Below are 72,089 nucleotides of genomic sequence, written 5' to 3'. Positions count from 1 at the left end.
TACCATCATTATCAGCTCAATGTGGCTGGTATATTGCATGTGTTGCAAGGCAGAGGATGTGCGAGGAGATGCAGCTGGAGAGGTTGGGAGTTAGGCTGTGATATTCTTCAGAGGGGCAAGGCTGTCTTCAGTTTCATAGGCCCTCCACCCCTAACCAGCTCCTTACTTAGAAGGTGTTGCCCAGGAATGTTAACTCTCTCATGCAGATCAAGCCACTTAAACCCTCTGTCCTGGGCATTGCCCTCATGAGAGACAACAAAGACATTCCTCCATCTTTCAACCCCATCTGAGGTTTACTCCTGCATCCTGCTAAACCAGATTAGAAAGTGGACAACACTGTCCGTCAAACGCAGCCCTCCTGAATCTCAGTTTTCTCTCTTCATCCCTGGTAGAGAACAGGCAGTTGGAAAACATAGAAGATTGGGAACCTGGATATAGAACGACTCCCCATCTCAAAAGTGATACTGAATTGGGTAAATAGGCCAGGGAAATGGGGCCTTTTACATCCTTTAAAATTATCCAAATGTTTAAACTAAGCCCTCAGTTATTCTTCCAGAAATTGACCATTCCCCAAAATAGCCCACCTTTCTCAAGTCTGGGTCTATATTTGGAAGCACACCAGTTTCAAATTGTTGAAAATGTTTTTAGAAACCAGTTTGCACTGAAACCGCTTCATCTAACAAAGCAGAGACTCAAACCCTGCTGCTGAGGAATGCAGGTGCCCTGTGACACAGCACCAATCCCTGCCCACGTCCCTAAATCAAATAATGATCAGTTCTTCCTGATTTACAGAGATTTGTGGAGGAAATATATAGTTTTCTTTCCCCAAAATTATTTTCTTAAACACTTCTCATGGGTTATTATTCTTTATTTATAATTATTCTGCATCAAAGTATATATTCAGTACTTTTAAAGTTTGACATTTCAAATGTTCACGGTGTCTTGCAAATGTCCTCCCAATCCCCAGATGCAGCCTCAGCAGAACATATCTGGGACTCACGCATAACCGTCAGCCAACCAAAGCATCCCCACCAGGGGAATCATCTAAACACGATCTATTTGCAACATGTGGGTACATAACAATGTGTAATAAGCTGTAAACATAGTTATATTTCCCATGAGCAGAATTTTTATTCTGTAGTGGGCCTTATTTCAGGTCCTTAAGTTTTTCTTCCAAAAATGTAACAACTAAATTCTAAGTCAGCTTAAGGAGCATACTGTGGATGAGTATGGGGAATTAATATGGAATTAGATGCCAGCAATTATGCCAGTCACATTTTACACACAATTTCACTCAATCTTCAACATACGAAGTAGATATTATTTTTCTCATTTTTCATCTAAGGAAAAGTTTCAGGGAGGGTATCTTGCTCAAGACTGTACAACCCAGTGAGTGGCCAGCCAACGTCTGAACCAAAGTCTTTGACTTCACAGTGACCGTTAATACCAAGTAGAGCATATTCTGCATATACTACCTTGCCGCTGTGAATTCTATTCAAAAAGGTAATCAATGCAATTTTAGTCCATTCAGTGAAAACTGCAACTTGAATGACACCATGCTAGATGATGAGGATGCAAAAATAATTAAGACACAGCCCTGCTGGGCCTGGAAGAGCCCACAATCTGGTGGTGGAACTGCAGAAGGAAGGCAGGAAGCCATGAGGCAGAATACGAGAAATGCTATTTAGAGGCACAAGATGTTCATCCTGCCAGGAATGTTTTCCCATAATTCACACCCTCGTGAGCTCCTGCTCTTTTAAAGCCCAGGGCCACCTACTCTGAGAAGCTAACCTGAAATCCCTCACAGGCACTCTCTCCTCTGCTTCTATCATATCTGCACAATCCGTTTATCCTACTGTATTAGCTATGTTCGTGATATGCCTGTCTTCTGCATCAGGCTTTATTTTGTTTCATTTTGGTTTTGAAAAATGATGGTTGTCTGACTATAACATCAGTCCATTTTTCTTTTTTTTTTTTTTTAGAGACGGACTCTCATTCTGTTGCCCAGGCTGGAGTGAACTGCACTTTCTTAAAGACCAGAGTTGATCAGCTAGTTAGATCATGTGATCCTACTCAAATATCAAGTTCACTGGGAAAAGTAATTCCTCTCAGAGAAAGAAAGAGGGTTTCCAGGTCAAGGGCACACTCAAAGCTTAGCTGTCCTACTAGAATCTCTACACATGACCTCAAGATATGTTTATAGAAGCATGTGAAGTGAGCTCCTTAATGAGGTTGTCCCATTTTTATCTTTAAATACCCTATAAAGAACACTTTTATACTGCTGGTGGGAATGCAAACTAGTATAACCACTATGGAAAACAGTGTGGAGAGTCCTTAAAGAACCAAAAGTAGAACATTTGATCCAGCATTTCCACTATTGGGTATCTACCCAGAGGAAAAGAAGTCATTATATGAAAAAGAACTTGCAAATGTATGTTTATAGCAGCACAATTCATGATCACAAAAATATGGAACCAGCCCAAATACCCATCAATCAGCAAGTGGTTAAATAAACTGTGGAATACTACTCAGTCATAAAAAAGGAAAGAAATAATGGCATTGCAGCAACCTTGATGTAATTGGAGACTGTTATTCTAAGTGAGGTAACTCAGGAATGGAAAACCAAACATCACATGTTCTCACTCATAAGTGGGAGCTAAGCTATGAGGATGCAAAGGCGTAAGAATGATACAATGGACTTTAGGGGCTTGGGAGAAAAGGTGGGAGGGGAGTGAGGGACAAAAGACTGCTCTGGAGATGGGTGCACCAAAATCTCAGAAATCACCACTGAAGAACTTATTCATGTAACCAAACACCACCTGTTCCCCCAAAACCTATTGAAATAATAAAAAATACCCTATACACCTATGACCTGCTTGGCACATAGCAGGTGCTCAATACACATTTATTAAATGAAGAATGAATGAATGAATGAATGAATGAATGAATGAATGAATGAATGAAAAAAGCCTAATCTTCCATTTTGAATATGTACTTAAGAGACAGATTATATGGGGGACTGGAGGATTTTCTCATTCGTAAAGAACATTATGTTAGCTTGTTTTCCAAGCTGAAATTAAAATTTAAAATGGGAACAAATTAACTCACTTTGGAACTTGGAACATGGATCTGAAGTTATGCTCCAGAGGCAAATTTCCTCATTGTTTTGCAGCCTTTGTTTGTAGACTTCATAATGTTCCTCTGTTTCTGTCATTCTTCAGAGGGGCACACACAGGATTGCTGAGGATTCCCAGCAAGGAGTCCACAATCCACTAAGTCTTTCAGGTCCAACTCAGGACTCAGTCCTCAGCATCCTCCTGGAGTGTTGCCTGTCTAGTCTTTCCTAGCATTACACTATGGTTCTTATTACCTTACACTGTGTTTGCTTATCTTCTGCAGTGTCTGAAAGGCCATAGAGCTTATCTTCTTAGATATTCACAAAGCTCCTAAAAGCAAAACCTGTCTTCTACTTGTTTCTAATTCACTAGAGCAAATGTGTGCTAACATCAGCCAGAGCGATTACAGATACCCAATAAACATTTATTGTATGACTAACAACGTCTTACATTTTTATTGGAAATTCTTATGAAAGAATATTAATGCACTTTAATGTCATTTGAGCTTTAGATTAACAAGGTACACAAGATTGATACTCCATTTTGTAGATGAAGAAGCAGAAATACAGAAAAGTAAAATGATTTGTCCAGAAAAAAAAAAGAAAGAAAGAAAAACAGGAAAATCCAATGAATTTGAATTTCAGACCAAAAATAATTTTTAGCTTAAGTTTAGCACTATGCTCCACTGCCAAAATGCATGGGACATAATTATACCAAATATTATTCATTACTCACCAGAAATTCATATCAAATGGGTGGTCAGTGTTTTCTCTAGCAACCCTAGCCCAAGGTCATATAATTTGTTAGTGGCAAGGCAAGGGGCAATTATTTCGTCATGATTAAAATGTTGACATGATCACATTAGTCTATATTTTTTAAAAAACTAACCAGAGGTCAGGAAAAATGTGAGCTGAAATGATAACAACCTGGGCAATAAAGGTTATCACAATTTCAAAGCTCTCTAGGAATAAAACAATTAAGCATAAAGTAACTACCAGAATATATTATGAGACATTTTAAATTCAGTGAGGGTTCCAGCTTGAGCCCAAGATGAACAACAGGCAATTCCAGCAAACTTGTGGGGCCATCCCCAGGAAAACTATTTTCCAAAACACTTAAGAGTCCCAGGAAGAGAGACAACAAGTATTTATTGTTTGTCCACTCTGCAGTGAGATAGAGCTAAACAAGACAACTATGGCCTCTGCCTTCACAGAACAGGGAGCCTAACTGTAGAAAATCCCTGTTAAGACTAGCCAGTTTTCCCAACAGCATTTATTAAATAGAGATTCCTTTCCCCATTGCTTATTTTTGTCAGGTTTGTCAAAGATCAGATGTTTGTATATGAAACTGGTTCCCTTCCTTACACCTTATACAAAAATTAACTCCAGACAGATTAAATATTAAACATAAGACCTAACACTATAAAAACCCTAGAAGAAAACCTAGGCAGTATCATTCAGGATATAGGCATAGGCAAGGACTTCATGACTAAAACACCAAAAACAATGGCAACAAAAGCCAAAATAGACAAATGGGATCTAATTAAACTAAAGAGCTTCTGCACAGCAAAAGAAACTATCATTAGGGTGAACCAGTAACCAACAGAATGGGAAAAAAATTTGCAATCTACCCATCTGACAAAGAGCTGATATCCAGAATCTACAAAGAACTTAAACAAATTTACAAGAAAAAACAACCCTATCGAAAAGTGGGCAAAGGATATGAACAGACACTTCTCAAAAGAAAACATTTATGCAGCCAACAAACGAAAAAAAGCTCATCATCACTGGCCATTAGAGAAATGTAAATCAAAACTACATTGAGATACCATCTCATACCAGTTAGAATGGTGATCATTAAAAAATCAAGAAACAACAGATGCTGGAGAAGATGTGGAGAAATAGGAAAGCTTTTATACTGTTGGTGAGAGGGTAAATTAGTGCAACCATTGTGGAAGATGGTGTGGCGATTCCTCAAGGATCTAGAAATAGAAATACCATTTGACCCAGCAATCCCATTACTAGGTATATACACAAAGGATTATAAATCATTCTGCTATAAAGACACATGCACATGTATGTTTATTGTGGCAATGTTTACAATAGCAAAGACTTGGAACCAACCCAAATGCCCATCAAGGATAGACTGGATAAAGAAAATATGGTACATATACACCATGGAATACTATGCAGCCATAAAAAAAGATGAGTTCATGACTTTTGCAGGGACATGGATAAAGCTGGAAACCATCATTCTTAGCAAACAGACAAAAGAACAGAAAACCAAAAACTGCATGTTTTCACTCATAAGTAGGTGTTGAACAATGAGAACATATGGACACAGGGAGGGGAACATCACACACAGGGATCTGTCAAGAGGTGTGGGGCTAGGGGAGGAATAGAGGCTAGGGGGTTGGGGGATAGGGGAGAAATAGCATTAGGAGAAATACCTAATGTAGATGACAGGATGATGGATGCAGCAAACCACCATGGCAAGTGTGTACCCATGTAACAAACCTGCACATGCTGCACATGTACCCCACAACTTAAAGTATAATAAAAAAATAAAAAATAAAATATTTTTCTAAATAAAAAAAAGAGAGAAAAGAAAATCTCCCTTAAGGAAGCAAGCCACCAGAAGCATCCACTTGGCCAGGTAATCAGGCCTCAGAACCAGAGGAGAATGACTATTCTGAGTCTGGTAGTGTTTGTCCTATGGACTTTCCCATGTCCACCTTCATGGACTGCATCCCAGGAACAGCAAGGCAGCAAGAAGCATAAGAGAGAGGCTTCCTTGCAGCCTCTATCATTGAGAGCACAAGCAGCCTGTGTTCCCCATGGCTCACAGAGTGTAAGACAAACTGGAAGGGGACGTTTTCCCCCTTCCCCACACCTCTTCCTCGGGCTTCAACATGGAAGAGAAGGGAAACATGGCAAAGCTATTAGGGGAGTGGTCACTCAGGAATACACACATGAAACCCCAGGAACACTGAAACCTGCCCGAGGGAACTTTGCCAAGGCAGGAGGTGCTGTCAGTAGGGGAGGGTACGAGCTGATCTATCAGCATTGATAAGACCCCCAATGATGAGTCTTGGAAGACCTGGCTACACTAAACAGCTAATTGCACTCGGTTGTCAGTCATTGCACTGTGGAATGGCACCATGTTTATTTCAACCTTGACAATACCATGTGGCAGCGTACCCAGGCTTCTTAATCGTATATTCCTGAATTTACACCCAATGGTTTAAAGTGCTTAAAACGTTTTTCAACATTCTAATACCAATCATCTTAATTTTTACTCAGCTCTTTAAATACCTTGGAAAGCACATTAAAGTACTAGATGAAATATTAAATTTTCCCGAGATAAGACAACCTCCCAGTTCATAATTCCATATTGCAACAAGCCCTTTACAAAGAAATGTGAGAGAACTTTGAAATTAAATGTAACCAATTCTATCTTAGGGCTCATCTAATGAGCTGCTCAGGACTTCATGTCTTCCTTTGCCACTGACACATCTGCCACGTAATTAAAGGTGCTTTTTGAGTAGCAGAATGAGCACAAAAGTTAAGACATTCCTTAGGAACAAACATAATAAACCCAGGGTAGAGCACATTTTACTTGCTAGTGTTTTATAGGGGAAAAAAAATCTTTTATCACACAACAAGAATGTGTGGATTCACCCTAAGCTTACAGATTATGCAAAAACATAAAGTCCTTTTCTCATCTGTAAAGTGGGGTTAATAGTTTCTTAGTCATGGCAAATTCCAGTTCCAATTATTCTTTTTTGCATATTTATTTCATTTCATTCTATTTCTTTCTAAATGTCTCTGCATTTTCACTGTTAGATTTTCTCTAACTCACCTTACCCTCAGGTATAAAATAGTCAAAGTTGCAGTAAAATATATTTATTTCAAGAACTTGTTCTAACCCAATGCAAAGAAACTAAGAACCTTGAAAAAAGGTTTGACGAAATGTTAACGAGAACAGACAATTTAGAGAGGAATATAAGTGAATTGATGGAGCTGAAAAACACAACACGAGAACTTCGCGAAGTATGCACAAGTTTAAACAGTCGAATTGATCAAGCAGAAGAAAGGATATCAGATGTCGAGGACCAGCTCAGTGAAATGAAACGAGAAGACAAGATTGGAGAAAAAAGGATAAAAAGGAATGAGCAAAGTCTCCAGGAAATATGGGACTATGTGAAAAGACCTAATTTACGTTTGATAGGTGTACCTGAATGTGACAAAGAGAATGAATCCAAGTTGGAAAATACTCTTCAGGATATCATTCAGGAAAATTTTCCCAACCTAGCAAGGCAGGGTAATATTCAACTCCAGTTAATACAAAGAACACCACAAAGATATTCTTCAAGAAGACGATCCCCAAGACACATAATCGCCAGATTTATTAGTGTTGAAATGAAGGAGAAAATACTAAGGGCAGCCAGAGAGAAAGGTCAGGTTACCCATAAAGGGAAACCTATCAGACTTACAGCAGATCTCTCAGCAGAAACCCTACAAGCCAGAAAAGAGTGGGGACCAATATTTAACATTCTTGAAGAAAAGAACTTTCAACCCAGAATTTCATATCCAGCCAAACTAAGCTTTATAAGCAAAGGAAAAACTAAATCTTTTGCAAACAAACAAGCACTTAGAGACTTCACCACCACCAGGCCTGCTTTACAAGAGCTTCTGAAAGAAACACTATACATATAAAGGAACAAACAATATCAGCCTTTCCAAAAATATATCAAAAAGCAAAGAGCATTAACACAATTTACACTAAGTAATGGGCAAAACAGCCAGCTAGCATCAAATGCCAGTATTAAACTTATATATATTCTAATTGGATAAAAAGCCAAAACCCATCGGTATGCTGCATCCAGACCCATCTCACATGCAACGATACACAAAGACTCAAAACAAAGAGAAGGAGGAAGATTTACCAATCAAACAGAGAGTAAAAATAAACAAATAAACAAAAAGCAGGAGATGCAATTCTCACCTCTGATAAAGTAGACTTTAAAGTAACAAAAATCAAAAGAGGCAAAGAAGGACATTACATAATGGCAAAAGGATCAATGTAACAAGAAGAGCTAACGATTTTATAGATCAACGAGACAGAAAATTAACAAAGACATCCAGGACTTGAACTCAGACCCGGAACAAGTAAACTTAATAAACATTTATAGAACTCTCCACTTCAAATACACAAAACACACATTACCACCTCACACCTATTCCAAAAGTGACTACATAATTGGAAGTAAATCACTCCTCAGCAATCGCATAGCATTTCATAGGTTTAAATGAAATATTGGTTGGCTGATTGTTTGTTATTTTCTTCCCTTATTCCTTCCTGTCTACATCATTAAGTATAATTATTGGTATAAAAGAGGTTTTCAATACCCATTACTAAACTGCATTCTAGCCTGGGCAAGAAAGCAATACTCCCATTCTCTCTCTCTTTCTCTTCCTTTTTCTTCCTCTTCTTCATTCTTTTTTTTCTTTCTTTCTTTAAAAAAAATATATATTTATTTCATATTAGCACAATTTGTGTAGATTTTTTAGTTATAAAAAGTGCCTCAACTAAGTTTCCAGATCTTGCCCAGCCTCCTACCCGCCAATTCTCTTATCTTTCAAAACGCACGTCTTTTGTGAGGTACAGCTCATGAGTTGAACCTTGGATCTGTCATACTTCAGTGAAAACATTCCTCTCTCATTCTCCAATAGCCACAACCTCTCTGAACCTCCTCTGCCTTTTATAAGTCTGCATGCATGATGTCCTATTACACGGCCCCCCCGTTCTAATTACCTTCTCAAATTTTCTATTGGAAAATACTTCAGCATTTAGCAGTAAGTTCACATATAAAAGAGGTCAATCATTCTGTTATGCAACTAACATACATCAAAATAATTTGTAGCATTTCACCAAATAAAAACTAAAAGCAAATATGAAAATGCAAATGTATATGGACCCATCTACTGATGCCAGTAGACTTTAAGAAAACTTTCCAGAGATAGGGAAATTTTAAGATAACAATTATAACCTTACATATACCTAATAGCAGAACTCCACAATACGTAAAGCAAAAGCTGATGAAACTGAAATAGACAACAGAGTTCAAGAGTCTCACAGTCCTCTTTCACTAGTTGATAGACCAAGTAGACAGAAAATCAGTAAAACTATAGAAAACGAACAAATTACTAACCAACTTGATCAAATGATCAAATTGACATTTATTGGCATTCTACCTAACAACAGTAGGATTGTCAAGTGCACATACAGCATTCATCAAGATAGAATATATGCCAGGCTAAAAAATAAATTACAATAAAAATTTTTTAAATGAATTCATAAAGCACATATTTTTTATTGACCCACAACAGAATAAAATTAGAGTGCAATAACAGAAATTTTTTTAAATTCCCAGATATTTGGAAATTAAATATTACATTTTTAAATAACTCATGGGTCAGAGAAAGAAATGACCAAAAAAAAAAACCTCAGAAGGTATTTCTAACTAAATGAAACTGAAAATGCAAGAAATTAAAATTTATGTTATTTACCTAAGACAATATTGAGAGGAAAATTTATAGTTTCAAATGCTTATATTTGAAATGTAAAAAGACTTGAAATCAATTATCTGTGACTTTTCTTCAAGAAGCTAGAAAAGGAACTAAATAGATTCAAAATAAGTAAAGGCAAAAGTATCAAAGATAAGTAAAATAAAAATTAGACAAAAGATAGGGAAAATTAATGAAACTAAAATTAGCTCTTTAAAAAGATCAATAAAAGTAATACACATCTAGCTATATTGATTAAGAGCAAAAGAAAAACACACAAATTATCAATATCAGGAATAAAGGAGAGGATGTTACCACAGATTCTACAGACATTAAAAAGAGAACAGACAAATTATTATAAACCACTTTATGCCAATAAACACAACTACATCAATGAAATGGACAAAGTCTTTGGAAGTTACAAATAACCAAAACAGACTCAGGACAAAATAGAAAACTTGAATAGCCCTATATTAATTTTTAAAATTTGAAATTGTCATTTAAAAGCTTTTGCATTAAAAAATGCATGCCCAGAGAGCCTCACAAATGAATTCTAAGAAATATTTTTAAAAATAAATAATGCCAATCTTACACAAAATCTTTCAGAATATAAAGGAGAAGGGAACACTTTTTCTATTAGTTTTCTAACGTTGCTGTAATAACATACCACAAACTGGGTGGCGTAAAACAATGGAAATGTATTCCTTCACAGTTCTGAAGTCCTGAAGTCCAAAATCAACATCACCGGGCAAAATCAACATGTGGGCAGAGACACGTTCCCTCCAGCAGGTCCGGGGGAAAACCTTCTCTTGCCTCTTCCAGCTTTTGGTGGCTGCTGGCATTCCTCTGCTTCTGGCCTCATTAATACAAGCTATGCCTCCTTGATTACATTGCCTTCTCTTCTGTGTGCCTTCTCATCTTCTGTCTGTGTGAAATCTCCCTCTGCCTCCAATTTATAAGGACAACTTGTGACTGTGTTTAGGGACAACCTTGATAATTCAAGATAATCTCATATCAGGAACCTTAACTTAATCATATCTGCAGAACTTTTTACCCATAAAGGTAATATTTAGAGATTTTAGAGATTTTGGAGACTTGGGGCATTGACAAATCTGTAGGGCTATTATTTAGCTTACCACACTTCCCAACTTATTTTCTAAACCCACTGTTCCAATACAAAAAACATTTAAAAATATCAAAAGAAGACAACATGACTCATAAATACAGATATAAAATTTTTTTAAATGTATTAGCAAATCAAATTCTGCAACATATGCAAAGAATAATACATTAAATTCAAGTAAGTTTTATGTCAAGAATGGTTGATTTAACATCTGGAAATCAATATAATTCATCATACTAATACAGTAAAGTAGGAAAAGTTATGATCATCTCAATAGATGCAAAAAAACTGTATTTAACAAAATTGAACAGTCATTCATGGTAAAAAAAAATTTTAATCAAATTAGGAAGAGAGGGAAAGTTTTCTAACTTGATAAACAGAATTTGTGAAGATCCTACAACTGCTATCATACTTAATGGTGAAACACTGCATGTTTTCTACTTAAGATCAGTAACCAGGCAAGGATTTTTGCTCCCCTGGCTTCGATTCCACATTTTACTCAAAGCCCTAGTCAATGCAATAGGCAAGAAAAGGAAATAAAGGCATGTACTTTGGAAAGGAAGAAATTAAGCTGTGTATATTCTTAAATAACCTATTATTAACATGTATATATAAAATCCCAAAGAACATAAAAAATGCTACCAGAACTAATAAGTGAATTTAGTAAGGTCACAGGAATCAGGTCATTATGCAAAAATCAATTACATTTCTGGTCGGACATAGTGGCTCACACCTGTAATCCCAATACTTTGGGAAGCTGAGCCAGGTGGGTCCCTTGAGCTTAGGAGTTCAAGACCAGCCTGGGCAACATGGTGAAACCCTGTCTCTACAAAAAAATACAAAAATTAGCTGGGCATGATCACACATGCTTGTAGTCACAGCAACTTGGGGGCCTGAGGTGAGAGGATAACTTAAGCCTGAGAGGTCAAAACTACAGTGAGCCAAGATCATGCCATTGCATGCTAGCCTGGGCAACAGAGTGAGACTCTGTCTCAAAGAAAGAAAAATCAATTACATTTCTATATACCAGTAACAACTAGAAAAAAAATTTAAGATTCATTTATAATAACAAAAAGTCTTAGGAATGAATTGGATCAAACATATGCAATATCTTTATATTAATAACTACAAAACATTACTGAGACAAATTAAAGAAGACATATATAAATGGATAGATACACCATAGCTATAGACTAGAAAATTCAGTCTTGTTAAGATGCCATTTCTCCTCAAATTGACCTTAGATTCAATGCAATCCTAATCAAAATCCCACCAGACTTATCTGTAGAAAGTCAGAAACTGATTCTAAAATTTATTTGAGAGTGCAAAAGACCTAGAATAACCAAAATATTTTGAAAAGGAACAAAGTTAGGAAATTACTGGTCTCAAACTTTCTATAAAACTACATTAATCAAGACAGCATGGTATTAGCATAAAGGTACACATATGAATCAATGGAACAAAAATAAAGTTCAGGAACAGATCCACACTTATATGGTCAATTTCTTTACAAAGATGCTAAGGTAACTCAACAGGGAAAGGATAGTCTTTTTAATATTTGATGCTAGAAAATTGGATATCCATATGGGGAAAAAATGAACCTTGACTCTTACCTCACACTATGAATAAAAATTAATTTGAACTGGATCATAAACCTAATGTAAAAGCTAAAGTAGGATATTGTTTTTGTGTTGTTCTTGTTGTTAATTTTTAATTTGTTTATTTTAGAGACAGAGACTCACCCTGTTGACCAGGATGGAATGCAGTGGTGCAATCATATGTCACTGTAGCCTCGAACTCCTGGGGTCAAGCAATCCTCCCACCTCATAATCCAAAGTAGGACTACAGATGCATGCCACCACACCAACTATTTTTTTTATCTTTATTTTTTTACTTTTTATAGAGACAGAATCTTGCTATGTTGTCCAGGTTTGTCGTGAACTCCTGGCCTCAAGTGATTCCTCCACCTTGGCCTCCCAAAGTGCTGGAATTACAGGCATGAGCCACCACGTCCAGCCCAGGCAAGTTCTGTTACCTTGAGGTAGGCGATGATTACTTAGATATAACATGCACACAACAATACAAACCACAGAAGAAAAATTGAATACTCCGAACTTCACCAAAATAAAACACTTGGGTTTATTAAATGGTACCATTAAGAAAATGAAAATGCAAGTCAACAAAATGGAAAGAAATTTGTGTAAAACGTATCGGCAAAGGATCTGAACCCAGAATAGCTCAAGAATTCTACAAATGACAATAAGTAGAAGAGCAACTCAGTTAAAAATTGAACTAAAAACTGAAAGGAGACGTCACAAAAAAAGTCATAGTAATGGCCAATGGGTACATGAAAAGATGCTCAGCATCACTAGTTATCAGAGACATGAAAATTAAAACCATGAGACACCTCCAGCCACACATTAGAATAGCTAAAATTAAAATAAATGGCAATATCAAATACTGGGGAAGATTTAAAGCAACTGTAAATTTCATGAGCTGTTGGTGGAAGAGCAAAATGCTACAGCCACTTTGGCAGACAGTTAATAGTTTCCTATAAAATTAAATATACCGTATCACCTAGAAATTCCATTTCAAGGTAGTCACCCAAGAGAAATAAAAGCATATGTGCACACAATATGCGTGAATGTTTATAGCATCACTATTAATTATAGCTCCAAGCTGGAAATAATTCAAATGTCCATCAACTGGCAAATGGAATTCTATTCAGAAATATAAAGGAACAAACTACTAATATACATATGATGCTAAACAAATCCCAAAAGCATTATGCAAGGGGAAATAAGCCAGACCAAAAGACTGTATGAGTCTATTTTTATGCAACTCAAGAAAAGGCAAGAAACCTATGACAGAAAGCAAATCAGTGATTGTGTGAGGCCAGAGAGGGAGGTCAGGGTTGCCTTCAATGTTAGGGTGATAGAAATGTTCAATATGTCGATCTTGGTGGTGGTTACATGGATATGCATTAGCCAAAGCTTCTTAGACCATACACTTAAAATGAACATATTTTACTGTATGTAAATTATACTTTATATAGCATAATAAATATAATAAAGCTGTTAAAAATAAGTAAGATATACACATACATATTTACAAAGATGAACCCAATTAGTAATAATAGCAGCTATCACTTATTAAATGTATGTTACACAATAGCTACTTCACACGCATTATCTGTAACCTCACAGCTTTGCGCAATAGGTATTAAACCTACTTTCTAGATGAAAAAATAAAATAAGCTGAGCTGCAGAGATGTTCGGTGACTTGCACACAGTCACACAGCTGGTAGGCAGCTGAGCCAGTGTTCAAACGTAGGTTGGTGTCTCTGATGTGTATGTCTGTCCCAGTTTGGGGAAGCCAGAGTGGCAGCAGGAGAGGCCTTGAGGAGCCTCAGGCCTAAGCCTGAGGGCCTGCCTTGAATGCAGTCAGAACATAAGGAATGCCGTCCTTACCAGCAAGGCAGCTTATTGAGACCCCAGAGATCAAAACCTCAGAGAATATGTTTTCCCTTGAGTAGTACACAGGGAATGTACGTGCTTAACCCTCCATTAACTTACTGTCCAAATTCTGCAGCTTGTGTGTCATCTGTTGCAGCAGAAGCTGACAAAAGAATTGTAATGCCAGGATCGTGAAATGTCCCTGATTTCTTGTAGCGGAGATAGAAAGACTATGGCTTAGACACAAGAGTGAGGACTAGTGCTTCGGCATCAAACAGAAAGAATACCTTCCCTGAGTGCCACAGGCACTGCAACTATGATTCTCCCCTTGCTGGGATCTTCTTTCTGTGACAAGAGGGATACACATTCTGGAGATGAAACTCCTGTAATCATAGCAACCACTAACTGAGTGTTTGCTCTGTGGTTCACACTTCGCACCCATTATCTTATTTATTCAACACAACCAGTCTGTGAAGTACACACAACTATTAATTCAGTCTTACAGATGAACTGAGTCTCAGAAAGGTTAAGATTTCCATCAGGTTTCCAGCCTCCTCCTCATGGCTAAGTGCTTTCGGGAAAATGGGCCCTAGCTCCAGTCCTAAGCAGTGTATCAAGATAAATTTAAGCCAATTGTGGTAGCTCCTTTTCTCTCCCAGGGTAAGGCTTGGGCAAGGGTGGAGAGGAAGTTGACTGAAGGGATTCTGGAAGTCTTCTTGCTGATACAATTGAAACTTGAGAAGAAATATTTGGAGAACCAAACATTTTTGCATTTCTGCTGCATTGTCCAGGCCCATGCAACCACCTTGGGACCAAGAGGAGAGCCCAGCCGGCATACTGAGGATGGCAGAACCACACAGAAGGAGGGAAAGAAAACACTGGGCCTCCAAAGATGCTGTTGAACTTCTGAATAACCAGCCTTGCAACTGGCCATATTATTCAAGAGCACTGAGTCTGGATTTTTCTGTTACTTGCAGCCTAAAGCATCCTATCTGATTTTGTCCTTTCTCTCTGCACTTTGAGAAGCACCTAATAAAATTAGGCTGTGAACAGTTTGTTCTGGCTTTGCTCATTTATTAAGACAATCTGGGTTGCACTGCGATTTTTGACTAATGTTTTGTGATATAATAGGCACTGTTTGTACTCTTCCTGATAGTTCTAACATTCTGGACTTTGATGAGCTGCTTAGGGAAGGGAATCAAACACTGTGGACTTCAGCCAGCCCTTTGCTGGTGACTCTGTCCTTTTGTCCACTTCAGGCCCCAGGTGCTCTCTTCCACATGCCAGCCCCGTATCCCCACACTCCACAGCCAAGGGTCCTGTGGCTCTCAGAATGTATCAACTAATCCCTATTTAGGTATTAATCAATCAATAATATGATTAAGGCATGAAACTTTTCAGAGATTTTGTATTTTGCAAATAATGTTCAAAATTAGAATGAAAAAAATGCTGAACGCAAAACAATCAAGCCTAAGGTACCAGACCCTGTATACACAACCAAGAAAAACTTCCACACAGATTAAACTCCTGAGGCCTTGTTCTCATCTTCCATCCTTAACAGTCTCTGGGTAACCCATTTTATTTCTCCAACTTCAACTATTTTGGTTTCTTCTGAGAGACAGGGTCTCACTCTGTCACCCAAGCTGGAATGCAGTGTTACCATGATAGCTCACTACAGCCTCGAACTCCTGGGCTCAAGCGATCCTCCTCCTTAGCCTCCCAAGTAGCTGGGACTACAGGCACATACCATCATGCCCAGCTTTTTTTTTTCATTTTTATTATTGTAGAGACTTGGTCTTGCTATGCTGGTCTGGCTGGTGTTGAACTCCCGGACTCAAGTCATCCTCCTGCCTCGGCCCTCAAAGTCCTGGGATTATAGCGTGAGCCACCATGTCCAGCTCACTGCATCTTAACCAGCTGCTTTCTTGGTGCCAATGGCCCTGCCCCAGTAGAGTAAGGCTACTTAAATCTTTTTAAGTCTTGAACTTCTATTTTCATCTGGTCTCCCTACCTTACTTCACTTCTACTGGCATCTATTCATTCCCACTTTCCACAGTCCTAATAAAAAATAATAGACCTTTGGGGGCAGTGAGCAGCCTCTTGAGTAACTTCATTGGCAAGGCAGCCAAGATCTCTTAAGACCGTCTTCTCTAGAAGCAGCTTAGCTTGAATTACACCAGGCCATGGGGGACTATAGCTGCAGGCTGCATCTAGATAGTGGGGCTCTTCTAGACTCAAGAGGGAAAAACCATCTCCACTGGTGCAATTTGTCTCAATTTGCTTTTGTTCCTGTGCTGCATTCCCAAAGGCACCAGTATCTCCAGCTTAGCAAAATGCAGCTGATGGAATTTTTCAGTGCTGACTTGGCCTGCAGTTGAGATGTATACTGTGTGTCATTATAGCAGAGGCTTCCTCCACCCTTCCTTAGCAACAGAAATCTGATCTTATTAGAGATGTCAATATTACCAGCTAAAATTCACTGTTTGGCTCCTTAGCAATAGAATATGGCCATGTCACCAAGCTCTGCCCTGCCTCAGCCTGGGTTCCTAAGAAAACAGAACCTGACACAAAACTATATGTGCTACTAATTTATTGGGAAATGCAATCCCAGAGGAGTAGAGGGGAGGGACAGGGGAAGTAAGGCAGGGGAGGAGAGATAGCTGATATGAGAATATGTAAGCTGGACAGTGCAACTGACTACTTAATTTCATGGGGCCCTCTCCCAAAAGGCAAATGGACTGCTGCAGGTGGGGGCTGGAGGGGAGAAGAGCTTATCTCATTCACGCTGACCGCTCTCATCTCCCCCTAGCCAAAGCTCCACCTGTGATGCAACAACTCTTCCTCATTTCTGGATCATACTTGCATGGGTGTCATGTGGACTCTGCAGCTCCTCAGGTCTCAGAAGCAATGAGGAATCCTCGGAACAAGATATGCAGGGTGCAGGCAGGAGCCGATGTGCTGTCAGGCCGGGTCAGAGTCCATACAGGGGTGACTGAGTGGCCAAGGGCCACAGAGGTGGGTGAAATCAACAAAAGGCCAGTGAGAGTCATCTGGAACATGGCCAGTGATGGAGTGTGACTTTTGGAAAGGTTTTTTTAAAAGAAGCCCAGCCCCTCTTCCTCCTGCTTCCTCCCTGGAATGGAGGCATGATGGCTGCTGAAGCTCCTTCCACCTTGCACCATGAGGTGAGTCTGAGGATGAAAGCCAGCAGTCAAAGATGAAGATCAAGAAGTCTCAAGGAGCCTGGGTCCATGGCACTGCACAGTGCCACTGGGCTCATGCCATCATCCATCCTTCTCTTATGGCAGAGAAAATAAACTTCTAGTTTGGTTAAACGACTCTGGTTGGGTATCTGTGACTAGTAGCTGAATGCAATATCTAAATGGTACAATCACTGTCTGAAAACATCTTTTTTTTTTTGGTTTGGTTTGGTTTTAACCTATGGGCAAATAAAATAATATAAGCCCTTCTTCAAGAGAGGAAAATATGAAATCAAACACAATTTAAACAGAGTTAGCTTTAATGAAACGATGAAGCAAATCACACGGAGTTAGAGTGCTTTTGTTTATTCCAGTGCTTTGCTGTAAAATGCCTTGTTCTGTGCTGATAAGGAAGCTGAATTAATGGCTTAGTGAACTAAACAATTTAAAAAACAATTTGCTAACTAATCAGATTGAGGCAAAGGGCTCAAGTCACATAAATTTGACTCTTCTCTTTCCTCCTTCATAAGTCACAGGTTCCTTCCCCTGCTATCAAATACAAAGAGATAAGGGATCTCTTACAAAATTATTTTACAACAAAGCCCATCTTTACCCTATTAAAATGCATGTTTCCTGTGTTTATGGAGGTCAAAGTTTGTGAAACAATGTTTGAGTTAATAGTGGGAAATCAGGAAACATGGTTAATGTAAGTTTATGGGTAACAGAGGGATTTAACTTAATGTTAATTGTTGTGTATATAACTAGCTTAAAATGAACTCACTATTTTTCTTTCCCATTTCCTGTCTTCAGTTGAGTTGTTTGTTTATACTCAGTACACAAATTCTAATTGAGCTTTAGATGTTTTGAGGAAACTGTTAGTACGCATTGAATGAGCAGTTAAAAAAACTGCAGTTATTTTAACAAGCTGGAATCAAATAATAATGCAACTGACAGGTTGGAAACCCACGTCAATGTGGTAGTTCATTCTTCCACACTACTTCAGCATCCCCTACAAGAAAGGCCCTCATATTTGTATAGAAAATCTCCCTCAACCCCCAAGAATGTCCATTCCCTTACAGGATGTCTCTAATCAACTATTCCAATTTTTTCCCATAGGGCCTTCCCACAGGTTCATAATTCTTCTCAGTGCAGAGCTCAGGGTAGTATTCACCAATCAACTGGCATTTCCACGAAAGATGGCACCTATTTGCCATCCCTGATATACATGTGCATGTGTATGTGTGTTTTTAAATCATTGAACTATAAACTTTAAAAGAGAGATGTGAGAATACATCCATCTCACCTCACTAAAACTTATTGTCTGAGGCTGGGCACAGTGGCTCACACCTGTTATCCCAGCAGTTTGGAAGGCTGAGGCAGGAGGATTCATTGAGGCCAGGAGTTCAAGGTCAGCCTGGGCAACATAGTAAGACCCCATCTCTACAAAAAAATTTAAAAATTAGCCAAGTGTGGTGGCATTCACCTGTAGTCTTAGCTACCCAAGAGACTGAGGTGGGAGGATCGGTTCAGCCCAGGAGGCCGAGGCTGCAGTGAGCTGTGATAGCACCACTGCCCTGCAGCCTCTGTGACAGAGAAAGATCCTGTCTCTTAAAAAAAATTTTTTTTAACCTGACCTGTCAGAAGATGACCCAGCTAATCCATCAGTACTTACAAACAGGTTCTGTAGAAATATCTATCTCTAGGGGCCTCTACTGTGCCCCTCAACCCAGCCTGTGGCTGATTACTGTCCATCAACTCTAAGACAGAGTCCACAACCACCACAATCGTATGCAACTCCTAATGTATTTATTCACAAGCTTATTCAAAATGTAATGTGTTTATGAATAAATAGCCAGGGCCAATCATCATACTGGTCTTGTGAAATACTTACTGAGGAGCTCAGGCCTGAGGTTTATCAATAAGGAAACCATTGTAATCTCGAATGGAATATCCAAGAAGCTAAGCCCATCCTTGTTTTGTCATAGCAAAGTCACCCTTGAAAATAGGGGAACAGATTACATTTTAGGGGCAACCTTCTGGGATCATGCCCATAGAACATGAAATTTACATTTATGTAAACAAACTGGCAATGTTGACAGGCCGCCAATCACAGGGGTCCCTCAATGCTCTGAAAGTGACTGATTTCAATCTTTCTGCAGCGCTTCGTCAAGCTTTAGTTTGTTATTGCAGTTGTTGTTTCTTAAGTGTGTAACACCTTTCCGGAGCAAGGGTGGTTTAACTCAACAGTATGTTCTGGGATGTAGTCACAAAAATGAAATCTACAAATATATCAGCATTTGACCCTGGAATGGATACAAAAGGGTCAGGAGCCTCCTGGAGTTCATTAGGATCTGATTGTCCCCAGCCCCTAGTACACTTGGTATATCAGTAAACACGTCCCTAATAGACAAGTCAGTGCCCACTCAGGACCTCCAGACTCAATAGATTCTAAGTGCTTCCCAAGATACTTCTCCTGTTTTTACAATGAGGTATAAATTGAATAAAAATCTCAATGGTCTTTTTCCAGTTTTAACTTCATGTGTGCTGCTTTAACCCGAAAAAAAATTTATTTCCTCCTATTGGAGTCTTTGAAACTAGATACAAAGGGGATGATTTCCAAGTTTTCCAGGAAAAATGTGATTAGAGAAGGGGTTATATGTGTATTATCTTGAGAATATGAGAATGCACACACACACATACTACATATATGCATACAAAACACACTCTAACACACCCACGATTATTGTAACAATTATACCCTATGTTTTCGTATTTTATATATGCATGTGGCTGTATATCAATAACTGAACCTTTTAAAAATCTCAGAACACAGCTCTTTGGTCTTCTTTTTGGCATTGGAAAGGGACATTTGGCTCAGCCTGAGTGTAAGGCTGGCCCTTCCCAGGGTGGGATGCAAACCTCTTCCTTGAACACCGCACATCACCAGAGTCCAAAACCTGCAGCCACTCAGTCTTCACACAGGTGGAATTGTTCTTCCCTCTCCCAGTGACGTCTGCAGAATGAGTGCCAAGCCCCTTAGTACCACCATGCCTGCCACCCCCACAGGCCCCTCCTCCTCCCCACAGGGCCCTCAGGAAACTCCTAAGTCAAAAGAAGACCCCTCAATACCTCACAGGGAAGTGGGGAGGTGGAATTCAGGACCCAGGTCACCATCTGCATCCAGTAATATTGGGTGGTATGCAGGCCATGGTTACGAAGCACATGAGAAAAGCCAGCACACCAGGGTCCTCACTTTTAGGCCTGAAGCCCAATCATCATCTAAAAGGGGACCTTCATTTCCTGAGAGACCGCTTGTCCTTGTTTAGTCCTGGTATTAACTGATGCCTGACTGCTGGGAACCTACATGTTCTCACTCCAGGCTAGCTGGCTTTCAGCATGGCCTCCCTCCTCCAGCCATGGACTAAATCAGCTAATTATTTCCCATCATAAGCTACCCACTGTGGGTAAGCCAGGGGTCCAGCAGCACCTGATGCTCACCCTGGCTTAGGAGAAAATGAGAGGGCCTCCCAAACCCTTAGGGCAGTTCCAAGAAACCTCTTCTCACAGCAGGAACATAAAGGGAGAAACATCCACAACAGCTCTTGATCCCTTCAGGACCCCTCAGCACCCCTCGGAAAAAAAAGTTGCTGCAACATTTATAAAGTCTTTCCCTTCACAGGAACTGCCTTTGGGTACTAACAATTTATGCATCATTCTGTTTGCAAACACATACTTAAATAAACACACCAAAAGTGGGAATTAGTACACCAGAGAAAGCCACAAGCCCCCTAACTTCTCACCCCCACACCCCCACTCAACCCCCCTGTCTGGAATTCTGGCTTCTTGTCTTATTTGTTATTCTTAATAAGAAATTACTCATGAGGAAGAGTGAATACCAAGACTCTCCCCTTGGGGTGGTTTTAGTACTTTTTCAATTTGACAGATAAAGCAGTTAGCAATTCAAGAGAGAGCGGAGCAGTTTCGATTCCCTCACCCACTTTATTGATTCATAACAGCATTCACATTTACACAGTTCATGGTATCCTGAAATCATTGGTAAGCCCTTAGCTGTTATCATCCCTCAAGGGTCACCTTGCTTTGTAAGCCAACAAACACCATTGTAGACAGGAAGTGAATAATTTAAAGAGCTAGAGTGAGTCAGTAACAGAATCAGGAACAGGAATTTTGTCAGTTTTTAAATTCTTGGGCCATCTTCTATGCATTAGTTAGAAGGAGAGTCAGGGTGGCAACTGGGTAGTGAGGTGACATGCATGTGACTCTTTATAATCAGGATGACAACCTTCCAGCAAAATTATGAATTTTGCCTCACTGTGACTCATTCATTCATTTATTCAGCGACCATGGACTTGGTACCTACTCTGCACCACTGTGTTAAATACCAAAAATGCAAAAGTGCATAGTCTAATGAAAGAAAGAGACATGATGTCACAATGACTTTGAGGTAAGCTCAGTACCTGCTATAAGGGAGGAAAAAAGCTCCCCATTTATCCTCTTTGATTGAGTGACTGGGACTCACAAATAAAACTGATAAAAGATTAACATGAGGAAAAACCAGAATTTATTTATGTATGCAGTGGATGTACTTACTGGAGAACAATGATGAGCAACTCAGTGGCATGTTAGAATGTGGAGCTTATTACTCTCTTAATGAAAGGCAATAAATTTATGGAGAAATGACAAAGGAAACGAAAAGGAATTGGGACTTCTAGAGTTGGTAAATTGTGGAAAAGTAAATATATGGAGAAAATTAATGGATGATCAGGGTTATATTAGTAACATTTGTTTGTGCAGACCCAACCTGGTGCCAGCTTTCTGTCTGTAGTGATAATTGTTGTTTTTCAACTCTGGATACAGGAAAAGGAAAGGGGAACAACTTCACAAAGGGAAATTTATAGTCTGCCTTCAGGTAGAAAAAGGGAGGGTAGAAAGCTTTTCCTCCATTTGCTGATTCTCAATTGCCTTCAGCTCAAAACAATTCTTAAGCCAAAGTGGCATCTTCAAGGTTGGCATATTCTGATCCTCTGCACTGCAGTCTGCTCATAGTATTATGGGGAAAGCCTTGGGAAGACTCAGTTCTTCCTGGAGGAGGCAGAGAGTGGTCGATGAATATTCTCCAAGGAAGGGACAGTTGATCTGGTCATAAACAAGTTTTTTAAGTATAAAAATGAGATAAATACATGTCAGGCAATGAGAGCGACCTAAGCAAAGGCAGAGCAGTGTGTGAGAGCTTGGGCCACTGGGGTATGTTGTACAGGGAGCGCTATTCCACATCGGGAGCCTGGCTATGCTCTTGGGACACAGGACAGTCTCCTGGCAGTGGGTGGTAGACAAGGAATAAGAGTGAATGAAGACAGGCAATAAGAAGCCAGGGAGGAAAAAGTAATATTGCAGAGGGCTGGGAAAAGATCAAGAAGCAAGGAAGGAATAACAACTACTTCTCTCAAGGGGTTTGATAGGGAAGGAATAGAAAGAGATTCTGCTGACGCGTTCTCCTTTACACACAGCTGGTCTCAATCTTGATTCTTTAACAAAGCAAAAAAGGAAACACAATAGCATCTTCTATCACCTCTTATTATTGAAGTAGAATTTAATTTTTAAAAATACAATTCATGAGGTAAATTATAGTTTCTATTTTTCCAAGAAAACCCGTTTTGGAGGCTGACCTTGATTCCCACCTATTCAATCAAAGCGAATTTTACTCTGCCCTGAAATCCCTAGGAAGCAAGCCAAATGTGTCCCACTGCTCATAGTTGTCAAAGGTGAATGGGGCTAATGATGCATGTTGAAGAGAGAAGAGCTGGATCTGCATGCCATGTTCTCATCACAGTTCATTTTGCAGACTCTAGGCACCTTGGGGAAAAAAAATGTTTCCAAAGAAAATAAGTGATGGTGCCCCTGGCTGAGTTTGATATAATGTACATCTGTGCCTGCATGTTCCAAACAAGAAGGCTAGTGTGGCAAGAGCTTAGGAAGGATATTGGCAGCCAGAGAGGAATCAGAGCAGACTCGAGGGGACTCTGCAGATAGTAGGAGAGAGCCAGGTGGATGTCTGGGCAGGGATAAGGAGTGGGGGGAGTCAGGAATCCACAGGACTTCCTTAAGGATTGGGATGTGGGTGTGAGAGAAAGGGAGGAACCACTTGATTCCTTTTCCAACCCTCCCTCTTCTGCCTAACGTCAGGATGTGGAAGGGGCCATGGGTCTCTCTTCTCCACACACACACTCTCTACAGATTGTTCCATCTTATCTCAGGCTTTATGTACTACCTATGTACTAAACTGAGGCCTGAATGCCTTCTTGATAGTTCCATTTGGATACATAAAAGTCTACCTCAAATACAGCATGCTAAAATAGAACTCAGTCACTGGTGCTCACCCCACATGAAGCCTCCTCCTGTAGCCTCCTCTGTCTTGGTTAGAGAGGCCCTCTATACAGGTCTAAGAGCACGGGGCTCTGGGTCCAGCCTGTCTGGGTTCAAATCCCAGCTCAGCCACTCGCTGCTTGTCAGACATTAGACAACTTGCTTAACATCTCTGTGTCTCAACTTAAGGATGGAGGGATAATAATGGAACTGCATGCCATGGTCTGAATATTTATGCCCCCAATACTTCCTCTGTTGCAATCCTACCTTCCAAGGGGGATGGTATTAGGAGATGGGACCTTTGGAACATGATTAGGTCGTGAGGGCAGAGCCCTCATAACCAGGGTTAATGCCCTTATAAAAGGAACTCCAGAGAACTTGTTTCCCCTTTTACCATGTGAGGACACAGTGAGAAGGCACCATCTATGAACCAGAAAGCAGGCGCTCACCAGACACTAAATCTGCCAGCACCTTGAAGTTGGACTTCCCAGGCTCCAGAGCTGTGAGCAACACATTTCTGTTGTTGATAAGCCATCACCAGTCTATGGTATTTTGGTATAGTAGCCTGAACATACTGAAACACTACATCATGGCATGGTTGTGAGGATCCGATGATTTAATACTTACAAAGTACTCAGAACAGTGGCTGGCACGTGGTGAAGTCCAGTGTGTTTTCTACTATGTTTATGCCACTATGCCCGGTTGCTCATGCTCTGAAATCCTCCTTGAAATACCATTCACTCAAAAAAGAAAAGAGGCTTGTCCAGAAAAAGTAAAATCATGTCTCAAGAGGGCTACATCCGTTATGTAATTCTTAGCTAGTTGTGTGAGATAGGGCAATGGAAAGAGTGTTATTTGGAATCAGATAAAAACTGATTCCAAATCTTCCTTCCACTGCTTACAAGCTGGTGTCCTTGGAAAGCTATTTAAAATTTCTAAGCCTCAGAATTCTCATACTTAAAATAGGAAAAATATTGTGTACCCTTCAGGGTTCTTGTAAACTTTAAATAGCACAATATATATAAAGTGCCAGCTCAGTGCCAGATAATAGCTACTATTATTGAGATCAAGGATTTGGCTTTCTGAGCCTCAAAGTAGTCTTGTGGCATCAAAAAAAAAAAAAAAGAATTAACAATAGATTTCTCTCTAACAGATCCATTGGTCATTTGGGAAAACAAAAATGCAAAAGCCTTTTGGGAAGCCCCACCCTGCTGCCAGGGCACAGACGCAGCCTGGGACTGTGGCATGGACCAAGGCAAGGGTGGAGTGGGGGACAGCCAAGCCTCCAATTACAGGTGCCATTTCTCAGGGGTCACCTTAGTCATCAGCCCAGACCCCAGGACACACTGTGAACCCATTTTCAACTGTCTGCCTGCCTCCAGTTCTCAAGAGCAGAAAAAAACCATTAGTGTTTAATATTTAAACATAAACCTTTTATTATTAGTCACTTTAAGCCCCAGTGATGATTATTAAAACATAATGGATAAGGTCTTATTTTTAAAGCTTGATTTTTAATGACTGGGATAGAAATCAGAACTAAAAAAAGATCGAGCTCCCTTATTCTCTAGAGATTGTTCTTGCTCCGAGTCAGAGCCCTGGGGAGATTTCAAGGATCCTCTAAAAGCTGGGGCTGCCTTTCTCACCCCAGAAATCTGTCTCTTTACATACACAGGCAGAAGAGTATCCCCAGGAAGAACCTGGACACTTCCCACATGGAACACTAGCCTGACTTCCCACATGCAAGGCCTCAGGGCCACAGCCAGGGTAAGAGGCCAGTGCTGCTACCAGCCGCCAGCCCCAGCTCCCGAGCCCTTGGCCATGGGACATCTGACCTGTCATGTGGCAGATGACCCCAAGTACAAAGTGCCAGGTACTTGGTATAAGCTCATATTTTCATGGTTGGTCACTTCTGGGGAGTTTTATGAGGTTGTTTGATTCTTCTTTATTTACTAGGACACAGCACCTGCTCCACACACTGGAACCAGAGGTGGACAAGGACTGAAGGAGGAAGAGGCAAAGGCAGGGGGCCTGGCCCAGCCTCTTCACTCCGCTGACCCTTGCAGGTGTCAGTCAAAGTCCAAAGTGGACCTCCCAGACGACTGGACAACCAGGGGCAAAGCAGATTAGCCTACTCCAGTGGAGCAGGCTAGAGACCTATAATTGGGACCAGGGGAATCACTTGAATAATAAAATCAAAAAAAGTAAAATTCCAGGCCAGGCATGGTGTCTCATGCCTGTAATCCCAGCACTTTAGGAGGCCAAGGTAGGAAAATTACTTGAGCTCAGGAGTTTGAGACCAGCCTCAGCAACCCCATCGCTACCAAATATATAATATATGCGTAACTTATATAGATATTAATATTATATATGTGTTATAACTGTGTTCCTAGGAGGTTTATATATATATTATATATAGTTATATATATAAAACTCTATATATAGAGCTACCTATATATTGTATATTTTATATATAATAGTTTATATATTATATATAACTCTTAGGAAGACAGTTATACATACAGTTACAACATACATAAATATATAGCATATATATTATTATATATGTTATCTATATATTATTTATATAGATCATTATATATATAACTATTATATATATATACACATAACTCCTAGGAATACATTTATAACACACATGTATAAATATAATATATATTGTTTTATAAATGTATGTAACTGCTAGGAATAAAGTTTAACAAGTCATGTGCATGACATGTGAAGAAAGCAGTAAAATTCTATTGAGAAACATAAGATGTTTGACTACAGGGAAAACTACGTCCTCTTTTTTAACACATACTAAATATTGTAAAAATAACAATTCTTTTGAAATAAAACTAAATTTAATGCAAATCCAAATCAAAAATCATTTAGGATTTTTTTCTTTGTTATAGAAAAAATTGATTTCAAATTTCTTCTGAATGAATAAGCATGCATAAATAGTCAGGCAAAATAATGAGAGAGCATTTGTCCTATTAGATGTTACAAGCATACATGTATAAACATTAAAACGTTATATAACAACAGAAAGCTCAATAGCACGGAATCCAGAATTCAGAAAAAGACTTATGCATGTGTGAGAGTCTGATACATGATCATGATGGACTATCAACAAAATGAGCTGGAAAAACTGACTAGTCATTTAGACAAAATAGAAATGATGAATCTCTATGCCCAAATAAATTTCAGAAGGAGCAAATATATAGACATAAAAATATGCATTTTAATTAAAATACTAAAAGAAAACATAGGCAACTGATTTATAATTTTGGCACACAACTTTTTTAGATGGTCACTTGCCCCATATATTAGTATTTTAAAGTTTGAATCAACAATTCCATTCATGAGATTTTCTTTCCCCCCAGTGACATAATGGGTCAAAGTGACAGAGAAAGTAACAGAGAAATATATACAAGTCATTAGCATTTTTGTAATGGTGAAAAATTGAAAACAACTTAAATGTTGATTAAATAAATTATAGCATACCCATACAATGAAAGCCAAACAGCCAATTAGAATGATGATATATCACCACACTGATACCCAGTTACCTGAGCATTGTCAATAGGAAAGGCTGCTGCTCCTGTTACAGCCTGACAGTTTATGTCTGTGCCTGTTGATCCACCCTCACCAACACCAGGGGGTGTTGTTCACATGCTTGCGATCTAGAGCTGTCCTTTCTGCCCATCAACAGGCAGTTCTGCCCATAGGCACAGGCCATGGGTTTCAACTACGTATGATTTGCCCTGTAATGCCCTCCAAATGGCCAGCTGAAAAGATTGATAGTCTAGAGCAGAGAGCCTGTGGCACCTGATCCACAGACAAGACCGTTAGGAGGCTTCTTTGTCCTCCTGGAAGTGCAGGCAAAGTTTTGGTGTTCATGCAAATGAGTGATCAATGACAGGCTATTACATCTACTGCAAAAATGTATGGCACTTCCCTCTCCACCTCCACAGTGGGCTGTGAAAGTTAATTGAGTTCAGGTTGTAAAAAACTTAAGCGGCTACATGAAATACAAAATCATTAAGCTTCAGAGACTGTAGCATTCTGCTTGTGGCCTTGGGACTGAAACACCAGATGTCATGCCCAATAATGACTTCACTTTTCATCCAACTTCAATAACTCAAGACTGAGCACATTTTGGGTTTTGACCTTGCACTGCTAGACCGAGATTCAGCAGAGGCTAACTACCCGCCAGGCTCCCTCCAGAGAACTGGGACCTCAGGATCATCTTCAACACCTTCACACAGAGTACTGAGACAAAACCCTCACCACGTAGACCCGCCACACCACAACGCCAAGTGGAGATTCACCGTTGCTTGAGTTGGTGAATGAAGAGGGTCATTGTTTGTGTTATTTGAGGGCTGTGGAGGGAAGAGAATTAGGTAAGCTCACTTAGAACTAACTAGATGGCCTACCCATCTGACAAAGGGCTGATATCCAGAATTTACAATGAACTAAAACAGATTTACAAGAAAAAAAACAAACAAGCCCATTCAAAAATGGGCGAAGGATATGAACAGATACTTTACAAAAGAAGACATACATGAGGCCAACAAGCATATGAAAAAATGCTCATCATCACTGGTCATTAGAGAAATGCAAATCAAAACTACATTGAGATACCATCTCACGCCAGTTAGAACGGTGATCATTAAAAAATCTGGAGACAACAGATGCTGGAGAGGATTTGGAGAAATAGGAACACTTTTACACTGTTGGTGGGAGTGTAAGTTAGTTCAACCATTGTGGAAGACAGTGTGGCGATTCCTCAAGGACCTAGAAAGAGAAATTCCATTTGACCCAGCAATCCCATTACTGGGTATATATCCAAAGGATTATAAATCATTCTACTATAAGGACACATGCACACGCATGTTCATTGCAGCACAGTTTACAATAGCAAAGACCTGGAACCAACCCAAATGCCCATCGATGATAGACTGGACAGGGAAAATGTGGCACATATACACCATGGAATATTATGCAGCCATCAAAAACGATGAGTTTGCATCCTTTGTAGGGACATGGATGAACCTGGAAACCATCATTCTCAGCAAACTGACACAAGAACACAAAATCAAACATCGCATGTTCTCACTCATAGGCGGGTGTTGAACAATGGGAACACATGGACACAGGGAGGGGAGCACTATGCACTGGGGTCTGTTGGGGGGCAGTGGGGGGAACAGCGGGGGGTAGGGAGTTGGGGAGAGATAGCATGGGGAGAAATGCCACATATAGTGAAGGGGAGGAAGGCAGCAAATCACACTGCCACATATGCACCTATGCAGCAATCTTGCTGCATATTTTTCACATGTACCCCAAAAGCTAAAATGCAATAAAAAATAAATAAATAAATAAATAAAAGAACTAACTAGAACACTTCTCAAAAAGATGTCTCAGCGTGGGGCATAGTTAAGACGTATACTTTAGAGTAATCATCTCCAAATGAGTGATTTTTGTTTTCTTGCTTATTTCCTTGTTTACTTGAGTTGTCCTGGCTCAAGGAATAAAGAAGACATTTATATAATAAAAGTGGTAGGAGTTACCCTTTCAAACCTTTAAGATTGATTTTCAAACTGTTAAAAATTGTTGTAGGTCCACCAAAAAGGTTGCCATAGAAGCCTGAAGTTATGACACCTGAAAAGATTGATAGTCTAGGGCAGAGGCCCTGCAGCACCTTGTAAGGAAGTGGTTATTGATTGCAATGGAAGAAGAAAGTGTAAGCTGCCTATGTTTCATTCAGGCCCAGACTAGCTCTGGTTAAAGAAGTCAATTAAAAGGAAGAAAAGATGAGGAAGTTCTGCAAAAATAAATGCAAGGATCAACTAGCAGTGGATAAAGACAGAACTGATCTCTGTGACATCTTTCCTCTTTTATTTGACATTTTTTCACTTCTGCATGATAAAGAAAATAGAGACATGGCATTCTGGAAAGAAAACTAAAACTATGTCTTTAATCAAGTCCACTAACCTCGGAAGGGAGGAAGACTGAAGTGTTCTTGTGGCTATGACCAAAAAATAATAGTAGCTGCTAAGACAGAAACTACTTGGAAAGACTATTGATTTTAGATTCAGAGAAAATGAATAAGGAAAAGTCAAAGATTGATGAGAAAGGTATAAAATGTGCTATGAGAATTTTTTCTAAAATTCCCGTTTGAAAAAATGAGTTTATAATGGTTTTTATGTTAAATTCCTTTAATAAAGTGTTACACATTTCCTGACTATGTATAAGAAATTCATGATTATGACTCTAAGAGACTTGAATAAAAGAACCCACATGTCTTTTGCCCTGTGATGGCCTACCTAAATTGCAGGGCTATAAAAAGGAAAAATCACCTTTAAAAGCTTCAACCCTAAAGTTGACTTTATCTTACAGCACAAAGCATTTCACATGTGTGCTAAAATATATACATATAGCCTATAATGTATATATAATTTCCTGATGAAATCTTGTGTGTTAGTGCACCTGCATCTGAGTACATAACCTCCCCACCTCTCTTTGATATTCTTATTTGTTCTGCTTTTCCATTTTACATATTTTCCCCTAAGTGCCAAACATTAATAAAATTGCTAGTATTAATTATGTTTCCCTCACTAATACATCCCTTTGAGCCTGTTTCCCCAGAAACAAATACCTGGGACAACCTACCCTTTGCTGACACATGAGAATCCTATAATTGCAGACAGGAACAAAGATTCTAAAGGTAGTCTGTCTTCAACTCTTAAATTCTTCTCCTCCTATCTCCTAGCCCTCCCCTCATCCCCGTTCATCTGAGCCCAGTTCTGCTGTGACAGATTGTCATAGTAATGACGGTGAATTATGGCTTTCTGGGTCTATGTCCCTTTGGTCCTTCCATTAAAAGATGGAGTCTATTTCTCCACCTCTTGAATCTGGAAGGTTCTTAAAACCTACTTGGACCAATAGAATGTAGCAGAAATAGCATCATGCAAGTTTTAGAGACTAAGTCTTAGGACCCTAAGACCACCATGCTGTGAAGAAGTCCATTCTGGTCTATTAGAGGATAAGAGACCGTGTAAAAAAGAACAGAGACATCCCATCCCACAGTCAGCACCATCTGCTGACAATAAGTGATACCATCTTAGACCTTCAGCCCCAAACTCCCAGGTGACAACAGCCAAGTAAGTGAGTCCAGGCAAGACAAGTAACAGAACCACCCAGATTTCCAGCCCTAAGGATCATTAGAGATAATAAGTCATTGTGCTTTTTAAGCCACTCAGTTTTAGGGTAGTTTGTTACACAGCAGTTGATAACTGCTACATCCTCCAAGAAACTATGTCTTGCAGAAATAGTTCTACAAAAGGATAAGAAATAAACCATAATTTAACCTCCTTCCTTGGATCTCCTACCACCCCAGGTGCACATTCTCCTGCGGCCTACATTCTGGAAACATGCCATTAAACATTCATTCTTTGGAGGAGACTTTGTTCTGGCCTGTCTCTTAAATTATTGAAGAATTCCTCTCATGTTTATTTTTCTGCCTGTTAACAAATGTTTGAGGGAGGAAAGAAGAAGATGGCTTAAGTTGAACTCCCAGAAGGCAGAGGCAAGATATTCAAACACCATTTTGTATATTCCCAGGATAAAACCCTGGACAGTAGGCAATGAGTGAATAAACCTTATTTGAGACTGGCAATAAGAGGGAAGGCTACCATCAAAGACATTGGGTCCCAATCTTATTCAGGATATGCAAAGCATCATGTAATTCATCTTAAAAACCAAAATGTTTTAAAGATCGGAACAGCCAGAGGCAGAAGCAAGATTGGGTTGTAATATTTAAAGGCTACAGCAAGATGTACATCAAATAGATTCTGCTACATTTTCAACAAACTCCCTTCTCAAATATGAAGTACATTAATAATTTGCCGTGAGGGGTAAAACAAATCATAACAGCATCTTGATGCAAGAGGAAAGTACATTTACGGGGAAAGTGCTGGATGTTTCTTTCAGCGAGGAATGGTGTACAGGATTCAGAAAATCCCCAGGGTTTGAAAATTCTGCTACAGAAGCACCAGTTACAACTGAATATCTCCTGGGTTCCCTTAATAATACCACAAAACAAAATGAATTAAAATTCTGGGAGTATTCTTCTGAGGAAATTTATGTTTCATAGAACAAAAGTCAAACATGCACAGCTTCCACCTAAATTTACCAAACTGTGCTGCAGACATGGTGAATAATTGAAAACTAATGAACAAGTGATTTTTGTTAACCTTACAACCTTGGATCTTTGTTTTTGTTTTTGTTTGTTTTTGTTTTCTGAGATGGAGTTTTGATCTTGTCGCACAGGCTGGAGTGCAATGGCAAGATCTTGGCTCACTGCAACCTCCCCACCTCCCAGGTTCAAGCAATTCTCCTGCCTCAGCCTCCTGAATAGCTGGGATTACAGGCACCCACCACCATGCCCGGCTAATTTTTTGTATTTTTACAAAATACACGTTGGGTAGGCTGGTCATTAACTCTTGACCTCAGGTGATCCCCCCTCCTCGGCCTCCCAGAGTGCTGGGATTACAGGCGTGAGCCACTGTGCCCAGCCCTATGGCCTTGGTTCTTTATCAGTCTACTAAACTTTGAATGCTAAACCAAACAAGGAGGTCATATAAACACCTAGAAGCAGTATTCAAATCTAGACCACTATTGAAATTGGCTTAGTCCAGTTGAAACCAACTCCAAGTTTAAATGACCTGAGTCAGGAAGTTATTTTGGGTAACATTTCTAAGCAAGGCAGTCTGACGAGTAAGATTTGCTGTTATTATGTTGTTGTTGCTGCTGTTGTGGTTTATATTTTTTGTTTGGTTTTGTTTGGTTTGGGAGTTTCTTTCAGTTATTCTTAATGTTCAGAATTTTTTATGTGCTGCTGCCAGATGTTAAGTGATAGCTGGCTCCTGACAGCCTACATTTTGGAAAAATAATAAAACATAGGCCACCAGAGGTATAAAATAAATAAAATCCACAAAACCAAGTTTATTAACTTTGCAGGCAAGGAAGCACACTCTAGTAAAGAAATTCACTGAATAGTTAGCAGAGAGGGAGAAAGTTCGGGAATTTTCAGTCTAGGAAGTGAGGGCTCACAGCAATTAAGGTTTGAACACCAGCATTGCAGGTGGCCTCAGGGAACCCAAAGGCCTGAATCCGATTGGCTCAAACAAATCCAGTCATTCATTGGTCAAGAAAGAGTCTTTGGTTGGGCCCAGTAGGGGTTTGGTGTTTGGGTCCACTTCAGTGCTTAGAATTGGTTAGGAGGAGACACAACATTGATTTTGATATCTCCGAGGGCAAATGTGGCTGAAAGTGGACATTTTTGCTTCGACAACTCCATCTGCTCCTCCTCTATGAAAGCTCCATCTAGGGCCGAGTGCAGTGGCTCATGCCTGTAATCCCAACACTTTGGGAGGCTGAGGCAGGTAGATCACGTGAGGTCAGGAGTTCGGGACCAGCCTGGCCAATATGGTGAAACCCAGTCTCTGCTAAAAATACAAAAATATCCAGGTGTGGTAGTGCATGCCTGTAATCCCAGCTGCTCAGGAGGCTGAGGTAGGAAAACTGCTTGAACCCGGGATGCAGAGATTGCAGCCTGGGCAACAAGAGTGAAACTTGGTCTCAAAAAAAAAAAAAAAAAAAACAACTCCATCTATGACAAGGGTGTGCATTTGGTGATTTGTCTCCCTTTATTCTTAAGCTCAGTTTTCTAGAATTTCGCAGTCAGCTTTGATACATGTAAAATGTGTCCTTGAATGAATGTAGTTCACATGTTCAGGGAGGCTCCACTGCCCTGCCCTGGTTCTGCTCTAGAATTTGCCCTTCTTCCAAATTCCACTTTTATCCAACATGCTTACAGAGTTTAAAATTATAACAAAATCCTAGCTTTGAACTTCTCTTTGAGCAGTGAATAGTAGTTGGTAAAAATACTTCTGTATGATTACATCAGACAATTGTGATACCTGAGAGCAATCATGTCCCCAGAATTCTTGGTAGATTTTAGGAACATTGACATGCAAATGTCAAAGAATGCTTTCAAAATGTAGCAGATTATGGAGAAAGGGGAGCGTGATAAAGAAGACAGAATAGAAGGTAGGAGGAAAGGGAAGAAAAGGAGCTGAATGAATATTATTGTCATGAAGTGCAAACAGAGATCAAAGAAAAAATGGTATGGGAGAAAAATGACAGCATTAAAGAAACCTAAATGAGCCAGGGTCGTGTGTGACCAGAAGGCCAGAGAGAAACAGCGGCAGCTGGAGAAGGCTGCAAAGCTAAGCAAGTTCATTTTGCACAGACTGGGCAGGAAAATGCTGTTGGCTAGAACAGAAAATAACGTGATTTTTCCCCCTGCTGATGCTTCCCTGGGATCCTGCCAAGGCTCTATTCTGCAGAACCAAAAACTAAACAGACTAATTTATTCAGATGTGTTCCCTTCATTCTCTCCCTAGAATGGTGTTAAACCTGCCCAGGATACCAGAAATTTCTGTGAATTTGGATGACAAGGCATTAGGCAGCATGTTTCTCTCCATCCCACAACACCTGCTGCTGAAGAGGAAGCATTTGCCCCGTGCATGCAAATTGTTTTTTGTAAATGAGGCATCTAATGAGCACTCTTATGGAAGTACCCTAGGGCAGGTAACACACACATGAGACACAAACTTAGAAATGAAAAATAAACTCATTATTTGCAAGCCCAGAGCTAAGCATTTGCTATAAAACCACTATTCTCAGTCTTTTCCTGGAACATAATTAATGGTTCTCCAAAATCCTTTGTGAATATTTGCCCAGCTGTGGCACCTGGAGCCCTGGCTGTAGGTTCAGAATCAGTGTTAGAGTTGTAAAAACCTTAGCGATCATCTAGGTACATGCATTCTTCTCTCAGAGGAGGACATCGCAGCCAAGAGAGTTGTGTAAATTACTCAGGGTTACACTACTAATTAGGAAAAGGTCTCCTAATTCTCAGTACAACGTTCTTTGCACTGCACTATGACACGCATCCTAACTTATCACCCACACTTCCCTCCTCCACCTTCATCATGTCCCTTGCCACTCAAGAATTCATTTTTCTGCCACAACAGAAAATCTGACAGACAGTGGTTAAAACCATAAAGATGTCTATGGCCATACCACCCTGAATGTGTCAGATCTCGTGTGATCTCAGAAGCTAAGCAGGCTCAGGCCTGGTTAGTACTTGGATGGGAGAGAGCCAGGGAATACCAGGTGCTGTAGACATTTTTTTTTTTTTTTGAGACAGAGTTTCGCTCTTGTTACCCAGGCTGAACTGCAATGGCGTGATCTCAGCTCACCGCAACCTCTGCCTCCTGGGTTCAGGCAATTCTCCTGCCTCAGCCTCCTGAGTAGCTGGGATTACAGGCACGCGCCACCATGCCCAGCTAATTTTTTCTATTTTTAGTAGAGACAGGGTTTCACCACGTTGACCAGGATGGTCTCGATCTCTTGATCTCGTGATCCACCAGCCTCGGCCTCCCAAAGTGTTGGGATTACAGGCGTGAGCCACCGCGCCCAGCTGCTGTAGGTTTTTAAAAAATTTTTTTAAATAAAAATAAATAAATACATAAAATAAAACCATAAAGATAATTCTTGTTTACTAGGTGAGAGCCTGGATGCAGTGGTCCCAGGGATTGTCTGCTGCTCAATGATGTGATCAAGAACCCAGGCTTTTCTCATCCTTCTGTCTGGGCACCCACAGTGTGCAAATTCTTCATCCTCAAACCTGTGACCTCATGGTGACCGGAGGGCTTCCACAGGTCCAGGCATTATGTAGTCACACCAGTGCCCAAGCAGAAAAGAAAGGGATGGGCAGAAAGGGGTTTTGCTTTTGGATAGGGAGGAAAATCTTTTCCAGATATAAGATTTCATTTTATGTCTCCTTGGCCAAAACTAGATCCTGGGGTCATCCCTAGCTGCAAGAAAGGCTAAGAAAGAAATTATCTGGCAAATGGTAATGTTGCCGTCATCAAGAAAAACAGGATTATGTCACAAGAAAAAAAGGTGTGTGGCTGTTAAGCAAGTATATCAGTTAACTATTGTCAACCTACAAAAAAGATACCAGAGAAAATTATCTCTAAATATGTTGGGTTAAGTCAGGAATAGAAATGAAGATTATAATCTGGAATGCATGAAATGGCAAGCCACCACTGCATTCAGTGAGGGAAGGGTAAGGGGATTTTTATTAGCAAAAGACAGATTTACACAAGCTGCTTAGAAACAGAGTTCATTGGTTCCAGAGGTTTGAAGCCAGAGTTCTTGTCAATTCATTGGTGGAGATGTCATTGCTGGGCTAGTGTTCTTTTAAGAACATGTTATGTGAATTACCGCAGTTCTAAAGAATGTCTGGTAATAAACCTTATCAAAGCAGGAGATGCATGAAGGACTCCAAAGGTTTTTAGAAAGTCCCTGGAAATAGTTCTTATCCCAGACACATAAGTGTGAGTCTCCTCTCCTTCTGGCCGTCCCGGCTCTATTTGGCCTGGATCTGACAATAGTGATTTCATCCTAGTATCTGCAACTCTCACACTATCAATGTGCAACAAACCTCTTCCAAAACTCAGTAGTTTAAAACAGCACCCATTTATTATTTCTCTGGGACATGGAGGTCAGCTGATCTGGCTGAGCTCAGTTGGGTGGTTCTGCTGCTCTCAGCTGAATTTGTTCAGAGAACTATAGATCACCAGGATATCCACACAGAGCTAGGCTCTGCCCGACATGTCCCTCCTCCTACTGGACCAGCAGGCTACTGAGGATATTCTTCTCATGGCAACGGCCTAGACACAGGAATGCAAGCAGGATCATGCAGGGCCTCCTACAGTCTAGACTCATGACCAGAACACCGTCACAGGCTGTCTCATTCTATTAGCCAAAGCTAGTCGATGGCCAAACCCGAAGTCAGGGCTGGAGAGACCTACTAGTGGGAGGAGCTGCAAAGTCACAGAGTGTGGGTCCATGGAAAAGCGAGGCTGTGGCTCTCCATAGTGGCTCATACCTGTAATCCCAGCACTTTGGGAAGCTAAGGTGGAAGGATTTCTTGAGCCCAGAAGTTTAAGACTAGCCTGAGTGACTTGGTAAAACCCTGTCTCTATAAAATGTAGAAAAATCAGCTGGGCATGCTGGTGTGAGTTCATAGTCCAGGCTACTCAGGAGGCTGAAGTGGGAGGATCACCTGAGCCCAGAAATTGGAGGTTGCAGTGAGCTATGATCACCACTACATTCCAGCCTGGGTGACACAGTGAGACCCGTCTCTCAAAGAAAAAAAAAAAAGAAAGAAAAGTGACGATGTGGTACCAACGATGCAATCTGGCTCACTAAGCAACCAACACTGTGCTCCACGGTTTTGCATTCACTCCCAATCTCCCTCCCCAACCGCACTCACTGTGTTTCCCTTTCGTTTCCTTCTCTACTCACCCCTACCACCTCTACCACCATTCTTTTCTTATATCTCTGTTCACAGTGGGGTGGCCATGGAAGTCCTTGGTGGAAAGTGAGTGGATGTGGGATGTGGGGTGCCGTCAACACTAGTGGGGTGCTCCAAGGCCCCTGCAGCCAGGAGCAGAGTTCTCACCCAGCAGTAGAGCTCTGCCTCCCCACATGTGTAGGGACAGTCAGTAGGAGGAGTGTGACCTCAATGCCTGGCTCTTCCCAGACTCAGGCCTGAGCCAGTCCTGCTGGTGTCCCCACCATGGAGCCTGCCAGAGGCCTCAGGAATCTTACATGACTGTGCCTGACTGCAAATGGCCGCGGAGCCTTTTCGGACACAGTCTCTGTTTATCTGAAGGCACTTTGGCTGTGCTGCCGTCCCAAAGCACCAAGGCATGACCCAAGCCTTGGATTAAACCTGCGCTTCATTCCTTTCTCAGTGTCCATTTCAAGTGAGAAGAGTGATCATGGGGAAGTCATCTTTTGCTTGCTTTGTAGGCTTTACTCACTGAGAAACAACTTGATACTGAATGCAGCCTGCTCGCCGTTTGCTTACTTGCCAATTTTGAAAAGTGTATTCACCAATGAATACGTTAGTAGTGTGTCTGTGTTTTCAACAGAAATGGTGGAAATTGATTGAGGCAGACCTTCAGAGTGAGGGTGGATCCCTGATTAGCCCTACGAACCAGCTGGGTTGATGTTCCTGGTTCTAGTCACTCCTCTCCTCCTTCCTTGGTTCAATTTTTCTTGCCATAACCTCATGTTCACAACTACTAAAGGGAACAAGGTCTTCTCAGCCCCAAACACAGGCTGCCTCTGCCAAACCACGCAGGCGATAAGTAGACACACCACCCCAGGGAACACATTTGGAACTTTTTTCTGTTCCATTCCCCTTTGATGGCAAAGGATGGCCTCTGACGCCAAACTACCTGAGCCTCCATCTGAGCAGAGGCTGGCTTTAGACGGCTGTTCAACTAAAACAAGAAGAAGCAGTGGGGCTGCCATGAGGATGCTCTTTAGTCCTGGGGACCTGGATTCAAACCCTAATTCCTTCTGTCCCTAGAGGTGAGACCTCAAACTGGTCACTCATCCTCATCCTTTCTGAGCCTTTGTTTCATCATCAACATGTGGACTTGCAGCCAGGGAAAGATCCTCAACATTCATTTTTCACGTGATTGACCAGATGAGCAGTGCCTTGAGGCATGAGCGACACAAATCTCTTCGCTTTGTAAAGTTGAACAACGCAGCTCTAAGAGCACTGCTGGTGCTTGAATGTGTCTAGCACTGGGCACTCTCCACACCTAATCAATCCTGGTATAATTCCTTCTGCTCTGTTATGGAGAAAGCACATCAGAGTCTATAAATAGTCAAGACACTGTGAGATAGTCTTTTTGGCAAATAGGTCAGTAAAATCAATCACTAGTTTGTTTCAAGGACTGGTGCCCTTCTGGGACAGCTCACGGAAGCTCAAAGACAGGGGATGTTGAGAAAGACAGACAAGGTCTTCTCTGATGGGGTTTATGTTCTAACAGTAGGATGTGTGCCATTAACAAGCAATTAAATAGATGCTAATTTCAACTAGTAATAAGTTTATGAGAACTGGAACAGTGCTATGGACTGAACTGTGTCCCCCCAAGATTCTAGATTAAAGCCTTAACTCCCACTGTGATGATATTTGGAGGTGGGGCCTTTGGGAGGCAATGGGGATTTGATGAGGGTCCTTGTGATGGGATTAGTGCCCTTATAAGAAGAGACACAAAAGAGCTTGCCCATTCTTGCTGGCATTTGAGGACACAGCAAGAAGGCAGTCATCTACAAGCCAGGACAAGAACCTTCACCAGGGATCCAAATTGGCTGGCACCTTGACCTTGGACTTCCCAGCCTCCAGAACTCTGAGAAAACAAGTTCCTGTTGGGTATTTTGTTACAGCAGCCTGAGCTGACTGATACAAACAGAATTATATGATAGAGAGTACACAGACATAGGAAAAGTCTCACTGAATAAAAGGTTTTGAGCTGATCCCCAAAAGACAAGGAGGAGCTGAGCATGCAAAGATTTTGGGGTAAAACGTTCCAGCCAGGAAGAGAAGCAGAAAGTGTAAAGGCCCTGAGGACTTCAGGAATTATTCAGATGTTTTAAAACAAAACCAGGCAGTGTGACTAGAGCATAGAAACAGGAGAAGAGTGTTAAGAGACATAAACAAAAGTCAGATTATTTAGGCCTATAAGGTGAGAATATTTCTGGAAGGATGTATAAGAAACTGTTAACTGTGGTTACTTCCAGAGGATAGAATAGTGGATAGGGTCAGGAGACTAATAGAAAGCTTTATTTTTTGTCATCTACCCTCCTTATCATTTGAATTTTTATTTAGATCATATATTAATTTTATACTAAAGACATGTTTATCATATGCTCAAATATAAGGTGATCTCAATATCAGAGAATCTTGCTTTTAAATAAAAACACCTAAAAAGTAAGTGTTTTGGCTAACTCGAATACATAACCCTTAGGGGTGTAGCAAAAATAGTCAAATATCTGCTTAACGTATTTAATGAACTACTTATACTTTTAAACATATTACTTTTTCTCATCTCTTATTTGTGCAACAACCTTATCTAAACTTTTCAATTTCTTGATCATTAGGGTCAATTTCTAACAAACGACTTATGAGTCATCTAAGAACTTTCCGAGTAGATTAACTTCCTGGTAATAGGTGTTGCTTGACACGTGGCATTGTCAGGGGGGATTTAGCTCAGGCCTCAAGTAGCCATTCACATTACTTCAGGAGAGGTGCTTTCATTTTTGTTTTTTTAATCTTATAGGTACATGTGATAGGAAAAGATGTCCTAACCCCCAGAACCTGTGAATATGTTAGGTTGCACAGCAGAGGGGAATTAAGGTAGCAGATGGAATTAAGATTGCTAATCAGCTGACCCTAAAGAATGGAGATTATCCTGGATCATCCAGTTACATCTAATGTAATCACAGGAGTTCTTAAATATGGAAGAGACTGCAGAAGGGCAGGTCACAGGAATGTGATACAAGAGTGACCCAACCTACTCTGAAGATGGAAGAGACGGCCATGAGCCAAGTGTGCAGCCTCTAGGAGCTGGAAAAGACAGACAAGAAAACGGATTCTTCCATAGAATCTCCAGAGGGAACACAGCTCTCAGGACACCCTGATTTTAGCCCAGTGACACACTTTTTGGACTTCTAATCTCCATAACTGGGGAATAATAAGTCGGAGTTGTTTTAAGCCATTGCATTTGGAATAATTTGTTACAGCAACCATGAAAATAGAGTAACACAATGCATAGTCTTGATAATAGAGTAACACAATGCATAATCTTGATGTTCTTGATCTTCACAAGGGAACCACATCCTATATCACTCTACTAAGTGATTTTTTTTTTCTTTTTTTTTTCTGAGACAGAGTCCCACTCTGTTACCCAGGCTGGAGTGCAATGGTGTGATCTGGGCTCACTGCAACCTCTGCCTCCCAGGTTCAAGCAATGCCCCTGCCTCAGCCTCCCAAAAGCTGGGACTACAGGTGTGCATCACCAAGCTTAACTAATTTTTGTATTTTTGATAGAGATGGAGTTTTGCCATGTTGGCCATGCTGGTCTCGAACTCCTGACCTCAAGTGATTTGCCTGCCTCGGCCTCCCAAGGTGCTGAAATTACAGGCATAAGCCATTGTGCCTGGTCTGTAAGTGATCTTTAAAGGGCTTACTTGAAACAATACTAAAGACATGCTATTTTGAAGCCATTCCTCCTAGGATCAATTAGTAAAATTTATTTAATCTCTCTCCAGGTCTCATTCTATCAGATGACTCATTTGTGCCTAAAACTAGAATTGAAGGAGGTTATATCAGGCCAATGCGCTTTTCAACAAAGAGGAAAAACGGTTGTTGTTCAAAACGATATAATTGAGTACATGTCCTGAAATACGAGAAATTTTGTGACGCTTTTCTGAGGATAATTTTGAGGACAAATCTTCCTTGTAGCAATTTTTATTTATATAGTATTATAACATAATTTAAATAAAAATGTTTTGGGCCCACCAGACTGCTGTCCTTATTCCTCTCTAGCCCACTGATGCCTTTCTTGATATGTGTCCATTGAATTGCGGGGCTACCCTCAGTTTACCAATGTCTCTGACTGGAGTATCACTGCTTTCCCTCCCAGGAAACCCTGGACTCCTTAGCTGAGGTGGCTTTGCCTCTGCCACTCAGGAAACAAGGGCTTATGTTACACACTTCTCTTGGGATGAGGGGACTGCTCACCCTCCAGTAGCACCTCCATCAGTTCTTCTGGGCGGTCTGCTTCCATGTATTTGTCCACTGGTGTACACCCCAGAAGCAACTGGCAACTTCTCTCAAGTGAGAGAAGAACACAAATTTAATTTCTGGTGGGCCAGCTGTGCATCATGGAAGAATTATTTACAAATAGCTCTGTTCCCTCCTCTTGACTGTAAGTTACTGGACGTTGGGTGCAGCATGTCTCCCTTTTCTATCAATAGTATTTATTGTGTTCCAGGTACTTCTGAATACATTATTTCATTTTATCCTTACAGCTACTTTGGGATATAAAAAGTAATATCCCGCATTTTACAGATAAGGGAGAGGAAGTTCAAAGGAAGTTCAAAGAAGAGAAATAGCTTGTACATAAAAGCATATGGTCAGTAAGTAACAGAGCCCAGATCTGATCAAAGTTTGTGTTACTCCACAATCAATGCTCATTGTAGGATACCTGCATGTGTGAAGGTGCTAGGCTAAGAAAAAGAAGATAACGAATTACATGATCCCAGCCATCTTGTGCTTGTTATGTACAGAATTTAGCTCAGGATGCTTGGTATGTGTTAGTTTAAACTATATGAAATTGACATTTTGTAAATTAAAAATAGTCATATCTTAGAAATTTTTATGGCCACAATGGAAGGTCTGTTGAATTGTAATAATCAGTAGTCATTAGGTTACAGGGGCTTTGTAGTCTGACTAGCCAGATTCAAATTTTTCCTCTGCCACTTGCTAGCTGTGATCTTGGGCAAGTTATGAGACCTCTCTGGGTCTTGGTTTCCTCTTAGTAAAGTGGGGATAATAATATTACCTATCTCATAGGGGTGCTGGTGAGGATAAAGGGGGTTGCTGTTTGTAAATCACTAAATAGACAGCATGACAGACAATAAGTACTTCATAATAAATATTAGCTATTGGCATTACTGCTGCTACTCATCCTCCTATAAGCTATTGACATCTGTTCATAGGAGTGAACTAATTCTACATTCGGGGAGTTGTGGTAGCTGGGAGAGGGGTGGGGATGTTAGAGAACAGGAGAGGAGAGCTGAGCCATGAGAATGACAGAGCCTGTAGAACGAGGACATTTATTATGGCTTCCTTGACCATTTCACTAACCACCTCCTCAGGACCTCAGAGAGCAAAGCTGGAAGAGAGAATTCCCATTTGAGCCTTCCTTCTTGGCCCCTACCTCTAGATACCTAAGAAAGAGATTTCTTCCTTGCCTCTCCTTTAGCTCTTACCTGATCTTATCTGAGCCCAACAAAGACAACTTGGCCATCAAGAGGAAGCAGAGCCCTCAGGGAATGGGTGTTTGGATTGAGGACCTTTGGGAGGACTACTGCAAAGCTGCTTACCTCACCCTCTCAGTCTGCAAAAGCTCGGAGGCTGGAGCACCTACTGCTCAGGTGCCAGGACTGGGAAGACTGATGGGGAAAAGAAGCTGCTTCATCATTTACTAGTGCAAAACCAGACAAGAGCAACATGGAGTCCTCTCCTGGGGCTGCTTTAGAAAATCACCACAAACTAAGTGGCTTAAAACCAGAGAAACATACCCTCTCTCAGTTCTAGAAGACAGAACTTTAAACTTAAGGTGTCAGCAGGGGCAGGCTTTCTCTAATGGTTCCAAGGACAGCTTCCATTCCCCTTCCTAGCTGCTGATGGCTGCTGGTGGTGGTGGAGAGTGTGTGTGTGTGTATGTGTGTGTGTGTGTTTCTGTCTGTCTGTCTGTGTTCCAGTTTTCTCTTCCTATAAGGACACCAGTCATTGAATTACAGTCTGTCCTCCTCTACTATGACTTCGTCTCAATTTAACTAATTACATCTGATCTGCAAAGACCCCATTTCCAATAAGGTCACATTTCTTTTTTAGTCCTTCTAAACTGACAAATCATAATTTCACAATATACTAATGGGAGTACAATATGATGTTATAATATATGATGTTACAATACTCATACACAATGTAGAATGATTAAATCAAGCTAGTTATTATTTTCATCACCTCGGATATTCATTTCTCGTGGTGAGAACATTAGAGATTTACTTTTAGCAAGTTTGAAATATACATTATTATTAACTATAGCCACAATGCTATAGTTAAACTTATTCTTCCTCTCCAGCTGAAACTTTGTAGCCTTTGACCAGCATCTCCACATTCTCCTGAACCTGCAGCCCCTGGGAACCAAACTTCTACTCTCTGCTTCTATAAGCTCAACTGTTTTAGATTCCATATATAAGTAAGAACAGGCAGCGTTTGTCATTCTCTACTTGGCTTGTTTCATTTAGCCTAAGATTCTCCAAGTCCATCCATGTTGTGACAGGTGATAGAATTTCCTTCTTCTTTAAGATTGACTATCATTCTATTATGTATATCCACCATATTTTCTTTTTCCGTTCCACCACTAATGGACACTTAGATTGATTTCGCATCTTGGCTATTGTGAAGAGTACAGCCAAAAACATGGGAGTGAAGATGTCTCTGACATTTTGATTTCAAATCTCCAAATCAGGTCACATTCTGAGATTCTGGTGGTACATGAATTTTGGAGGAACACTGTTCAACTCAGTACACATAACAACAAACATAAAAAACAGCATGGATTTTCCAGCAGCTTCCTGCTCCTTAGAATGAACACTGCAGCATAAATCCAGCCTCAGTTCAGAGGGGACAAGAGAGTGTTGGAGGTGGAGAAACCCTGGAAGACAAACAGAACCTGCAATGACAAGGGCCACAGTAATGCCATTTGTCACGAGCCACGTGCTAAGAACAAAGGCAGAGGAAAAGCAGGAAAACAGGCAAGGAAATCTATGTCCAAACTGAGACGTGTGTACAGAGGAGCTGAAGGAAGACTCCTGGAAGAACCAGAAATGAGAAGCTACAAGAGCAGTACTTAATATAAGGATGGCCATTCATTCGTTCATCCCCTCATTCATTCATTATATGCCAAGTACATCCTTATATTAAGTACCATGTTCTACCACCACTGCTAGCCACTAAGGAGACAGAGACCAATGGCTACCTAATTAAATTGTGTCTGTTTGTCTTGGTGTCCTTGTTCTTAGCTGGAGAGTGAGAGGAGACACTGAAACATAACAAATAGTCCCAGCAATGCTTGATAGTACAAATGTAAAAATATATGTTGGATATAAAGGTTCACAGACCTCAAGCCTATATGCTATCCATATGAGGGGCTGGTAAGCTGGCATGAACCTGAACCCCTGTGGAGTTTATGGAAGAAACTCCCTCTTCGGCAGGGTATGGCTGCTCACACCTGTAATCCCAGCACTTGGGTAGGCTAAGGAGGGAGGATCACTTGAGCCCAGGAGTTCAAGACCAGCCTGGGCAACATAGTGAGATCCTGTTTCTAAAAAAATAAAATACTAAAAAATTAGCTAAGCATGGTGGCATGTGCCTGTATCCTAGCTACTTAAGAGGCTGAGGCAGAAAGATGCCTTGACACCAGGAGTTAGAGGTTGCAATGAGCTATGATTGCACCATTGCACTTCAGCCTCAGTGACAGAGAAGGACCCTTTCTCTAACAAAAAAAAAAGAAAAGGAAGGAAGGGAGGGAGGGAAGGAGGAAGGGAGGGAGGAAGGGGGAAGGGAGGGAGGGAGGGAGGGAAAGAGGGAGGGAGGAAGGGAGGGAAATCTCTTCTCGGTCCATTAAAAGCTCACTCCCCCTGCAAGACCTATTACAGTATATCTGTTTACATACCTATCTTCCTAACTATAGTGTGATCCTCTCCCAAGAGTAGAGGCACTCCCTTATCTGTTTCCCTAACAGATCCTAGCAGAGCATGGGGCCCACAGCTAGCAATCATATCGCACCTAAGAAGACTCTTTCATAAAAGAAAATACAATATCAAACAAGGCTTGCTTTGGTCAATGAAATGTAAGCAGAGTGACATTGCATTTTCCAGCAAATGCTTTAAGAGTTAGTGCACAATCTCTTTTTTCCCTCTACAGTGTGGACCACCTGTTTCAGAGGTGATTATTCGGCCTGAGTCCCTGAGAGAGGAGATATGTAGCACAGCCCCCAGATGTCTTGCAATGGACAAGTTATATGGGTGAAACTAAGCCTTGTGTAATAAGCCACTAAGATTTGGGGTTATGTGTAATCACAGCCAAAGCTGTTCTACATGACTCATTTGCCAATGTACTCTTGTGGTTGGATTGCTTTTCTGAATAGAGGCGAGGGGTTTTACTAAACCATTAATTGCACTCTATTTAGTTCAGAAAACATTTATCAGTCACTCAATATAAACAGAGTACGATACTAAGAGCTAGGGTCACAGAAATAATCTTAAGATGTAGTCTGTCTCATGGAATTCCCAGTCCAAGGAGGAAGGCAGCAATGTTCCTGTATGGCTGTACAGGATGTTAAAATAAAGAGGTATTTTTACAGAATTGGGAAACAGCACTCTCCCAAGACACTTAGATGCCTCCTCCATTCTGCCTCAGCTACCCCAATCCCTGCCCCAGTACCCCATCCCCAGCCCAGAAATGTGCGTGCACGCACACACACACACAAACACACACACACACGAGTTTATTCATTTTCTGTGTGCATTATTATGCATGCCTTATACCTGACAACCCTTCACTTCTAATTATTACGCAACATGGCAAGTCCTCCAATGGAGCATCGTTCTCTGCCTGTTCTTCCCCTTCATGTAAGAATGAATTTTTACCCCCACCATATCATCCAAACTTGTACCATGGAACCACCAACATTTTATTACTTTTCCTTATTTCCTTGCCTGTCTCTCCCTCTAGATCTAGTGTGTGCCGTGAGGTCAGGAATTGTGTTTTGTTCATCTCTGTGCAACATGTGGCACAAAGTATCACGAATAAGATGCTCTGGGTTCGGGGGAGAAGAGCGGCCGGGACAGAGGCAAAGAAAGGAAGGGCTAAAGAATGAATCCTCCAGAACCCCGACAATCCTAGAGTGGAACGACAAAGGGCAGGCAGTGAGGGGACCAAGAAGAAACAGGGAGAGAAATAGAAGGAGAAGTAGGAGATGGAGTTGTGGAAAGAGGGAGAGGAAGGACGCAGGGGCAGGACTGTGCCCCACAGCAGGTGCAGGAGAGGTGCCCGTCAGGTGGGGGGTTGAAGGTAGGCGGGGGAAGCTGGCATTAGGGACATCAGATTGACGTTAGGAAAAGCAGTTTAGTCCTTAGTTGGGAAGGAGGGTGGGGATCTAGATGACAACTGGATGAAAAGTGAATGAGAGGTGAGACCGTGGAGACAGTGGAAGTTTGGTGCTGAAGTAGGGAAAACATCCAGTTAAGAAGGGTGAGAAGGGAAGGCTGAGGGAGACATTCCTGCAGAACGAGAGAAACCTGAATGTATCTCGTGCCATTTGTAGACCCAACCCAGACTGTAGGCTTCCATGACACGCTCAGGGTTGGGGTAGGGTCTGAACATGAGAACAACACACACTTTGCCTGCGTTTGGGGCTTAGATTCACAGCCTTAGTCCTGTTGGTCTCTGGCTCAGATCAGATGATCACATTTCTGCGCTCCTGGCTTTCTGTTCCAGGATGCTCTTCTGGGAGGAATAAGAAAACTCAGCTTCGGAGAGCTGCATCTGCAGCCTTGCCGATTGGTCTCAGATCCAGGGGCTCCCATGGGTTTACCATAATGACAGCTCCATAGTTAACACTGCCTGTGTTTCTGCCTGGCTTTCACAAGACTGACACTGCCTTACTTCCGCATGTCACCTCTGCATTTATGGTTGTAATAACTGCGATTTTTCCAGTCATGACAGCAAAATGTTCCTGAATATTCTCAAATATTCCTTTTTTAAAAATTCCTCTTCTGGATCCTTGGGTTCTTTGAAACTTTCGAAGTTCCTGGAGAATGTGTGTTCTATCTGGAGACACTGGAGGCAGGGGGAAACTTCTCAACGAGAACTGCCCCGAGTTCGTGCTTATGTGCTCTGTCTTTATCTTCCTTGGCTGACAAACCTCCTGTCTTTGAGGAAATGCTTCAGTCAGTTTTCTCCCAACAGCCTAGAATTAGTCATTTGTTCCCATTTAAGATGATATACTATTAAAGCAATCTCCTAAGTGATTACTGAAATTATTCAGATACAACCACTGTGATAACACATTATAGGCATGTTACTTAGCAACCAAAGAATATAGGCACTCTTAAAAATTAAGACAGAAAAAGTGAGGAGACATATTTCATTCAAAACCGGTTTTACAATGATCCATAAAAGCCGCCAGAAAATCACTGTAATGAATAAGGTAATGGCAACAAGATTAACTTTAATTACGTATTTAGACATCGTGCCCAAGCTCTTCAACAAGCGTCAGTAGGAAGATAAGCAACGGCCCATCTTTCATGGCAGAACTGCCCGTGAGTGGCCAGAGACACAGTTCTGTGAGGTGCATGCGGCCAGGGTGCAGTTTCCAATTGCCCCCTGGCCTTCTTCTCAGCATCCTCATCCCAGGAGCCTCTATTTCTAAACCTGACTCTTCCCACTGTCACCACTACCACCACCCTGTACCACCATGAGTGGGGCTGCTTCGCTGGATCTCACTCAGTTCAGGCACTGTGGAGTGAGTCTGTGGCTACCATCACATCCCAGAGTGGCCAGGGAGCTCCTCAGGTTAGAGGCCAATGATGTAGGCATTGTCTCAGACAGCTGCTTTATCAGTGGTACCCTGGTTCAAGAGGGAAACTAAGAATACAGTGTGGGGCGTAGGTAATACAGCCAATGGGCAACAAACTCAGGTTTGAGCTGGTGGGAGGCTAGGAATGTCAAGCATTCAGGGGTGTGTGTGTGTGAATATAATGGATTAAAAACCTACTCTGTGCTAGACATTATAATACTAGATGCATTTTCCTCTAATCCTCTCAATAGTCTAGCAAAGCAAACATTTTTACATCTGTTAAAATTTTCTTTTCTTTTAAATAATTGTAGGTTCAGAAGATTACAGAGAAGTGTACAGAGAAGTTCCACACACAACTCCCCTGTTCCCAATGCTGAAATCTTACACAACTGCAGCACAATAGCACAGTCAAGAAAAAAACATTGGTACGATCCACAAACCTTATTTAGATTTCTCTGGTTATATACACACTGGCCACACAGAAATCCAAAATCCCAGTGTGGGGCACCTGTTATAGTAGGGCCTAATGAAAGTCACTGGTCATTAGAGAAATGCAAATCAAAACCACATTGAGATACCATCTCATGCCAGTTAGAATGGCGATCATTAAAAAATCAGGAAAGAACAGATGCTGGAGAGGATGTGGAGAAATAGAAACATTTTTACACTGTTGGTGGGAGTGTAAAATAGTTCAACCATATTGGAAGACAGTGTGGTAATTCCTCAAGGATCTAGAAAAGAAATACCATTTGATCCAGCAATCCCTTTACTGGTTATATACCCAAATGATTATAAATCATTCTACTATAAAGACACATGAACATGTATGTTTATTGTGGCACTGTTTACAATAGCAAAGACTTGGAACCAACCCAAATGCCCCTCAAGGATAGACTGGATAAAGAAAATGTAGCACATGTACACCATGGAATACTATGCAGACACAAAAATGGATGAGTTCGTGTCCTTTGCAGGGACATGAATGAAACTGGAAATCATCATTCTCAGCAAACTAACACAGAAACAGAAACCCAAACACTGCATGTTCTCATTCACAAATGGGAGCTGAACAATGAGAACACATGGACACAGGGAGGGGAACATCACACACCAGGGCCTGTAGGGGGTGTTGGGGGCTAGGGGAGGGATAGCATTAGGAGAAATACCTAATGTAGATGACGGGTTGATGGGTGCAGCAAACCACCATGGCACGTGTATACCTATGTAACAAACCTGCACATTCTGCACATGTACCCCAGTACTTAAAGTATAATTTTTGAGAAAAGAAAAAGAAAGAAAGAAAGTCATTGTTGGAAATGGTGTGGCCCAGGTCCATGTAACTGTAGGGCCGATGGGACTGTGGACCTATCTGGTAGCTCCATCCTCAAATCCTCAAATCCAGATGTATTGTACAGCAGAAATAGGTACAACAGAGTAACTAGCAAAATCTCTATGCTTGTTTCCTAACCTGTTGAGTGAAGGCTAAATTATGGTAGGAAGAATCAAGTGGAAACCTCAGCAACTATCCTCCTCTCCCCAGTGCCCACTCTCAGCTACCATAGAAAAGCAAAGGCAAAACACATACCTGGAGGGATTTGAGAAATCAGTGCCACCATCAAAGCCCCGAGAGACAAAGCGATGGTGGTTCCCATCACATCCCTAATTTTGCCTAGAACAAACGTCAGATGGGTTATGAAGAATGACTATAGATTACCACCAAAAAAATCCGATGATGATAATGACAATAATGACAATCGAAGCTGCAGTTTCATTTGTAGCAGCTTTACTGTCAGGACCAACACTTACTGTTACCTGACCCCTGACCCCTGACCCTCAGAACTAGGTCAGCTTTTGTATCTACATAGCTTGGAGGAATTGTGATGAACTTGATATGTCACCGAACATCATATCAGTCCATTACATAGATGACATTATGCTATTTGATCTTATGAGCAGATCATATAAGGATCTTAGATGCCTAAGGAGACATCTGCATGCCAGAGGTCAGGTGATAATCCCTGTGGAACTTCATGTGAGCCTGTAATATTGAAGTTTCTCAGGGTCCAGTGGAGTGCAGTGCGGGGGAACTTCCCTCCAAAGTAAGAGCCAAGTTGCTGCACTTTACACTAACTACCGCAAAAAAGGCATGATGCTTGGTGGCCCTCTTTTGTTTGGGGAGGCAATAGATGGCATATATGGGTTTGTGTGATTACAGTTTATTTGCCAGGAAAATCATAAGGCTGACAGTTTTGAGTGGAGCAGAAATCAAAAAAGGATTCTTCAGCAGGTTCACGCTGTGGTGCAAGCTGCCCTGCCACTTAAACCTTATTACCAACAGACCCAATGGCATGGAAAGTGCCGGTGGAGCTCCACTGGGGTGGCTGGCAAGCCCCAATGCTCTCCTCTGCTGACAACTATTCTCCATCCTAAAAGCAGCTGATATCTGGCTACTGGGCCCTGGTAGAGGCTTTACACTTCACCAGGAGATACCAACTTGGCTGTGCAACCCAACCGTCCATCATGAATTAAATTCACCAAACCATCAAATCAGACATGCACAGCAATATTCCATTACAAATTGGAAGTAGTTAGTATATAGGAGACCAGCCCAAGCAGGTCCAGAAAGCATAGGCAAACTGTGCCAACAGCTGCCTCTCACTGCCATGACTCCAGCAACAGCTGCTCCACGACCTCACCCTTATCCACACCTGTGACCTCAGGGAGAGTCCCCTATATCCACTTACCAGGGGAAGATAAAGAACAGTCCTTGTCTGCAAATGAATCCTCATGTTGTGCAGGCATGAGCCAGAAGTGGATGCTTTTCGCACTACGCTTTTAGAGATGGCCCTGAAAGGCCATGATGAAGGCAAATTATCGTGGTAGGCAGAACTTCGAGTGGTACATCTAGTCTTCCACTTCATGCGGAAGGAGAGATGACCTGGGATACAAATCTGTAATGACTCACAGGCAACAGCTAATGGCTTGGCTGCTTGCTCACAGACTTGCAAAGAATTGAAAATTAGTGACAAGGAACTCTGGGGTAGATTCATGTAGGTGGCTCTTTTAGAATGAGCATGGAACATGAAGATGTTTATATAGCTCATGTACATGTCGGCCAGAGGACATGTCCTCTGACAGAGAAGTGTCCTAGTAGCCAGATAGAAAGGAGAGCCCATCCAAAGCCAGTCAGTCAGCCACTCCAGGGCCTGCTCCATGGAGGCTGTGCATGCTTGACAGCATGGTCAGTCTTCCTTCACCACGTATGATCTAGCCACCACACCAGAGGCCAGCTCCCCAAACTCAGAGGCCAACACTGAGCCCCCAGTATGACACAATACCCTGGAAAAAACATTCAGTGTCTTGGAAAGGATAACATTTTGTCCTCACATGAAGAGGCACATTAAAAATGTAAATTTGCCTCCCCTCTCAGCACTTCCACTGGCACCCTATTCTTAGATGCAAAGAATGTTATGTCAGCCAGGCACTGCTTGTAATTCTAGCTACTTGGGAGACTGAGGCAGGAGAATTGCTTGAACCAGGGAACCAAAGGTTGCAGTGAGCCAAGATGGCACCACTGCACTCCAGCGTGGGTGACAGAGTAAGACTCCATCTCAAAAAAAAAAAAAATGCATTGTTCATTTTTAAATGTGTAAATATTTCAGCCCAAGTATTTTTTAAAGATTTGTTACTTGTCCCTATTTCTCAACAACTATTTCTACAAGGTAAAACTCATGAAATATATTGTCTCTATGAATATTTTCAAGGTTTCACCAAAGGTAGGGGCTACTAATCAAAGACCTTCTTTCAATACAGAAAATAGATTTACAGTTAAAGTAAAAATTTCATCAAAAAGTTCTTCCTGCAATTCAATATATTTCAAAGTGCAATTATAGTAATTCAAAACCAAATTTTAAATATGGTTTGAATTTTTATTGTTTAATTTGTTCTGTTTTTCTCTAGCCTTTTATAGAGGTGAATTCTAATGCCTTCCCAGGCAAGCTTTTCTCTCAATAATTATAATTCACCAAAAACTTCAAAAGCTGAAGATTTTGGTATGTCATCCTTTGAAAACAATAATTAAAAACTTCCAGCTGATTTTAAACAAGCTATAACCCAAATTTATCAGAAACATTAATAGAAAATTCAATGCCACGGTAGAATACAAAGGTTAGTTTACAAAGTCATTCTTCAAAGGCTCAAGCATAAGTAAACTCCAGCTCAGAGTTAGCAGTGAAGTCAGAAAGCATCATCTTTAAAAAAATAATAATACAAAAAAAACTATCACAAAAATGTTGTACCTCAATTACTGCAACTGTAATAAAGTATAAATATTTGTAAATTTTGACAACTACAGCTTCTGTTTTGGTTAGTAAAATGTTGTAGCTTGTTTAAATGAAATTATAATCATGTGTATGTAACAATTACTCACAGATTTACGCCTCGTAAACTTTTATTTTAGTAAAAACATTGCTTTGACCACAATACTTGGTCCCACCAAAATTTGTATTTGTCATTATCTCCATAAATATAAATAATCTTATCTCTAATATCAAACTTCATTTACAATAACTTTATTACAATAATGTTCCCTTCAACAGAGTGAACTTCCAAAAGCTTTATTTTGATTCCATGAAACAGATGAAAAACACAAACATTATTGGAATTAACTAACTTCAATTTGAAGACTCTGAGGACATTTATCTGAATCAATATTCATTTACCTGTTACAAAGTTCTGCTAATGTCATGAAAATACAAAGAGCTATAATTTCACTTTCTACGAACGAATTAGAACATTTGGAATTTCAAATGAGCAAGATTAGTTTAGAAGACTAGTTATTTGATCTAAATGAAAAGTCATGATTAACCAAGTGATGTGTAAAAGCATCTTCTGCAACTGCAGGTGCTAAATTGTCATCTTTAGGCACAGTCTTCTTAAAATAACTACCAATTTTTGAAGCAGATGCTGAAGCTTCTTCATGAGATTTTTGTCTTCTTCTTTTCATGTGGTCAGTGAGACAGAATGGGGTCTAGAGACAGGGAGCCTTCACTTTAGCATTTGATTGGATTGCTGCCCCAGTCTTTGCACACGGGGTAACTTCACTTCAGCCTCCAATTGGTCAGAGGCAAAGCCTTCATTTGCATAGGGTATAACTTCACTTCAACCTCTGATTGGTCACAGGTCAAGCCTTCACTTCAGCCTCCAACTGGTTGCAGGCCAAGTCTCCATTTAAATAGGGAGTAACCAATAGGAATTCTAAAGGGTACTTAAACCCCAGAAGATTTGCAACTGGGGCTTTTGAGCCTCTTCCTCCATCAGGCTCCTGTTCTGTGGAGTGTACTTTTCACTTCAATAAATCTATGCTTTTGTCTTTCATTGCTTGGTTTGTGTATTATGTACAATTCTTTGTTCACTACACCAAAAATCTGGACAACTCCTAGTCAAGACCCTCCACCAGTAACAGTCAGTAATATCATTATGGGCTCCATGATGGATGGTAAATACTCACAAACATTGGGGGCAAGTTACCCATTCATCAACTTTTTTAAGAAGTAAAAATGTGTTACTTAAGCTTTTATTAAACATAGACCACCATTTTTGTAGATTTTTACTACCAAGTGAGTTTATCAAAAACAAATAAATAAGCCAGGCATGGTGGCTCATGACTTTAATCCTAGCACTTTGGGAGGCCAAAGCAGGAAGATTACTTGAGTCCAGGAGCTAGAGACCAGCTGGACAACATAGGGAGAGCCTGGGCAAAATAGGGAGATCCCATCTCTACAAAAAATACAAAAAATTATCCAGGCATGATGATGCATGCATGTAGTCCCAGCTACTCAGGAGGTTGAGGCAGGAGGATGGCTTGAGTCTGGGAGACAGAGGCTGTAGTGAGATGTGATTGCACCACTGCATTCCAGCCTGGGTGACAGAGTGAGACCCTATCTCAATAAATAAATAAATAGTTGTAATCATTTAACCATACAGTAAATGATAATGCCAGAGTACTCAGACTACTTTTCCTATTCTCTGTGGCAGAACAGCACAGCCTCTACTTCTATATACATTTCCTGTACACCTATCTTATAATCCCATATTTCCCAATGCCCACAGTGACCAACAGCCTGGTGGCTATAGCACAGGCCACTGTCCAACTATGTGGTAAACCAAGTGTCTGATGAGGGCACTAACATTGAATCTATCTTCCACCACCATCTGAAATTGAATGGAATTAGCTGTCTCCAGCTAGTTGTATCTGAGCACACTTTGTTTTATCAACAAACACCCTGGACGGTCTTTGAAAGAGAACATTCCATCTGTAAGTGGGTTGTTGCTGGTTGCCAACTACATTAACCACATGTTAAAGTAAGAATTCTACTCACTGCATGCTTGTACCCCACATGTCTAGATGAGAGTATGGTGGAAGCTAGAAATACAAAGTGAAAATCATCTTAGCTGATGTTAGTGCAATTATTAATAATAATAGTCTGTTTAAAACTTAAAAATCTAAAACAAATGATTACACTGAGCAAGACACCAGCTGAATAGTCATAAACTGGGACAGATCCAGGAAAACTGCTATAGTCACCCTATCAATGGGGAAATTGATACTGGAAAGACTGACTGTCATCCTTAATCAACACTAGCGACACTAAAGGTGGAACAGGCATACATCATGTGCCTCCTGTGTGCTGTAATATGAAATGTGAAGTCCCACCTATGAAGTTTTGCTGCTAAAAATAAAATATTAAACTGAATCTAATCGAGTTCCCTGGCACTTCCAGGAAATGTGATGGACAAGTTAAATGACACCGCAAGAAAGCAAATAAAAAATTCTAGAATATGGGCATTCTATGGGAAAACTATCTTGGGTTCTTCAACAAGTAACTGGCCTTTTAAAAAAATGCAGCAGGGAAATGAGGAAACAGGGAACCTGCTCTTGGGTTAAAGAGACAGTTTCCAAATATAATAGATGCAATTTCCAAATACAATAAGACGATCTTATTTAGATCCTAGTTTAAATAACCAACATTAAAAAGCCATTTTGAGATAATCAAGATGTCAGAAGGTACTAGGAATTATTGTTACTTTTGATGCAATCGTTGTGTTATTTTTTAAAATGTTCCATTTTCCTGAATTTCTGATGGATTATACAGTGAAATATAATGTGCTTTCTGAGATTTGCTCTAAAATACCTCAGCAGAGAACACATGATGGACAAATGAAGCAAATGTAGCACAATCATGCTAACTCAAGCACGTGGGTGTTGGTAGATAGAAGCTCATTATATTATTAATATGCATATTACTCTAGGCATAATGTAACAATTTATATCATTGATTACATTCATGATTATTATATTAATATAACATAAATAATACAATATAATTAATATTACAGTGTAATTAATATTAGGCCTTATTATACTATTCTTTCCTCTTTTATGCATATTTTATATTTTGTCTTTAAAATTGAAAGTTTAAATGTCGAATAAGGTAGGGCCAAGAATGTTGTAAGCTCTCCCTCTATTTTTCAATCAATCCATTAGTCAATGCTGCTCCAGTTAATCAAAGAGCCAGGATTCTTTCAGAATAGCTAGAAGAGATTTTGAATGCTACCACCAAAAAGAAATGATTGTGTCTAAAGTGTGCATATGGTAATTATCCTGATTTGATGTAATACAATCACACATGCATTGAAACATCACACTGTACTCCATAAATATATTATTGTGTCCATTTTAAATTTTTTAAATTAATTTTTTTCAATAGCAAGGATCCTACCAATTAGTTAGACTGTAATGTTTCCATTTTACCATCTGCTGAAAGCAATGGAAACCACATTTCCTTCATTTTCTTCTTGCTACAATTACAGTTTGAATGTGGTGTTTGCTATCCATTTTCATTCAGGTTGTTCTGGGTTTTAGCTGGTGGGCATTCATATTAGCTTCTATCACCCAACTTGGCCTTTATAAAACCCAGCCAAGATACTGGAAATGAACTGAGCCCCCCTGGGCCATGGCCACCGATCTCTTCTTTGTGGGTTCTGAGGGTTTGATTGCCTTTATTTAATTTGTTAGAGACTTCCTTCCATCTACAGCTCTTCCCTCTGACGTCTCTGGCCAAGGGCTCCCATTCTGAATTCTGTGAGAGATGGTTTCCTGACAGCTAATGTCCTTGACCAACATGTCCAGCTTTCTTCTCTCTCCAACACACCACATCTCTTGGTCTGACAAACGTCACTTACCTCCTACCAGATTTGTTTCTTTGGACCCCACCCATGATACTTGTCAGTCCTAGCCCACTCCACCTTGGTCAGACAGGGAAGATGATATTTGTCTGCACGGTTTTTTGTTAGTTAGTTAGTTAGTTAGTTAGTTTGTTTGTTTGTTTGTTTGTTTTTGTTTGTTTGTTTTTGGACAGAGTCTCACTTTCTCACCCAGGCTGGAGTGTAGTGGCACAATCTCAACTCACTGCAACCTCTGTCTCCCAGGTTCAAGGAATTTTCATGTCTCAGCCTCCCAAGTAGCTGAAATTACAGGCACCTGCCACCATGCCCATCAACTTTTGTATTTTTAGTAGAGACAGGGTTTTGCCATGTTGGCCAGGCTGGTCTTTAACTCCTGACCTCAAGTGATCCACCCCCTTGACTTCCCAAAATGCTAAGATTACAGGCTTGAGCCACCGTGCTGGGCCATTGTCTAGGTGTTTCCAAGTCTGCAAAGTTTCATTATTTTCCATACTCTGTGCATTTGTATAAAATCAGAGGCCAGAAATGTTGTTTCCAGTCATTTGGCTTTTTTTTTTTCTCTATATATGGAAGCACAGATAAATCCTCTCTTTTTAGTCTTCTAAAGCACCTAGCAGCCTTCCTGATACATAGCAGATACTGCATAAATATTTTTGCAATGAAAATATTACATATGCCCACCATTCTGAAGCATCAGGATTAGAAATATTTTCCATTTATCCGCAGTAAATACTGATTTAAAGCTATTAGAATCCAGCTGGGCAAATCTCCCACAAATGCAGTCTTCCAGGTCTATTGAGATGCATTTTATTCTTTAGCAGAATCCTGCCTACCCCCACCCCACCTCCAGTATTAAGAGCCAAAGTTCTGAAAACAACCACTAGCTGTGTGACCATAATCAAGTTACTTAACTGTAACTTGCTGAGGAACTATAAAAGAATAATCATGTCTACCTCACAGAAAATCAAACAAGCCTATGAATACAAAGCATTTAAAAGAGTGCCTGACAAATAGTAAGTATCCAGCAGATGTTAGCACATATTATTATTACTGAAGTCACTAAGCTGTTATGGCCTTGACTCTGGTTGTTTTAATCTTTGACTGACATTGAATATTTTTTTAATAGCAAAGAGGTGTTAAGGCAATGAGGACAAAAAATCCAAATCCTGAATATGAAAGCAAAATTAGCAGAATTCCGGGACATGTGCCAGCAGACCAGCAGGCAGCACCCGCATATATCCATGTTAAAAGACTTGCTCATCTACAAAGTGATGCCTGCAAGCAGCCTCTGGAAGCAGCTGCAGGTTAGTCCTCTGCTTTTAAAGGTTATTTGCTGACTGGGACACCCTGCCCACTCAATAGTTAGGAAAAGATATAAAGAGAAGACTTGTAAGACCAGAAGAAAGCACCTTTAACTTGTCTAAAATGAAAAATTAAATCACCCTCTTTCCTGAGTGTTATTTCCCAAGATAAGAAGGATGGTCGGAAGATGTTGTTATGCCAGAAACCCAGTGCCAAGGATGAAAAGTTCTGATACGCATGTTAAGAAAAATGTATTGGAAGGCAAGCCTTCCAGAAATGCGGCTAAAAATACTCAGGACCAAGACTAAGAATTGAGACAGAACTTAGAGGTCATCTCATTTATTTCCATGACTTTACAGATGAGGAAACTGAGTCCCAGTGAGATAAGTACTATACTAGACTCAGGTCTTCCCTTTTCCCACTTTAAGCAGCCCATGATGGTTCAGTTAGACCGAAGGTACACTATTCAAATCATAGTAGAAGACGTAGATACTCTACTAAAGACCTAATGGACAAAAATATACTTTATAACTTTTGGAAGAATGATATAGAAAAATACAAATCAACATATGGAACATAATAAAGAAGACATGGGAAGACTCCTCCCAAACATTACCCAATATGAGTGCTGCCAGAGAAAATCATTCCTAGAATTTTCATATGTATCCCAAATCATATAATTTCCAGCCAGTCCTTCTCCTGATTTTTCCAGGATAAACTCAGTGGACTCCAAATTACTGTCATCGTTTCCAGTGTTCTTTATTGCTTCCAAAATCCTAGCCAGAGGTTTTATTCACTGTGGATGCCCTCTACCAAGTCTGAGAGCTAAGAAGGGCATTGAGAAGAGGTGTGGAGTGGGAGATTTAACGATATAGTCATTATATATAAGCCATTTATTTCCAAGGGTCTTAAACATTTGATGGATAGGTGGATGGATGGATGGGTGGGTCAGTGTGTTTAAAGTTTTTTGAGAGGTCCTACAGCATCCTGGTTAAGAGTACAGTTTCTGGAGTCAGAATACCTGAGCTTAAATCCTAGCTCCATAATTTTCTAGTTACGTGATCTTCGGTGGGGTACTTAATCTCTACATATCTCAATTTCTTTCTTTCTTTCTTTCTTTCTTTCTTTTTCTCTTTCTCTCTCTTTCTTTCTTTCTTTCTTCTTAATGGAGTCTCGCTCTGTCACCAGGCTGGAGTGCAGTGGCGAGATCTCGGCTCACTGCAATCTCCACCTTCTGGGTTCAAGCGATTCTCGTGCCTCAGCCTCCTGAGTAGCTGGGATTACAGGCAAACACCACCACCACACCAAGCTAATTTTTCTATTTTTAGTACAGACAGGGTTTCACCATGTTGGCCAGGACGGTCTCAATCTCCTGACCTCATGATCTGCCTGCCTTGGCCTCCCAAAGTGCTGGATTACAGGCGTGAGCCACTGCACCTGGCCTATCTCACTCAGTTTCTTCATCTGCAAAATAGGTGTGATGGGGAACTTAGCTCAAACCGTTGTGAGGATTAAATGTGTTAATGCACATATAGCCTGCAGAAAATTCTCTGGCATACAGCAAAGATGTAATTAAACCTTCCCTACTACTATCTAGTGGTCACTCGTGTGGCCACCACAGTTATCCGGAAAAGTGCCAAAGTAAACCTTTCAACAAAACCTGGGCACTACAACTTGGCTGCCTAAGTCATAGACAAGCCTCATCTTGTTTTGCAATAAATTCTAACAAGTATATCTGCCCTCCCTGTACAGAAAATTAAATGTCTTCCTCCAGATGCCAGCCCCAGAAGCAGCTCCATAATTACTCATTCAAACTATTTTTGTGGAACACCTACTGTCTCCATAGCACAGTGAGAAGACCAGATATTTTCCATACTCCGGGAGGTCACAATCTGGTAGAGAAAACGAGTTATACACAAATGCATAGGTGACACCACAAGAGTGAAAGAAGCAGGTGCAAGAAAAACAGCAGATTGGGTGTGCTCCATGTTAACTGGGCAATACAGAGGAGCAAATGTTGCTTGTGGGTGTAGGGAGGTCAGTGGGCCATGGGAGACAGGAAGCCAGAGCTGCCAATATACAGACGGGAGGAACCCCCTCTCACACTCCAGGATGAATACCACCAGGCTGCCAAAAAATTAAAATGATAATTTTTGGAGGAAGATATACATATGCGAATCTGTGTGTGGAAACCAGACATAAACCCACAGACCATCAGTCAGTATCACAGACAAGGCTGCATGAGTCAACATGAGGTTCTTTATGGCTGTGTCTCCTTAACAGGAGGCACTGGGCTTCCAGGAGCACCAGGATTTCTTCCAATTTTCCAAGCTGTGAGGCCCCACCTCTGCAACTCTCAGCTTCTCCTGCCCTGGCCTGGCTCTTCCTAAGACTGCAGAAGCCTACCATGGATGCACATTTCCTAAACTGTAGACTCATTCCTTTAATAACTCTTAATGTCAATTTAGCCAGCACAGCCTGTGCAGCAATTTATGACTGAGTAGGAGGCAGAACAAAGTTGGGCTAAGCAGGATGAGTAAGCTTTCCCGAGCCTCCCTTCTATTAGCTGGGTTGGCAAGGGACTTGGTGAAGGCTCTAAAACTCACATTGAAAATGAATGCTCTTTCCTGGCTGTTCACACATGGTTTAGCCATTTTGTAATGATTAACAGGTCTGTCTCACCTGCAGAAAGTTTGCAATGCTCACTTTCCTACTGGGGTGGTTGGCAAGAGCTGCCCAGAGCTGGTCCCCACAGGGACACTCGTGGAAGTGACCCTGTCATCCTCAAAATCCCAGTGTCTTTTCTACAAGGCATCAGAGAATAGTCTTGCACTTAGAGCCAGAAAGATCATTTGTCATCAGCCTGGACCCAGGGTCTCTGACATGAGGCTGTGCTTAAAAGCTGACTGTTAGTTGCATGAAAGTGCTGGAGAAAAGCCCAGACCTGTGGCTCTGGGTTGGTGAGCATCTATGGTATAGTCTGTCCAGGAAGGCTACAGGAGTTTCCACCTCCCTCACTGCAAGGGAAATGGTCCATTTTTAGGACATTTGCCTGAGATGATCCCTTGAACATACTCCTGGTCCCTTAAAACTCAGCCCTAAAATCACTGGAAAAGTTATAAAAATGAAGGAAATCTGTTTGAAGTGGAGGGGAAGCTGGAGGCGAAGCACTGCCATTTCCAAATAATTTGGGTTGGAAAGAGAGGAAGACTTTGGAAGATCCTCTGTTTCCAGAAAAATCACTTGAATGGGTCATTTGGGTATGTAAATATCAAGCCAGGACCATAATTGGAGAAGAGGCTTTTGAGACACAGCTGTGGTTCTTGAAACTGAAACACTCTTTGTGCTCACAAAAAAATATTGTCTGCATGTAAAGTACTTTCTATTCTACACATTGAGTTGCCTTTGGGGAAATTTTACTTCATTTTATGTTTTAAGAATGGGTTGAGTCATTTTTATGCAGAAAAATTGCTGGTTGTTCTTGGGGTGATATGCATGCTTCTGTTTAATCGGTGGCTGTCAGGGAATTGGGGATGAGGCTCAGAAGCTAAAGGAGATACTCTTGAGGAATGAAATGAAAGCTCAGGCACCAGTCCTGTAGCTTCAGAAGTCTGGAAGGGGGCCACGCTCTGCAGTTCTGGTTGGACTGCTCCTGCACCCCAGGAATGGCAGCTCTGAGAGTTTCAGAGACAGGCCCCTGGTGAGGACATGGACAGGCCCCTGGTGAGGAGAGGTCTCTCACCAGGGACATCATCACGATGGCTGACAGGACAGTCAACACCTCCTGGGCTGTGCCAAAGGAGTGAGAGCGTTCAGAGACAATTCCCTTGGCAAAGTCATTGGCATTATCACCAAGAATATATTGGCCAGTTCCAGTGCCGTGCCGTGTATGTTGACTAGAAAGGGAGCCAGAAAGGGAGAGAAAGAACCCAAATTCTGGAATGCCAACTTGGAATCAATCACTCAGAAATAATTGGTATCAGCAATCCCATTACTGGGCATATATCCAAAGGATAATAAATTGTTCTACTATAAGGACACATGCACACGAATGTTCATTGCAGCACAGTTTACAATAGCAAAGACCTGGAACCAACCCAAACGTCCATCGATGATTGGACAGGGAAAATGTGGCACATATACACCATGGAATATTATGCAGCCATCAAAAACGATGAGTTCGCGTCCTTTGTAGGGACATGGATGAACCTGGAAACCATCATTCTCAGCAAACTGACACAAGAACACAAAATCAAACACCGCATGTTCTCACTCATAGGCGGGTGTTGAACAATGAGAACACATGGACACAGGGAGGCGAGCATCACACACTGGGGTCTGTTGAGGGGAAATAGGGGAGAGACGGCAGGGTGGGGAGTTGGGGAGAGACAGCATGGGGAGAAATGCCAGATATAGGTGAAGGGGAGGAAGGCAGCAAATCACACTGCCACGTGTGTACCTATGCAACAATCTTGCATGTTCTTCACATGTACCCCAAAACCCAAAATGCAATAAAAAAATAAATAAAAAATAATAATAATAAATAAATAAATAAAAGAAATAATTGTTATCATCTTTGAGGGATGTTACGATCCTGTCGGCAAGAAGATGGCCTAAGGTTGTCATTTGTATTCCAACCTGGTAAACTTTATGCCAGCCCTGTTGTCTTTGAAAAGGCATGTCTATTCCCAGTTCTATTACTAATTGCATATGGCTTTTGTCAAACTGACTTAGATACTTGAGTTCTGTTTTTTAGTTAGCCCCAGGTGATATCTGTCCACTTGTTCTGGAGCCTGAAGGGACATGGACTAAATTGCCTTCAGTGAAGAAAAAGGAACTGTAGGGGTCTGTTGCCCCTGGAAACATAATTCATAAGACGACATATGATAAAACAGAATAGGACATATGAGTAAGAAACCCATGCAGATGGAGAATAAAGGTAGTAACATTGTAGGAAACTATCTCACCTGGATTCTTCCAGACACAGACTCTGAGACAAGGATTTGAGCATGAGTAGTTTCTTTGGAAGTCACAAGCAAACTGCAGAGAAGTAGGAAAGTGATACAGAGAGGATAAAGCAGTGAATAAAATGTGCATATTAAACCAACTGAAACAATGGGCAGCTAGAGATTAATCCCACTGGAAAACTCTAAGAAACTGCAAATTACATGCCTTATCCTACTCAACTAATGAAGGACCTGGTGTATGTACACATTCACTCCCGTCTGCCATTGGCTGAGGGTGATGCCAGAGAGCTGTTAATTCCCCAGTGCTGGGAGAGCAGGCAGAGAAGCTTTTGGGAAAAAGTTCTTGTAGGAAAAGTTCTCCAGTGCAGAGAAGTAGATACTGGGAGTTGAACATCATCCAGAACGCAATGAAATGCTAGGGCCCCAGATATGTAAGCAGGGCACTAAGAGAGGCTGTCACAGTCCAGCCTCAGATCCACTTGTGCCACTTTTTTTTTTAAGGCAAGGTCACCGGGTTCCCAGACCTATGTATTCTACCTATGATAAAAATGTATAATAGTCATTGATTTAAAATATTCACTGCATCTTGAAGGATGATATCCCATGCTTTCTGGGTATCATCTCCAAGTCAACAAGTAATCTGAACCTTTAAGAAACCATGCCAACATTCTATTAGGCCAGCCACTTCTGAATGATGTGTAATATACATCTGCACCAGTGGAGGGCAAGGTCACGTGCCCATTGTCACATTCCTTCACCGTAAAGCAGATCATTTAGTCTGAGGTGGTATAGTGTGGGATCCCATGATGACAAATCAGAAAGACTGAGAAGCTTCATAGAGTCATGCCAGCAGAGACTAAAGGCACTAAAGGAAACCCATACCTAGAGTTTAACATAATCCCAATAGGATGACTCAGCATGCCTTCCAGGTTGGAAGAGTCCTAATGTAATCAACCTGCAACCAGGTAGCTGGTTCATCTCCTAGTAGGTGATTCCATATCTGGGGTGATTCCATATCCAGTCTTGGCTGCTGACAGTTCTGATGGTCAGCAATGATAGGAGCTAGATCAGTCTTGCAATGAATCCCATGTTCTTGGGCCCATGCATAGCCTCTGTCTCCACCTCCATTACTAACATTCCACAGTCTCATTCTGTAAGAACTAGGGTGACCAAGGAGAGGGCCTGCGCTGATTTCCAATGAATACATCACTTACTCCCCTGGTTGTTCTGTGCCTCCTGTGCAGAGGATGCTTCTTCTTGGCATTGATGAGAAAACAAAGGTCCTCACACTCCCCTAGATATATCACACACCTCTTATTTAGACATCTTATCTCTGAGCTTCTAAGCCTCTGGTCAAACAGCTAAGTCATTCAATGCTACTTATTAATCTGAGTGTGTCCTTACCTCAGACTTCTCCCTCCAAACAAAATTGGTTGCCAGGCATGCTATTCTAACCTCTGTCCACTGGGAGAATTTCCCTTACCACTGTCTTTCAGAACGATCACTGAGCAGAGCTGTAATGCAGCAACATATCAATTCTACCAACTCATTGAGCTGACCCACCCACGAACGAGGTCCAAGACTTTTCCTCCTTGATCAGCCGGTCATAGAGAAGCACCAATGAGGCCGTAGTGCAGACACTGATGCAAAAAAGATAGATGTACATAGATATGGACTATTTATTCTTATAACCTGTGTTTTCCAGAGATGCCCAGGTCACAAATGTAATATTTCTGTGGTATGATGGATTGCTGCTGCACCTGTCTGAAAATACCCAAAATCTGATGGAAGACTCCAGCCACTTTCTGTCACATGGTCAGTTGTTCAGTCTCTACCAAGGCCTAGTAGCATGCCAAGAAATGCTGAATAGTTCTGTGCTGCAGATGGCATGGTCTTGTTCTAGAACCCTAGAATTCTTCCCTGCAAACTCTCCCAATGATGTTTGTCAAAGGCACCACAGAACATTCTGGTACACCAGAATAGAGCATCAGTTTTCCCCAGGCAACTGGATCATTAAAATTTCACTAATCTGAGAGGTCCCTGGATTTGTGAGATCTATTTCCCATTTTCTGATGTATGGGTATCCTAACAGGGCATCCAAAGTATCTGCCATCTGCTCCTCCAGATCTGAATTAACACATCCAAGATCAAAGCACCAGAAGATTTGGTGTCTGGTTAAGGTTCATCCTTCATAGACGGCACATTCTCATTGCATCCTCACCTGGTGGAAGGGGCTAGCTAGCTCTCTGTGATCTCTTTCATAAGGGCACTGATCCTGGTCATGAGGACTCTGCCCTCACATCATAATCATCTCCCAAAGGCCCCACCTGCTAATATCATCACCTGGGGGGTTAGGATTTCAATATATGGATTTCAAGCGGATACAAATATTCATACAATAGCAATAGCATAGTTCTGGGACATGGCAAAGAATGTATCCTGCTGTCCATTACAGGTAAATGCAAACTACTTCAGATCCTTCCTCTTGATAGGAATTGAGAAGTATGCATTTGCCAGATTGATAGCTACATATTAAGAGACAGAGGCTGGGCTGATTTGTTCAAGTAAAGATACAGTATATACACAACTATAATTTGGATCTACCACTTGATTAAATTCACAGCAGCCCGTTGTCAGGCAGATGACTTGCCCAGGGATAAGGTCAAGACAATCATCCCTGCAAATCTCTGGGGTGGGGGTCAGGGCAGTGAGGGATACTAATTTCTGCCATCCCATCAAAATGAGACTTTGTTTTTGACTTACTATCTTAGCTGGAGATGTGGAAATGCATGGGGGCCATCTCGGAGGCCTCCACTTGGCCTTCCCTATGGGTCAGAGAACCACAGTAAAATAACCAATCTGAGGCTTCTGTCTACTAATATATCCATTTACATTATACACCCAAGGACCAGGGAAATGACCACAGGTGGGTCAGTAGACTCTGGACCAGCTGTGACAGAGGCTTGGACTCTATTTTTCAACAGACTGCCAAATGCTTCCAGTCTGATGGCCAGGGGTATGGACTTCCAAATGCTTCCAATCTGATAGATGGAGATAATGAAATACTTGATCTCCTAGTGTTGCAGGTCTGTTCTTCGGGGGAAGTATCTGAGAAAACCCTCATGTATAGGAACCATATTGGGGCATGATCTTGGAAACACCACCCATCAGGGAATGAGAAAGCAACCTGGACAGGGGACGATGTTGAACCATAAACAATTGCAAGAGAGGCCTCAGTTCCTCAGGGAACTCTGAAACTGGGAGAGCCTTTCATAGACATCACCAATTGAGGCCAGATGGTCTAGCCTTTGAAACATCACTTCTACCCATCATTAACTGTGGGCTTCACCTGGGTGGTGATCAGCCAGCAGCCAGCAGCAGCCAGCACCCCTAGCAGCTAGGAAAATGAGCCCTTCTGTCCCAGAGGGGGCATCTGGGTGACCCAGCACAGATTCCACTATAGTGTGGTCCTTGCACTGCTTGTATTCACTTGCCTTGTATAGTAAGTTTGCCCCATCTGGGAATAGCTCCTTCAGGATTCTGAATATTAACAGGACAAACTACAGCACCAGCTGCTGCAGGTGGCCTCAGGCCACAAGCGATATTCATTATTTCCTTCCTCTATCACCCATTCTGAATTTCCCTCACCCTAGACTAGCATGTCTGCTGTTCTAGTGACTTGCCTGGTGGAGTGAGCCAGCACTTTCTTCTGAAGGGGTCTGAGTCCTAGTCACCACCCCTTCACAGGCCATGGCCTCTTTCCACTGTCCTTATCCATTTACTATCAAAATTGGGCAAGGTCTGCCAAGTCCAGGCCCCAGAGCCCTTTCTCCTCTGGACCCACTCAAAGCTGGAAGCTTTCCACATCCTTCAGTCAATGGGTCAGAGCATTATGCCCAAGTGTGAACTATGCTTTCTCCACATACCCAAAAAGCCAATCAGTCATTGTGCTTCCTTTCTACTCTGGAAGGTACAAGAAGAAATAATCATTCTTTAATTTAGAGGACTATCCCAGCATGCCTCAGACTACTGGACCTCTAATATTTCATTGCCAAGGTGCCCCTCTGAATGTTACTGGGTTTACCTTTTACCCTCTGGAGTGCATGTGTCTTATCCAGGCCCCCTACATACTTGTCACTTCTTGCTCATCAGTTCAATTAACATAATTCCTCAGCACACTGGACCAATATAATGTTTTCTAGAATGTCCAGATAGTCTGGGTCCCATGGGACTATATTATGACAGAGGGCATGAGTTACCATAAAACCTAGAGAAAGACTGTAAATATGTAGTGTTGTTTGTCACACGTTAATCCAAACTGCTTCTGGTATTCTTTCCTGAAAGAGAGAGGAGACAACACATTTGCTAGGTGAATTCCCACATACCATGAGCCAGAGGCCATGTTCATCTACCATAGTAATGATACTACATCTAGCCCAGTAGCTGTAATTAGGGCTTCAACCTAGCTGAATTGTTGGAAGCCCACTCCTGGGATCCATGTGGGATTGTAAGCAATATGTACTCATGTGTATGAGGGGTAATCATTTGTGCAATCCTTAGATTTTTTTTTTTATTAATTTATTTATATTTTTGTTTTGGAAACAGAGTCTCAGTCTGCCACCCAGGGTGGAGTACAATATGATCATAGCTTGCTGCAGCCTTGAACTCCTGGGCTCAAGTGATCCTCTTGCCTCAGTTCCTGAGTAGCTGGGACTACAGGCAACCTGCCACCATGCCCAGCTAATTTTTTAACTTTTTTTTGTTGTTCACTATGTTGCCTAGGCTGGATTCAAACTCCAGGCCTCAAATGATCCTCTCCAATGTGCTGGGATTACAGGTATGAGCCACGGTGCCCTGCCGTTAGATCTTTAAGAGTGGTACTATCTCTATCAGCCAACCCTGGATACAATATTGATTGTTGGTTTACTATGTTTGGAGACAGAGTGAAGATTCAGAGGTTTCCTCTAGGTCTTCCCCACCCTACTAGCTTTTTTTTTTTTGGAGACTGAGTTTTGCTCTTGTCACCAAGGCTTGAGTGCAATGGTGCAATCTCGGCTCACTGTAACCTCTGCCTCCCTGCAACCTCTGCCTCCCAGGTTCAAGCAATTCTCCTGCCTCAACCTCTCAGGTACTAGGACTACAGGCACCCATCACCACACCCAGATAATTTTTGTATGTTTAATAGAGACGAGGTTTCACCATGTTGCCCAGGCTGGTCTCGAACTCCTGACCTCACTTGATCCCCCAGCCTTGGCCTCCCAAAGTGCAGGGATTGCAGCATGAGCCACCGCACCCAGCCTATATTAGCTTTTATAACATAGTTCTGGGCTCAAATGTGGGAATTCTTTAAACTACCAAGTATATCCAGTTCAAATATGTGTCTAGGAACCAGAGAAGTGACCACCAGGAGGGAGCTTGGATTTGATAAGAGAGCCATGAAACAAATCTGAGCCAGGTCTCCATTCATTATCCGGCCTCCATGAGTCCCCGCTCTCACAAGGTGGCCACAATGATGCTTCAGTTGCAGGTACCAATGACTCAAGACTCAAAACCTGTGTCCAGCAGTTCCTGAAAGAGTTGGTTACTCCTCTTTCCATGGTGTATGATTACCCAAGTAAACTGCCATAGGTCGCTAGGGGAAGGAGTGGGAGACTCATCACACACACTTGCTGTGGTGTGGCAGGGTTCTTCTTCCTGGGATCCCAGACTCTCCTTCAATGGGCTCTAGGCCTGAAAACTGGTTCAAATGAGGAAATAGGGCAAGGGATTATGCTATTTTATTGGGGCAGCTGCCTTCAGCCTCCTGGTAATCTATCCTTGATTTCTTCAACTTGCTTCAATTAAACAATACCCTTGTTGGCAGCCCATTTCTCTTGCCCGTGGGACATCGTGTTCCATTATTCATCTCCATGGCTCAGCGTGTCATGCCCAAGAGGCAGCATTCAACTTCGATGCTCATTAAGAATGTTGTACCATCTGGTCTCTGTTATTCAGGGTCTTATCCACATTACTGCCAAGGAGCTCCGTTATTTAACAGAATTGCCTACCATCAGCCTGGGGGGTGGCCCTCATCGGGGCACTCCCTGTCTCTTTGGTAAACATGGTGTCCTCTGGGGTTGGCTGGTGGGTTTTTCACCCTTGCATAGCATATTAACTCTATCATTCCCACTTCTCTACATCTTTTGGTCTTAGACAGTGGAAGAAGTCCACTGTCTGCCACAGCAATTCTGACATTTCTATTTCACTTTGTTTGGACCATCGCTTTTTCCAAGCTTCCACAAGCCATACTAGCCCCATGTCAGGGTGTTAAGTCCTGATCCCTAGAGAATGCTAACATATCAATAACTTTCCCTTTCCAAGTGTGTGTTCTGCCACCCTCGAACAATTTCGCAGAATCTAGTCCCACATAACCTACTCAGCTTCTACCAGTAAATATGGAGGACCTGCAGCCCCTTCAGGGAGTGGCTTTCCTCCCTAAACAGAACCAATCCTTATGCAGTCAGATTAGCAAGACACTTGAACCCATCATGCATCTGACAGCCTGGAGAGGAGATGGAAATAGATCCTGGGAGAAGTATATGTTGTATTGCAAGGCAGAGCCTTTTTCATTATGTTTAAGCAAGGAAGGTACTAGCCTTTATCAGGGTTGAGTGGGCTACTTCTGCAGGCCCAGAAGGTTCAGGGAGATAAGGAAATTCACCATTCCCACAGGAGACATACATTTCTTTAGAATTTCCTTCCTTCCTTTTTATTTATTTATTTATTTCTCTCTCTCTTTCTCTCTCTCTCTCTTTCTCTCTCTCTCTCTCCCTTTCCTTTTTTTCAAGAGGGAATCTCACTCTGTCATCCAGAGTGCAGTGGCACAATCTCTGCTCACTGCAACCTCCACCTCCCAGGTTCAAGTGTTACTCCTGCCTCAGCCTCCCGAGTAGCTGAGATTACAGGCACATGCCACCATGCCCAGCTAATTTTTATATTTTAGTAGAGACGAGGTTTCACCACATTGCCGGGCTGGTCTGGAACTCTTGACCTCAAGTGATCTGCCTGCCTCATCCTCTCAAAATGTTGGTATTACAGGTGTAAGCCACCACACCCAGCCTCTGTATTGCTGATAAATTGTGTTTCTCATGGAATTTGTCCAGTTCTTTTTAAGTTATCATGTTTACTGCATAAAGAATTTCATAACATTTCCCTTAATATTCTTTAATGTCTTTAGGGTCTGAGATAATATTGTCTCTTTCATTCCTCATATTTCTGAATGAATATAAATTTATTATCATTATGCAATGCCTCTCTTCATCTCTGATGATACTCCTTACCTTCAAGTCCACTCTAATTTTAATTTTATGCTTACCATTTTATGGTATATCTTTTTTCATCCTTTTACATTTGATTTCTGTGTCTTTATATTTAAAGTACATCTTTTGTATATAGCATATAGTTTAACCTTGTTTTTCATATAGTCTGACGATATCTTTCCTTAACTGAAATGATTAGCTATTCACACTTAACACAGTTGTTGAGAGGGTTGGTTTTGATTCCATCATCTTGCTATTTGTTTGCTCTTTTGCTGTCTGGTTTTTGTTCCTCTGATCTTTCTTTCCCATTTCATTGTAGGTTAATTGCCTATTTTTAGTATTTCATTTTAATTCCTCTATTGACTTTTTAGATCTACCTTTTGATTGCTCTAGAGATCATAATATTCATCCTTAACTTAGCTCAGTTTAGAGTTAAAATTTTACCACTTCACGGAAATGTAAAAACTTACAACTTACAACTAGGAAGACACTCCCCATGTACTCCCATTCTTTGTGCTATTATATTGTTATATGTTTTACTTCTAAGTATTTTATAAACTGTATAATACAATATCCTTTTTTGTTTTAAACACTGAGTTGTCTTTTTAAAAAATTAAAAGAAGAAAAAATAGTCTTTATATTTACATATATAATTTCCATTTCAGGTTTTCTTCATTCCTTCCCATAAATCCAAATTCTTCTCTGGTTCCACTTTACTTCAGTCTGAAAACCTTACTATAACATTTCTTATTCAGGTCTCCTGGTGATGAATTTTCTCAGCTTTTATGTGAACCATTTTTATTTCACATCAGATTTTTAAAATATTGTTATTGGGTATAAAATTCCATGTTGACAGGTTTTTTTTTTTTCTTTCAGTTATACTCTAACATACTTAAATTTTTTACGTTTTTTTTTTTTTAATCTTGATTGGGGTCTACTAAGCTTCTTGGATCTATAGGTTGAGATTTTTCACTAAATTTTAGAACTTTTCAGCCATTAATTCTTCAAATATTCCTCAAATATTTTTTCTTATCCACTTTCTCTCTTTTCCATTCCTGGAGCACCCATTACATGTGTGTTATATCACTCAGTGTCATCTTCTGATTCACTGGGACTCTGTGTCTTCTTTTCAATTCCTTTTCTTTATGTTCTTAAAATTAAATAATTTTATGAATATGTCTTTAAATATGCCAACACTTTATTTTGCAGTCTCCAGTCAGCTATTGATCCCACACAGTTAATTTTTATTTCAAATATTTTTCTTATAATACTATAAGTTATATTCAGATCTTTCTTCTGGTTTCCATTTCTCAGCAAAAATTCTCCATCTATTCAGTTATTACAACCATCTTTTCCCTTAATTCTTGAACGGAGCTATAATACCTGCTTTAAAGTCTTCGTTCATTTCAACATTTATGTTATCTCAACAGTATGTTTAAATGAGTTGTTTTCATTTCTTGACTATGGGTTACATCTTCCTGTTTATTCACATGTCCAGTAATTTTTATTGTAAACTAGACGTTGTAATGGAATGTTATATAGAATCTGTATTACATCATTTTCTGTTAAAAGGTAGTGAAATTTTTCTGGTATGCAGTTAAATAACTGTTGGCTTCTTTTATCTTGTCAGGTTCTGTTTAATTCTGTTAAGTTGTACGTTAGGCAATTCAGGCTGCTATAAAAAACTACCATAGACTGAATAGCTTCAATAACAAATATTTATTTCCCACAGTTCTGGAGGCTGTGATATCCAAAACCAGGGCACCAGCAGGTCTAGTGACTGATGAGGGTACTCTTTCTGGTTTTCAGACAGCCATCTTGTTGTACACTCACATGGCGAAGACAGAGATTCTCTCTCATGTTTCTTTCTATAAGGCACTACTCGCGTTCATGTGGGCTCTATCTTCATGAGCTAATTACCTCCTAAAGTCTTCACCTCCTAATATCATCACACTGGGGGTAGGATTTCAACATACAAATTTTGGTGGGAGAGAGGACATAAATGTTCAATCTATAACAGGATAGGTTTAGTTTGGTTTTGCCCTAAGTCATAATCTTAT

At 41.0% G+C, this 72,089-nt stretch overlaps 1 pseudogene; it reads left to right on the top strand.

The window, feature by feature from the left end:
- The first annotated feature begins 34,975 nt into the window (after positions 1–34,975).
- On the top strand, positions 34,976–35,094 carry LOC135268818 (5S ribosomal RNA; annotated as a pseudogene).
- Positions 35,095–72,089: the final 36,995 nt, after the last annotated feature.

Source organism: Aotus nancymaae, unplaced genomic scaffold, assembly GCF_030222135.1.
Source record: "Aotus nancymaae isolate 86718 unplaced genomic scaffold, 86718_ANA_hifiasm-v0.15.2.pri h1tg000043l, whole genome shotgun sequence".
Classification (NCBI taxonomy): Eukaryota; Metazoa; Chordata; class Mammalia; order Primates; family Aotidae; genus Aotus; species Aotus nancymaae.
The sequence above is the reverse complement of the archived record's forward strand: the minus strand, read 5'-3'. Positions and strand labels throughout refer to the sequence as shown.